The 60,948-nt window shown below is 43.3% G+C and overlaps 1 protein-coding gene across 4 annotated transcripts; it reads right to left on the reverse strand.

Annotated features, from left to right (window-relative positions):
* Positions 1–39,669: 39,669 nt before the first annotated feature.
* FLD (protein FLOWERING locus D-like protein) lies at positions 39,670–60,532 on the reverse strand. Of its 4 annotated transcripts, none has more exons than XR_015542876.1 (3): positions 58,410–60,532; positions 57,134–58,253; positions 39,670–40,144 (listed from the first exon to the last, which is right to left on the reverse strand). XR_015542876.1 is itself a non-coding variant. In XM_087391449.1 (2 exons), the coding sequence occupies exons 1-2, from the start codon at positions 60,235–60,237 to the stop codon at positions 57,475–57,477; spliced, it is 2,607 nt and encodes an 868-aa protein (XP_087247575.1). In that variant the 5' UTR covers positions 60,238–60,532; the 3' UTR covers positions 56,868–57,474. The 4 variants fall into 4 exon arrangements, 1 of the variants encoding a protein (XP_087247575.1); XR_015542877.1 differs by having other exon boundaries at positions 39,670–40,149; XR_015542878.1 differs by lacking the exon at positions 39,670–40,144 and having other exon boundaries at positions 56,868–57,255; positions 57,380–58,253.
* Between the last annotated feature and the right edge of the window lie 416 nt (positions 60,533–60,948).

The following is a 60,948-nucleotide window of genomic DNA, read 5'->3' on the forward strand; positions in this document are numbered from 1 at the left end:
GGACTTTCGTAGTATAGAATGTGTGTAGAGTAGTGGCAAAGCTCTGCTTGTACTTGCATAAGGCTAGGAAAAATCTCTCTTAGGAATCCTCAACATGCATGTTCTACTTGCAACTCCTACATGCATGTTCTACATGCAAGTCCTACATGTAGTTCCTACATGCAAGTCCTACATGCGATTCCTATATGCATGTTCTACATGCAACTCCTACATGCTACATGCAACATGCAACTCCTACATGCAAGTTCTACATGTAGAGAGAGAATGTCTTACAATTCCTACATATTGAGAGAAGCTCTCCAACTTGTATAAATACCCCATAATGGAATGATGCCCAGACTTTTTGGGGGCATTGTGTTGAGTTCTACTTTGGTATTCCAAGCAATTGTCTCCAAGTGTCCATGCTTCCTTGCACTCCACGTCCAAAAGCATGTCCTAACCTTACAATTCCTCCTCCCCTCTCCTCCAACCTTGCAACCCATCCTCTCCCTCTCCTCCTCCCTTCTCCTCCTCCTCGTTCTCCCCCTCCTTCTCCCTCTTCCTCCTCCCTTCTCCTCCCTTCTCGTCCTCCTCCCTCCTCCTCCTCCTCCTCCTCCTCCTCCTCCTCCCCTCCTCCTCCCTTCTCCTCCTCCCTTCTCCTCTCTCTCCTTCCCCCCCATTCTCTTACACCTTCTTCCTCTCCCACTCCTATGCTCCCCCTAAACCCTTAGTCCCTCAACCCTTGACCTCCATGATCTACGAGGGAGTTCTCCACCATGTACTCTACCCTGAACCTTGGATCATCCTCCTGAACCCTGAAACTCTTCTAAACTCTAGAACTCCTAAACCTTAACCTACTTCTAAACCCTGAACCTCCCTCTAACCCTCAAACTCCCCCTAAAACCTTCAACCCCCAGTAAAGGCGAAAGCCTTCACTACTCCAATCATGGTGATGCACATCCCTTTCACACATGCATGCACTATGTTTGCTTACCACACTTAAGCCTACGTCTCTCACTAGAATACTACCCAAGGTCCTAAGCTACACTTATACTACCAACAACAACACTAAAATATCTGTAGGTGACAAAAAGCCTCGGAACCTTGCATACTGAGAACACCCTACTCTTCCTGCGGAAGCCATGGAAAAGAGCCAACATTTGGCACCGCTGCTGAGGACACTAGCAGCTCAAGTAAGTATGTGTAAACAACAAACTTCTACGATCTTTCACGAACATAACACTCAAGGGCAAGGAGAGTTTAAAAAAAATTCCAACTCTCGCCAAACATATCAACCCCAAGCATCAACCTTGCATTACTACCTTAAGAAATTTTCTTTATTTTTTAAAAACAAGCCACTTGAAGAGCAAATCAAGCTAGGTAATGGACACGAATGCATAGAGCTCGTAATTTCAAGCATTCCACCTTTTTACCAAAGAGCAATCCGAGCTAACCCCATGAAAAGTTATGGCTTGGGAAGAGTTTAGGGTTTGACCCTAGCCCTACACCCATTCCTATAAAAACCCACTCCACCCCCTCATTCTTCTTCTTTCACATCTAGCCTCCATCTTCTTCCCCATTTAGGGCCCTACGCAAGACCCTCCTCCCTCTCCATCGACCACCATCCTACTGTTGAGATATCAAGCTCTACCGCTGATATATCTCCTGGATGACTATCATTTATGTCACCGCCTATGTTAGTTGTACTCGTGGTGTAGTTAAACTACCATGTATGTTTTTGGTTTGGGTTCACGTATGAACCACGTATTCTAGGGTTTGACATATAGGGTATTTCACTCTTCTATTGTATTGTTGTTGTGTGCAAAAGTGAAGAAAGGCTTCACCCTCCAACCTTGTGTCCTCTCTCTTTTGTGTGTTGTGAAGAAAGCTGAACTTGAGTCTCCTATCTCTCTCCCTTATTCTTTACATGGTATCAGAGCCTTGTTCGTGGTAAGGAGCTCAAGAAAGCAAGCCAAGTTTGTGGTGTCCTGGTAAGAGGACCAGTGTTGCTTTCCTATTTCAAGTTTGGGAGCAAATCTCTGCAGGTAGCACAGCCAGAAGTGCAGGAGTGCACTGTTTCAGATTGAGAGGCCCTTCGCGGTGTGGCGAGAGTGCAGTATATGCTGCGGGAGAAGGCGAAGCCCTCGGTGACTTTATTTTTTGATTTGAGGCCGTTTCGGGGCTCGTTTTGAAGGCGGAAGTTCTCACAGGCACTCAGAAAAAGGCTCTGTTTTTCGCTGTGCGACCACTGCGCGGCTAGTCGGTGGAAAGGTGCCATCGAAATTGCATCGTATGCCTGTGTGCAGAGATATTGGGAGTTGCAGATTCATGCGTGTTGCCTGTTGATGCAAAATCGTCACTAGGAAGTGACTGTGTGGTGAAATACCACTTTCGTCAGTATTGCAGATCTGCCCCTGTGAGGCTTTTTGCAGAAGTTTTGCTATCTGCCCTTGTGAGGCATTTGCTGTGTTTACAGGTTGCTGTTGCAATTCGTGAGAATCTGTCTACCATTGTCAGTGAGAAGCTTGACAAGAACAACTTCCAAGCATGGAAGTTCAGGATGACAAACTTCCTTATGGGAAAGGGAGTTTGGGATTACATCAGTGGTGAAACTGCAGAACCAGTTTTGGGTACTGCTCCCACTCCTGCTGAATTGAAGGCCTTTAAAGAATGGCATGAAAAAGCCAAAAAATGCCTGTATTGGATGTCTGTTAGCATTTCAGATTCTATGATTGTGCATATACAGGATCTAGAGATGCCTAAGGAGGCATGGGATACATTGGTGAAGCTGTATAGCACAAATACCAAAGCACGAAAGATGCAGCTAAAGCAGGAGTTGCACAATGTGCAAAGGAAAAATCTGAATATAAATGAGTATTCCTTGAAGGTGAAAGGCCTTGCAGATTCTCTTGCCTCCATTGGAGCACCTGTTGATGATGAGGACTTAGTGTCCGTGACCTTGAATGGTCTTGGGAAAGATTATGCACAGTTTCGGACATCCATTGGAGTCCGTGAAACATTTCCTGATTTTCAGGAACTTATTGCTCTCTTGCTGAGTGAAGAGCAAAGGAATGGTGGTTCAGCCACCTCAACTTCTCAAGAGACTGCTTTCTACTCGAATACAGGTAGAGGCAGGGGTAGAGGAAGAGGCCGTTTTGGTGGCCGTGCAGGAAATCAGAACCAACAGCAACAACAGGAAAACCAGTCCTATGGAGGAGGACGTGGTAGTTCTAGAGGCAGGGGGAGCCAAAGAGGCCGTGGTTCATGGCAAAGGAACCAGCAAGTAAATAGCAGCACAGAATGCTATTATTGTGGAAAGCCTGGACACAAGGAGAATACATGCTATAAAAAGCAAAATGACATCAAAAGTGGGAAGTTGCAGCAAAGCAACTATGCATCATCAAGTGGGCATGGTGACGACAGAAATGAGCACCTTTTTGTGATGCAGCATATGGTTAACTCCATGTCAGGAGATGCTGCAGCTTGCAATGATGTTTGGTATGTTGATTCAGGTGCCTCTAACCACATGACCAGTCATGGTGAGTGGTTTCATGATGTTAGAAATTTGGATAAGCCAGGTTATGTTGAAACAGGTGATGATACTGCGCACCCAATTACGCAGGTTGGTAAAGTGCCATTGGCTATGCAGGATGGCAAAACGAAGTACTTGGCAGATGTACTTCATGTTCCAAAAATCACTAAGAACCTAGTTTCAGTTGGCCAGATGGTTGAGCAAGGTCTGTAGGTTAGATTTAATCCTGATGGATGCTTTGTTGAGGACTTGAAAAATAAGTGCCGCTTGGTTGCAAAAGGCAACAAAAATGGCAGAATGTTCACCTTGGATGTTGATATGCCTGAGGTGAAAGCTGCTATGTTTGCGCATGGGAGAGGTGTCATTGCAGATATTGAGATATGGCACAAGCGCATTGGGCACGTGAATATACAAAGGCTGAAATCTATGCAAACGAAAAACATTGTTGCAGGTTTGCCTAAATTCAGAGTTGAGGGAATGCAAAAGGTATGTGAAGCATGCCAACAAATGGGTAAGCAGGCCAGACATGCATTTCCCAAAAATGCTAAGGTGAGCAGAAGACCTTTGGAAGTGATCCATTCAAATGTTTGGACAACCAAAGCTGCTTCTATTGGTGGATGCCATTATTATGTGACGTTTATTGATGACTACACTAGGAAGGTGTGGATTTATTTTATGAAGCACAAAAGTGAAGTGTTCATCCATTTCAAGGCTTTTAAGGCCATGGTTGAAAAAGAGAAAGGTGTGCATATTAAAGTGCTAAGATCTGATGGAGGGGGAGAGTACTTTTCAGAAGAATTTAGTGAATATCTGAAAGAACAGGGAATTCAAAGGAAGTACTCATGCAGGTCTACCCCTCAGCAGAATGGGGTTGCAGAAAGGAAGAATAGGCATATTGCAGAAGTAGGACGGGCGATCCTAAATGAGAAAAACATGCCTGATTATTTTTGGGCTGAAGCAGTAGCAACTGCTGTTTATATTATGAACAGAACCCCCACTGCAGCTGTCCATGGCATGACGCCTGAAGAAATGTATACAGGCCAAAAACCAGATATTTCTCACTTGAAGGTATTTGGTTGCATAGCTTATGTTCATGTTCCTGATGAGAAGAGAACAAAGCTGGATCCAAAGGCATAAAAATGCATCTTTATTGGATATGCTCTGCACCAGAAAGGGTATCGCTGTTATAACCCTTCCACCTGCAAAATGCAAGTGAGCAGAGATGTTGTGTTTGATGAAATGAGCAGCTGGGATGCACCAACTGTTATGGTAGGAGATGCAGATGCAGGAAATGGGAATGTTGCAATAAATGCAGAGCAGCAATCTCAAGCCTTGAGTGGACCCAGAGAGTCCTCTACTAGTGGATCTAATGCATGGACAGGGAGATTGAGATCTAGTGAATCGTCACATGGTAGTCCTGATAGTGTTGTGCAGGTATCACATAAGGGAAAAGAAAAAGTGGACCATGCTCCAATGTTTGATGTGTCTGCTGGTAGCTCTCATGTTGATGGAGAGTCAAGTGGCTCTGAAATGAGCCTTGATGAGGAACTTGGGATTCCCTCTATTGTTACACCTGGTGCAAGGAAAAGCAGGCATGATTTAAAGACTCCTGCAACTGATCCAGTTGTACGGAGGTCCACTCGTATTAAGTATCCAGTTGATAGGCTGAGATATGATGGGTATACAGCACATCACTATGCTTATATGGTCAAGGTTCTAGAGGAGCCAGAGCCCACATGTTTTGAGGATGCAGCAGGGCATAAAAATTGGGAAGCAGCTATGGATGAAGAGATGGCTGCCTTGGATGCAAACCACACTTGGGATTTGATGCCTTTGCCTCATGATAAGAAGGCTATTGGCTGCAAGTGGGTTTACAAAGTAAAGCACAATGCTGATGGGTCTGTTAGCAGGTACAAGGCAAGATTGGTTGCCAAAGGTTTTGCGCAGACATATGGAATTGACTATGAGGAAACTTTCAGCCCAGTTGCAAGGATGGCAACCGTGAGAGCAGTAATTGCTATGGCTGCTGCAAAGGGATGGTCTTTGCATCAAATGGATGTGAAAAATGCCTTCTTGCATGGTGATTTACAGGAAGAGGTTTATATGATGCAGCCGGAAGGTTATGAGGATAATTCACATCCCGATTTTGTATGCAGGTTGCGCAAAGCCTTGTATGGCTTAAAACAGGCGCCGAGGGCATGGTCAGACACAATAGGGCAATATCTTGTCACTATTGGATTTCAGATTTCCAATTCAGATTTTTCACTTTATGTGAAAAGAACAAACAGAGGGATTGTGCTTGTGGTCATCTATGTTGATGACTTGATTATTACAGGTGATAGTGATGCAGACATTAATGAAGTGAAGCTGCTGTTGAAGTAGAAATTTGAGATGAAGGATTTGGGAGAGCTGCGTTACTTCTTGGGCATTGAGGTTATTAGATCCCCGAGTGGGATATGGCTATTGCAAAGGCAATACGGTTTGGACATGCTATCCAAATATGGGATGACAGGCTGTAAGCCTATCTCTGTTCCATTGGAGCAGAATGTGAAGCTCAATGCAGAGACAGGTGAGCTTCTTGAAGATATTACTATGTACAGGTGCATAGTAGGAGCTTGATTTACATGACTATAACCAGACCAGATTTGAGCTATGCTGTGGGGCTGGTGAGTCAGTTTATGCAGGCACCGAGGAAGCCACATTTGGATGCGGCTAGGCACATACTGCGGTATGTGAAGTCCACATTGCATTATGGACTGTTTTATGAAGCTGGGTGTGCATTACAAGTACATGGATACACAGATGCTGACTGGGCTGGTAGTGTCTCAGACAGGAGATCTACTAGTGGTTTTATGTTTTCTCTTGGGAGTGGTGCCATCAGTTGGAGCAGCAAGAAGCAGCCAACAGTTGCCTTGTCGAGCACAGAGGCTGAGTACAGGGGTGCAGCAATGGCTGCATGTGAGGTAGCTTGGTTACGGAAGCTACTTGCAGATATGGGACAGTCAATTCATGCAGCAGTTGTCATTCATTGTGACAACATTAGCAGCATCATGCTTGCTAATAACCCAGTTTATCATGCTAGAACGAAGCACATTGAGGTGCATTATCACTTTGTGAGAGAGAAGGTTCTAGCTGGTGAGATTGATCTTGTCTATGTCAGCACTGAGGAGCAGGTGGCTGATATTTTTACGAAGGCATTGGGTATCGAGAAGCTTCGCAGATTTAGGAGCTTGCTTGGTGTACGTGAGATGGATTTGAGCTTGAGGGGGAGTGTTGAGATATCAAGCTCTACTGCCGATATATCTCCTGGATGACTATCATTTATGTCACCGCCTATGTTAGTTGTACTCGTGGTGTAGTTAAACTACCACGTATGTTTTTGGTTTGGGTTCACATATGAACCACGTATTCTAGGGTTTGACATATAGGGTATTTCCCTCTTCTATTGTATTGTTGTTGTGTGCAAAAGTGAAGAAAGGCTTCACCCTCCAACCTTGTGTCCTCTCTCTTTTGTGTGTTGTGAAGAAAGCTGAACTTGAGTCTCCTATCTCTCTCCCTTATTCTTTACACCTACTCCCATCCTCACATAGTGAGTTATTTCGAGCCCTTCTTGCAGGTGATAACCTAGCCATCCACCCACCATCCATTCGCCCTCAACAATCCTGTTACATCGAGAAAGACTTGGAGAGCGTTAAGGTGACCATCTCCTCCTCCCTTTGAATTTCTGTCAAAGTTTTTCATCTATCAAGTTTCCACCCCCCCTCTCTCTCTCTCTCCCCCCCCCCTCCATCCCCCTCCCCCTTCCCCCCCTTCCACCCGCCCACCCCCGTTCCTTCCACCCCCCCACCCCTGTCCCTTCCCGCTCTCCACCCCCCCCTCCATCCCCACCCCTCCCACCCCCATCCGTACCCCCCACCCCCACTCCCCACCCCCCCACCCTCCATCCCAACCCCCCCCTCTCCCCCCCTCCCCCTCCCCTCCCCCCCCCCTCTACCCCCCCACCTCCATCCCCCCCCCCCGCCCCCCTCTCCACCCTGCCCCCTTTTTTCCCCCTCTCTCTCCATCCCGCCCTCCCTCCAACCTCTCTCTCTCTCTCTCTCTCTCTCTCTCTCTCTCTCTCTCTCTCTCTCTCTCTCTCTCTCTCCCCCCTTCCACACAACCTCACTCAGCCCCGCAATACACCTCGGGAGTGCCCCTGTGCCTGGGATGCCGTGAGCCTAGGGCACCGACGGCTACTCCTTAGCCTAGGGCATCGTGCACCGCTCCTCCGCTTAGGGTGCCATGCATCGTCCAAGCTAGTACTCCTGTACCTATGATGCTATGTCTTCGCATACCTACTCCACCTAGGGCGTCGTGCACCACCACCTTGATGACTCAGGTGCTGTGTGGTGCCCCTTGCATGATTAGGGCATCGTGCATCATGTCCTCTGACTCGGGCACCGTACGTTGCCACCTTGGAGACTACAACTCCACCCACACCAGTGCCACCCACCTCTGCCCATCCTCCGTGCCACAGCTCTATCCCTTTGCCCCTCCGGCCTTGCCCATTAGCTCCTCGACACCCACCATCAAATGCCTCCTCCCCTCATTAGCTTCCCTCTCATCGTCTCCACCCTCTCCTCCTCAGTCGCGACACCCCCCCCCCCCCCCCCCGCGTTTTGTTTATTTAAAAAAAAATAAAAGAGGACCTAAACTAACCTAAGAACTAACCTAGGTTAGGTTAGTATTACTCTAGGTTAGTTAGCTATAGGTAGATTTACTTAACTAACAGTTAAATTAACTAGTTAGATAAGGTTAGTCTTACCTTAGGTCAGCTAACCTTAGGCTAGTTGACTCACGTTAGGATAGGTTAGCCCTAGGTTTGGTTAGTCTAGACTAAAATTACTTAATGTAATTCATTGTAGTTAGTGAATTAACTATAGTTATTGGCCCATCAAACTGACTCAGTTGAACTAACTACCAGTTACCCCACCTCATTTGGGGTTAGTCCACCTAAGGGACCTTCACACATAGACTTAAAGTCTAAAGCCCATTCACACCAAGCTTAAGGCCAAGGAGCCCCCCCCCCCCCCCCACCAAAAAAGACCACATTTTACCCCTACTTCAACACATCATAGCTCATCCATTTGGCGACCAACTGAACCTCGTTTGAACCATGGTTTCACACACAAAAACACCATGGTGTAGGGCATTTTTCTAGCCCATTTCACACCATTTTGGCATCCCTAGCACTCGTCAATTTGTGCCCCCATGTGGGTCCCCTTTTGCACTAATTCGCACATAAATTTCCACCGTGATCTCCGATTGACGATCCATTTGCACCGGCACATTTCTCTACACACGTGAGACAATCTTTGGCACATTATTAACACAATGGTCCCTACAACACTAACACATCTCTAACCCTCCTAACACTACATAACACCCGCACTTGCAGTAGAGACACTCGTTCCACCTCTCACCAAATCTGCATGTTGCTATGCTCCAGCCAATGCCTCGGACAGTAACACTGGCCAAATCTGCATGCAACTCCACTATGGCCAATGCCTTTGACAAATCTCTACCCTGATCTCCCCCTAAAATTTAGGAAATCCCTTTAACTCCTCCATGACACCACATGGCTGGCGACGTCTTGCGATGACAGGGATCTTGAACTTGAAGTGGAGGGGAACAATTTCTTTAACAATCGCAACAATTTTGGCAACAATAATAACAATCAAGGCAGGCCTCCCCTCGGCAAACTCAAACTTTCCAAATATAATGGTAGGGCCGATCCAGCCCAATTCCTCCAGCATTTTGATGCCGCATGCCGAGCAAGTGGAGATTAATCCAATGAAACCAAGGTCACCTATTTCCCTATGGCCTTAACCGAAGAAGCCACATGGGACCTACTGCAAACTGAATTCAAGAGGTGCTTTCAAACGGAGAGACTACAAGATGATGTTGCTCTCCAACTAAGCAACCTAGAACAAGGTCGTCGAGAAGATGTATGCACTTATGTGGGCAAGATGAAATGCTTAATTGCCAAATGTAACCCACGCCCTGAGCTAAGTACCTCATGGCCTGGTTCATTGCAAGCCTAAGGAAGAAAATCTGCACGACATGAAAAAGATTAGCAATTACGAAACATTCAATGTTGCTCATGCGACAGCCATTGGCATGACTGATTCTGACACCGACAGTGATGACAGAAGATTTAGTGCATGAGATAAGTGCTCTAAAAAGAAAAAATCCAAGTCCATTTCCGAAACATCTAATGAAGATCCCCTAGAGGCCATGACCATGAAGCAAAAAGAAGAAATGATGCAGACTGTCTCAAATCAAAGAAGCTCCATAGCCGAATATAGAAGTGGAGAAGGCTCAATTTTAGGCCCTTCAACATTAGGTACCAAAGGAACAAGCTCAATTTGACGCTGAGAAGAAAGTTGAAGATCCAATCCATGACTTGGCCCCACAGAGTATTGATACTGTACTCAAGCCTCTGTTCCAACAACAAAATCTACATAATAATGTACCATCATGCCAACTTGAAGGAGCCGTTCTCTCTAGCATTCTAAGTTTCCTTGTGTCTATTCCCATTGGAATCCTATTACAGAATTGTCCCAATCTTTGGGAGAGTTTTAAAGGCTGGATTGAACTCACAAATCCCCCTGCACCTATGGAAGAAATAGAAGATATCCCTATGCAGATGGGTGAGAGAGATGACATATGCAACATCACTGTGCCTTTGATCCACAAGGCATATGATGAAGTCCAAGCCATAGTGGATGGTGGAGCAGGTGTAAATGTCCTATCCAAGGAGCTCTACGATGAATGGGGTCTACCACCAATGCAAAAGGCTAATTTCAACATATGCCTTGCCATTGATTCATGGGCAAAACCCTTGGGAATAGTGAATGGCGTGTCAACAAAAGTCATAGGAGTCTGCTTTTTCCTTCAATTCACAATCTCGGATCTCCCAAATAAATCCTATCAAATCTTGCTAGCATGTCCTTGGTTGTGTGAAGCATCAGTCCTCCATGATTGATAGACTGACAATCCAAAATCACGACACCGCAGTCAGTGTCAATGTGGGGATAGGAGCAATAAAACCAATTGTGCCTAGAGCATTGGATGAAACGTCTTCAACGACGATTTCAAGCAAATCAGCTCCCTTGCAATAGCATGCCATAGCAGGCAATACACAAAGCAATGTCAATAATTGGATATAAACAATGGCAACCATTGACAACTGCCATTCATTAGACCCCATCTTCTTGCAGATAGATGCTAAGGTCATGCATGTAGATCCACCACTCACACATGAAGAACCAATTGACCTAGAGGTGCCATTCTTTATGGCTGACCTCGAGTGGAATAATGAACCTGAAGAAGGTACCCATACCAATAAGAACTCAGATTTTCCTTGGGACCTTGAATTTGAGGCTGAGAATGCTCAATTTGAAGATCAAGTCTCTGACAATGACTTAGCCATTCTGCATGCCCTAATGGTGGTCGAGCTTCCTAAAGTCGAACATTTAAAGTTGAATAACTTCAGAAGATCCCTCAAGAAAGCAAGAGGATATCGCCGCAAAGCCAAGGCTGCACACTTCAATCAATTCAAGCGAGTTCAAACTAGGATCGTCGAATTATATCTTGCTAAGCCAGCTCCTCAAAATTTGAGCCACCTCCTCTTGAATCGTCCCCTGATGGACTTAAAGGAGTATGCATAGCAAATGAACCCATACTTGGAAATACCTTGCTAGTGGAAAAGTTACCCCACAGTTTCCAATGTAAGAAGTTTCAAAAGTATAAGCCACATGTGGATGAAGCTTGATCAAGAGACTTCAAAAAAAGAAAGTCCCCAAGAGCCTCAAAAATTGGTTAATGATACTATGCCACCCAATACCCATAGCACATGTCAAGCTAGTTTCACACCATCAGAGGTGAGTCAGAGGCTAATCTTCGAGAAGTGCTATAGTACTTTAAGAATTACACAAGTGGTAGTGTCCCCATAGCAATGCCAAGACCACTAAAAGAATCTGAAGTTTAAGAAACCAATAGAATTGGAGAGACTCCAATCTATGAGGGACCGGCAAAAACTCAAAACAATAAACCTCCACTTGAAGGGGAGGAAGAAAAATTGGTTTTCATTGGGAAACAGCTTCAACAGGAAGATGAAACCAAGCTCAAAGGACTCCTAATGGAATAGTGAGACTGCCTAGTATGTTCATACAAGGAGATGAAATGAATTTTACCAGACATGGCTGTACACACGATACTTATAAGGGAAGGTGCCCACCCTAAGGTATGTTGACTTTATCGAACAAATCAAAAGTATGGCACAATGGTTTATGACGAGCTGGAAAAACTCTTAGATGTCAAATTTATGTATGAGATAGAGTACACTGATTGGATTTCACCCATCATCATCGTGCCTAAACACAACAAGAAGCTAAGAATATGCATAAACTTAAAGAATGTGAATGCCGCCACGATTAGAGATCACTATCCCCTACCCTTAACAAAAACAGTGTTGGAAAAGGTGGCACATTTTGAGATATACAGCTTCTTGGATGGCTTTAGTGGCTATAACTAAGTGCAAATTGCTCTTGCAGACCAATCAAAAACATCATTTGCTACATATAGCTTCTTGGATGGCTTTAGTGGCTATAACTAAGTGCAAATTGCTCTTGCAGACCAATCAAAAACATCATTTGCTATAGAATGGGGTATATTTGCCTATAGAGTCATGCCATTCGGCCTATGTAATGCCCCGACCAATTTCCAGAGAGTCATGTTCACAGCTTTCAAGTCATTTCTGAATAAGTTCTTACAGGTGTTCTTGGATGATTTGTGCATCCACTCGGACAAAAACGACCACTTTAAATGTCTTGAAGAAGTTCTAATCAAATGCAGGGAGTATGGCATCTCCCTAAATCCAACAAAATGCCAATTCATGGTCACCCACGGAGTTGTTTTGGGACACATCGTTTCTCAACATGGGATTGCAATTGACATGGACAAAATCAAAATCATCTTGAAATTGTCTCCTCCTACAAATTCCAAAGGCGTAGAGGTCTTTATGGGACATGTCGGCTATTGTAGAAAGTTTATCTTACGGTATGCCATGATAGCCAGACACTTTACAAATTATTAGTGGAATTCTTATGGACATAAGAGTGTGACCAAGCCTTTGATGTTTTAAAGTGGTGCCTAGTCATAGCACTCATCCTTATATCTCCCAATTGGGATATTGATTTTCATGTTCATAGTCAAAACATCGAGCGAGCCCAAAGTTCGAGCGACACTTATGAGGAACTTTGTCTAAACCTGTAGGAGCAAGTAAAAATTGTTGAATCTACATGACACTATTACAGATTGTTTTAAATTATTTTTTGTATGATTCTTGGCAACTTACAAAGATTAAACTTACTATTGGATAACTCATAAATCCATGCAAGTCAGCAATCATTCAATGAATACCAAAGGGAAAATTCTTGGCAACATACAAAGAGAAAACCTATTCTTTAATAAATAATAAATACATGCAAGTTAGCAATCATTCAATAGATACAAAAGGAAAAATGTTGCAATGTCTACACCTCGAGGCGATCACTTAAAATGTAAGGTAGCATGTGAGTTGAACAGGTTTCTTTATTTTATAGAGTTACATACATGGCAACAATAGTCCCACCGATGATATAGAAGCTCCTCCTAGCAAAATCTCTCATAAACAACTATTTGTAGCTCATCGATTTTTATGCTACCGACATGATTTGATCCATTTTGTACACAAAATGATCACATAAATAAAATGTTTAAACTATGGAACTAATAAATTATTGATCACCTTATGACCATGATGATGCTAACTAAATATGGATCACCTTCATATGTCCTTGACCATGTATACACCTCTAGGATGGAGGGAGGAAACCAAGGACCCAGACTCTATATGAGAAAAATCCATGGTCATAATTAAATATAGAGTTTGATAAGGTCCAACTCTCATGAAACAAAGATAAGTATAAACTTTCTAAAGATCTAGGATTTTGACACTTTAATATGATAAATGTATTCATTCATATCATTCCAATCATTTTGACTACAAACATGACCATATTTGGAGTCCAATTGACCAAGTTATGGCCCAAATAAAATTGGCAAGAGGAGCCTCCCAAGAGGCCGCGATATCGTGGCCTCTAGGGAGGCTCTTCCTCCCATTATTTTTTTGCCTTGAAAATGGAAATTGCACAAGAAAAACACATACTTTGACCCCTTTCTTCCACCCCTCCTTCGTTGACCCTTGAAAAACATTGCCAAACATTTTCAGAAATTGTTGTTTGTCTATAAGACAATTGATTACTCACAATATCATGGGTAGGACAACAACTGTAAAAGTAAGCAATGAATGCTACTTTTTGAACATAAAACATCACACTAGAATGTCAAAAGTTATGAAATTCCTCGCTCGAATGCAATCGCTCGAATTCTGGTAATCCTCATGTTCATACTCATGGATCTAAGTATGCAATTGGGAGTGTGCTTTGTCAACCTAGTGAACATAAGAAAGACTACCCACTCTACTTTGCCAATCATCGCAACTCAATGATGCGGAGATCAATTATACCACCACAGAAAGAGAAGCCCTAGCAATGGCATATAGTGTTAAGAAATTTTGACACTATCTATTGGCAACTGATTTTGTCATCTATAATGACCATCAAGCATTGATTTATCTTGTGAACCATACATGTACAATAGGAAGAATAACCATATGGCTCCTCTTGCTTCAAGAATTTAACTTCAAAATAGTGATCCGCAAAGGTGTCCAACACTACATTGCCAATCACATGTCTCAAGTCAAGTCTGGAGAAGAAGCCATTGGAGTAGAGAATGACTTGGTAGATGCCACAGTATTTCAGATAGATGCTATTCTAGATTGGTGTGAAGATATCATTGGGTACTTAATGGCAGGAAGACCACCCCCTGAAATGAAAGCAGTGGATGCCATAAAACTAATTTTAAAAGATGTACCCTATCAACTCATTGCCAGATAACTATACAAGATAGGCAAGGACTAGGTTTTAAGAAGATGTGTAATGCCTCATGAGATCATGCCAATTCTGAGTGAAGTCCATGAAGGCATCGCAGGCTACTGGTGGCCAACACTTTGGGCAGATACCTATGAATTATGTGAAAGGTTGTGATGTATGCCAATGGACTACTAAACCACAACACAAGGACTTCTATCCCCTAACAACATCTATTGCACAAAAACCATTTGTAAAATGGGAGATTGATTATGTAGGTCCCATACATCCAGTAGCAAAGGAGACATAGGCACGCTACATCATTGTGGCCACTGATTACTTTACCAAATGGACTAAAGCTAAAGCATTCAGAAAGGCAGATGCCAAAAGCACAATAAGATTCTTATACGAGAATGTGATCACCCAGTTCGGATGTCCCATTCAAATTGTGTCGGATAGAGACACACATTGTCGATGAGGTAATCCAAGAACTCTTGTCTGGCTTTATGGTAATACATAGAAAAAGCACATCCTACTAACCCCAAGGAAATGGATAGACCAAATCCACCAACAAAATATTATGCATTATCCTCACCCCTTTCTCACCAAGATAGTAGAACCACAATGTTCTGATTGGGTAGAGAAACTAAATGTAGCCTTATGGGCATACCGAACCACACTCAAGGTCAGTAGAGAAAATACACCTTTCCAATTGGTGTACGGCCTTGAAGCTATGGTCCCACTAGAATTTGTCATACCAAGTCTACGCATAGCAGTACAGGAATGCATGGAAGATCATGCATCCCTGAAAGAAAGACTCTATCAATTGGAGAAGCATACAGAGACCTGATTAGTTGCCTACCATGCCATGACAAAAGAAAAATGCAGAAGAAAGGCATGGTTTAACAGGAATCTTAAAGCCAAAGACATCAAGGAAGGTGACTTAGTCTTGTTATACAATGCCAAAGTACACAAGGGAAAACTCAAGTATCTAGGTCAAGGATCCTATCGAGTAAGAAAAATGAATCCCATTGGAGCTGTGCTGCTAGAAACATTGGATGGAGTCCAATTCAAAACAACCATAAATGCGAGTCGACTGAAGTGCTACTACTTCAACACGCAAGCCATCCATGATAAAAATGAAGATTTGGGAAATGTAAGTCTTTCTTAGTTAGGATTAGATTATATCACGAGCACTCACTTGCATATGTACGTCGTCGCACATATAGGTAGCATCAACCAATTTCAACCTAGGGCTCAAAAGTGATGCCTGAGTCCTAGCTGCCCTATGAAATCCCAACAACAGAAAAAAAACATATAGTTAGTCCCTACCTAGTTACTAGGTCACATGCACTCACACTTTCACTTAGATACATAGTCGATCGCATGAATAATTATGCCACACACTTTCATTCCACACTCTCAAAGCATGTGTAAAAATAAAATCTCTCACAAACACACAAAAATGTCATAGCTGCATGACAACTAATCTAATGATCAATGGTACACCATATGAACATGGATGCAAGTTCAGAAACAATGCCGCCACTAAAAAGGATGCAAAGAAAGAGCTCACTGCCTCACCCATGAGACCCTCTCTAGAGTTCGTAGCCATCTACCTCCTCTCAACCATGATGACCACATGTATTTGTGATTCAGAGTGACAGCTCTGAGGAGGATTCTGTGCATGACATGGAAACCCAAGAAGAACAATTGCCATCCCAGTCACCACCAGCATACACAACCATTGACGGGGCCCAGTCCTTCGAACTTGTGTGGCCACCTATATCATGCTCTTTCTAATGCAACAACATCTTTCTTAGAGAAAAGGGGTTTGGGTAGTTTGTATGAGAGCCTAAAATCCTTGGAGACCAGTCCTACAATGACCACATACATCAGGGACTTTCTCCATTCTTACCACTCCAGAGATGCACAGGTTGGCAAGTACGGCACCATCACTGTACATCAGAGCCCACTTAACATTATTCTCAACAGTAAAGTCATTCAAAGGGCCTTCTCACTCCCAACACAAGGTGCAAAATACCCTACAAGACCTACCGATGCAAAATTTCTTGAAGTACAGCCTCTCCTTGTCAAGGGCACAAAGTTCCATAGGGATGGGATATTACTTCGCACCATCGTTAATCCTCGCCTCAAGAAAGCAGCAAAATTCCTATCCACAATCCTGGGATTAAGTGCGGCAAGAATCAATTCCTTCCACTCTGCACATTTGTTTTGCTGAGTAGGAAGCTAAAGCAAGACCGGATCTAGCACACTGTCATCTTCTTCATAAAAAAACTAGATGGTTCATCAGGCCAAAAATGTAAAATTCCACACTTATTGGTTGTAATCATCAATAAAGAGCTACATGAATGAGAACTAACTCTACCACAGTTACCAAAACCTATTGAGGAGTTGAACATTCCTTTCTCACCAACATGGGAGCCGTTACCAACTTCTCCTACTATCACATTGGCAAATGCGGATACCTCTGAAGAAATGTCTATTCTGGAGGTCAAAATCAAGGAATTGCCTCACAAGATGCTATAGATCAATGCACAACTGGAACCAATATATCTCCAACAAGAGCAGTAGCCAGAGCCTGAGGCTACATCGGCACTAGCACTGTCCATCAATGCCATACCAGTCCATGAGTCACAAGGGGAGCTAGTGCCAAATCAGCAATATGAATATTGTTCCCAAGTGACTAACTTACCATTGGAACAACCCCCAGCAAGTACTACGGAATCCTTACGATGGCTACATGGGCACCAACTGTATCAGTAATATCGCCACTCCTCATCACCATTTGTCTTCATCATCAAGCTAGACAAATGCTCCAAATGTCAGAACTATTCACTAGCTTGGTTAAGGAGGAACATGCACGAGAATTAGAAAGATAGACTGCAGTAGCAATCGAAGACCAATTCCAAAGAATCGCCATAGAGGTCAGGGCACTTCAGGCGCAAATAGATGAGAAAGAGGTTGAAGAAGTGCGCGTGAACCAAGCTCTCCAAGCTCGTGAGAAGGCAGTGAGGGATGTGACCTCCACCCTCCACCAAAGCCAAATATAGCCGACAGCAGCAGTACAAGCTATGGCAATCCTATATGACTACTTGACCTCCGCACATTCTCAGCAAATGGAGGCACTGGCACAAGCTTGCCTCACTCTAATCCACAAGGAAGAAGATCTCCAAGATTGCCAAGAAAAGCTTGAAGACATGCAACAGTCTTTGGCAATTTGCACATTCAACATTGAAGAGCTTATAAGGGACTGCCGAATCTTAAAGGACCAACTTGCTACCCCTAAAGAGCCCAGCACTTCACAAGCATAAGTCTTAGATCAATGGTCCAATACCACTGAAGTCATTCCTCAACAAGCGCAGGTCACCTTGCAAATGAAAAAGCTTAAGGAGGCATATACATCCATCTATCATGAATATAAACAAAAAATGAATGAGATGCAATCCCAAAAGATAGTCATCTCCAAGCTTGGACCCAATCGCTAGTGCACAACAATGAGGCATTGAGACAATGGTGGTGTACCAAGAGCTTGTGGCCACTCTACAAGTGGAAGATCACCTCAAAGCACGAGTGCTTATCCAATGGAAGCAACTCCAAATCAGGATCATATCCGCTCATCCAACAATCAAATGGGAACGTTCCATAGGGATCGAAATTCTGTGCATAATTTACCAAGACTTGTCCGAAAATGAAAAAAATATCTTCTGCCTGTCGAGCCATACTCCAGTGTAGAATGGAATATCCAAGGAACACTAATCTGAGCACTTTAACAGCATGAGCAAATAATGTGTGGCAACATTGACCACTTCGTTCGCCAAAGTGTTATCTTCTGCAAAACATTGAAATACATTCTGGAGATCCCCATCCACATCGACCGCCATTTGCCTCCACTCAGTTTTAATCCCAATGAATGGGTTGATGCTCAGAGATGCTCAGATTACAAGCCGACTCTATCAAAGAGTCATCTTCTTAGGAGCACGCCACATATCTCTGTTCGAACAAATGGTGGATAAAGGCTACCTAGAAACACAACAAAAATTATATGGTGCCAAGGATTTACAATAGGATTGATTGGCACGACCTAAGTTCCACAGCCACCACTGGATTACATGCATGGTATCCCAACTCCGTGATCACAATAAGCCATAACCCGAGGATGAGTAATAAAATGGATCCGAGAGTATGTTGTCTCTGTGCCAACATGGACTTAGATAGTACAGAATGTATGTGTAGAGACGCAGCAAAGCTTCGCTTGTACTTGCATAAGGCTAGGAATAATCTCGCTTAGGAATCCTTAACATGCATGTTCTACTTGCAACTCCTACATGCATGTTCTACATGCAAGTTCTACATGCGATTCCTACATGCAACTCCTACATTGTACATGCAACTCCTACATGCAACTTCTATATGCGAGTTCTACATGTAGAGAGAGAATGTCTTACAATTCCTACATATAGAGAGAGAAGCTCTCCAACTTTTATAAATACCCCATAATGAAATGAAGCCCGCACTTTTTGGGGGCATTGTGTTGAGTTCTACTTTGGTATTCCAAGCAATTGTCTCCAAGTGTCCATGCTTCCTTGCACTCCACATCCAAAAGCATGTCCTAACCTTACGACTCCTCCTTCCCTCTCCTCCAACCTTGCAATCCATCCTCTCCTCCTCCTCCCTCTTTCTCCTCCCTTCTCCTCCTCCCTCCTCCCTCCTCCTCCTCCTCCTCCTCCTCCTCCCTTCTCCTCCTCCCTCCTCCTCCTCCTCCCATCCTCCCTTCTCCTCCTCCCTCCTCCCTTGTCCTCCTCCTCCTCTCTCTCCTCTGCCTCCTCTCTCCTCCCTTCTCCTCCTCACTCCTCCTCCTCCCTTCTCCACCCTCTCCTTCTCCCTTCTCCTCCTCCCTTCTCCTCCCTCCTTTGCCTCCCTTATCCTCCCTTCTCCACCCTCTCCTCCTCCTCCTCCTCCTCCCTTCTCCTCTCTCCTCCTCCCCCCTTCTGCTCTTACACCTTCTTCCTCTCCCACTCCTATGCTCCCCTAAACCCTTAGTCCCTCAACCCTTGACCTCCATGATCTACAAGGGAGACGAGTTCTCTGCCATGTACTCTACCTTGAGCCTTAGATCCTTCTTTTGAACCCTGAAACTCTTCCTAGAACTCCTTCTAAACCTTGAAACCTCCTTCTAAACCCTGAATCTCCCTCTAACCCTCAAACTCCTCCTAAACCCCTTAACCCCCAATGATGGCAAGACCTTCATTACCCCAATCATGATGATGCATGTCCCTTTCACACATGCATGCACTATGTTTGCTTACCACACTTAAGCCTACGTCTCTCACCGGAATACGACCTGAGGTTCTAAGCTACACTTGTACTACAAACAACCACACCGATATATCTGTAGGTGACAAAAAGCCTCGAAACGTTGCATACTGAGAATACCCTACTCTGCTTGCGAAAGCTGTGGGAAAGAGCCAACATTTAGCACCGTTGTCGGGGAGACTAGTGTCTCAAGTAAGAGTAAACATACGAAAGTAGTGTAAAAAATGAACTACTATAAATTTTCACGAACATAACACTCAATGGCAAGAAGAGTAAAAACAAATTCCAACTCTAGCCAAATATATCGACCCCAAGCATCAACCTTGGGTTACTACCTTAAGAAATTTTATTTATTTCTTAAAACGAATCCACTTGAAGAACAAATCAGGCTAGATAATGGACATGAATGCGTAGAGCTTGGAATTTTGATCATTTCACCTTTTTATAGAAGAGCGATCCGAGCTAACCATGAAAAGTTATGGCTCGGGAGGAGTTTAGGGTTTGACCCTAACCCCACACCCATTCCTATAAAAACCCACTCCACCCCCTCATTCTCGTCTTTCACATCTAGCCTCCATGCTCTTCCACATTCTGAGCCCTACGCAAGACCCTTCTCCCTCTCCATCGATCACCACTCTACTCCCATCCTCACACGGTGAGTTATTTCGAGCCCTTATCGTAGCGATAACCTAGCTTTTTACCCACCCTCCATTTGCCCTCAACAATCATGTTACATCGAGAAAGACTTGGAGAGCATTAAGGTGACCATCTCTTCTTTCCTTTGGATTTCTGTCAAAGTTTCCTCCACCACCATTTCCCCCTCCATCCCCCCCCCGCCTCTGTCCCCCCCCTCTCCTCTGCCCCCCCCCCCTCTGCCCCCCTCCATCCCCCCCCCCCCTCTGCCCCCCCCCCTCTCCTCCTCTCTATCCCCCGCCTCCAGTGAGTATCCTTTTGCAACCAGATGCGATCTTTAAACTTGTCAAAAGAACCATCGAAATGATATGTGACAGATTTTAATGAGGGATTCTATTGTGTGTTACGTAGTGTTAAATGTACTACCGTAATTGATGTTTTTTATGGTCGTCACTTCTGTAGGTACTTGATAACTAGCGCCATGACCTTATTTATAAGAAGAATTTTAGATATCCATGGATGGAGACATATGTTACAAAAGACCAGGAAAGGGTTACTTTTACCTTCATGCAACATGTGCTAGCTTATTAAGGCCAATGGAATGATTCCTCTCTCTTAATTTTTCAGTTTTATTTAATTTATATTTTAAAAAAAAACCCTCTAACCCTAACCCATAGACTAATCTAGGTTTATCTAGGGTTAGGTTAGATAGGCTCTAGTAGGTTAGGATAACCTAGGTTTAGTTAGTTAGGTTCTAGTTAGGTTAAACTAATTGTACAACAATCAGTAGACTAACTATCGTGAGTTCACCTAACTATAGTTAGTTAGGTTAGTTATAGTAACTAGACAGTTAGACTAACTAGCACTTAGACTAACTTCCCTAGTTCAGTTACATCACTTAAGTCCATTCACACTAGGCTTAAGGCCAAGTACCACCCCCCTGCACCAAAAAGATTGCATTTTACCCCTACTTCAACACATCATATCTTGGGACCCAAAATAGACCCCGTTTGAACCATGATTTCACACATAGAAACAACACGCTACGGGGAATTTTTCCAACCCATTGCACACCATTGGGGCATCCCTAGCACTCATTAATTTGTGCCCCTGTATGGGCCTCTTTTTGCACTAATTTGCTCATATATTTTCGAAGTGACCTCGGATTGATGATCCGTCTGCACCGGCACATTTTCTTACACACGTGCAATAATCCTAGGCACATTATTAAAATGACGGTCCCTACAACATAATACATCTCTAATCCTCCTAACATAACTACATCAACACCCGCACTTGCGGGGCGGTAGAGACACTCGTTCCACGTCTCGCCAAATCTGCATGCAGCCTATGCTCCGACCAGCACCTCTGACACCAACGCTCGCCAAATCCACATACAACTCCATTGATGTGGACAACGCCTCCGATAATCCTCTATCCCGATTCCCTTCTGAAATTCAAGAAATCCCTTTGACTCCTCCACCACACCATCGTCACGATGATGGGGATCTTGACCTCAATGTGGAGGGAAACAATTTCTTTAACAATTGCAACAACTTTGGCAACAATAATAACAATCAAGGCAGGCGCCCCTTGGGCAAACTCGAACTTTCCAAATATAATGGTAGGGGCAATCTAGCCCGATTCCTATAGCATTTTGATGCCGCATGCCAAGCAGGTGGAGATCAATCCAATGAAACCAAGGTCACCTAGTTCCCAAAGGCCTTAATCGATGAAGCCTCAAAATGGTACCTAGACCTCCTAGTGGAAGAAAGAGCCACATGGGACATGCTGCAAACTAAATTCAAGAGGCGCTTTTAAACAGAGAGACTACACGATGATCTCGCTCTCCAACTAAGCAAGCTCGAACAAGGTTGCCGAGAAAATGTACGCACGTACCTAAGCAAGATGAAACGATTAATTGCCAAATGTGACCCACGCCCCGATGCTAAGTTTCTCACGGTCTGGTTCATTATAGGCCAAAGGAAGAAAATCAGCAAAGACATTAAAAAGATTAGCAATTAGGAAACATTCAGTGCTGCTCATGTGGTGGCAGCCATTGACATCGAGGATGGCATGACAGACTCTGACACCAGCAGTGATAATGGAAGATCTAGTACATGAGATAAGCACTCTAAAAAGGAAAAATTCAAGTCCACTGCCAAAACGTCTAATGAAGATTACCTAGAGGCCATGACCATGAAGCTAAAAGAAGCAATGATGCAAGCCATGGAACAAAAGCTTCACGTCTCAGCCGCCACCTCAAACTTATCCATGGCAAGAAAATGTATGGTGCCCACACTGCATGGCCAATCATACAGCAAATGAATGCCCAATCCTAAGAGCCAAGATCACTGTACAAGCAAACCCACTGCCAAGGTTGTGGTGCCATATCTGCATAGTTGGTGGCCATGATGAAAATAGTTACATCTTCAATATGCACAACCACCCGTCTCAACCTCAACAATACCAACCGGAACGCATACCAGTGTACAGACAACTAACACTTGCACAAGCATCCCCAACTCCAAGACTAAATCCTATTCCCGTTTGGACATAAGTCCCGTAATTACTTAGGAATCCAAATCCATGACCTTAACCAAGAGCGCCAAATCCAGCTCCTTCGACGGTTCCAATACAACTTCAAGCAGAGGAATTGGATTCGCCATTCGAGTATGAAACGGAGTACCCAGTATACTATGTAAAAGGTGCAGAAGGTTTAATACCAATCTATCCAAATCAAGTTCGATCCAACACATATCAAGCGTAAATCAAGTGCTACGGTTGTGAAGAAAATCACAGGATCGCAGAGTGTCTTCATCATGGTAGCCCTACTACTTTCCAACCACTCTGCAGAGATTGTGGCATAGGCCATGCCTGTATGGATTGTCCCATGAAAAATAGGATCCCACAACAAACTGAGGCTAAGTCTACCGTCCCAATCGGCATTATTGGGGTGGACCATCAAAGTCTAGGACCAACAAGCGTAATATCACAACCTCTGAATGTAATTACATGCCAGCAAAAAGAGGCCACCAAGGACCCTAATATTCCAATTCAACCAAGAAGGCTTCTTCAAAAAAAAGCACAAGTGCCTCCACCTCCGCCAAGCAATGAGCAGCCAAGCCATCCACATCAGCTCTCAAGCCTCAAATAAAAGAAGCTCCATACCCAAATGCAAAAGTGGAGAAGGCTCGATTTCAGGCACTTCAACAATGGGTACAAAAGGAACAAGCTCAATTTGAGACTGAGAAGCAAACACAAATTGTCCTATCCAAGGAGCTCTATGATGAATGGAGTCTCCCACCATTACAAAAGGCTAATTTCAACATATGCCTTGCCGATGATTCATGGGCAAAACCCTTGGGAATAGTAAATGGCATGTCAACAAAAGTCACAGGAGTCCGCTTTTTCCTTCAATTTACAATCTTTGATCTCCCCAAGAAATTCTATCAAATCTTGCTAGGATGTCCTTGATTGCCTGAAGCAGTAGTCGTCCATGATTGGGAAACTAATAAACTAATAGTCCAAAATCGCGATACTGCAGTCAAGGTGAATGTGGAGACATGAGCACTAAAACCAATTTTGCCTAGAGAGTTGGATGAAACCTCTTCAACAACAATCTCAAGCAAATCTGCTCTGCTGCAACAGCATGCCATTGCGGGTAATACATAAAGCAATGTCAATAATTGGATACAAAGATTGGCAACCATTTCCAACTGCCATTCATTAGACCCGATCTTCTCGCAGTAGATAGATGCTAGGATCATGCATGTAAATGTCAATAATTTGATATAAACATTGGCACCAAATCAGTATCATGTCCGCTCATCCGACAATCAAATGGGAACATTCCATAGGGCCGAAAACTCTGCGCATAATTTGCCAAGACTTGTCCAAAGATGAGAAAAATATCTTCTGCCTATCTACACATGCTGGGTTTATAGCATTTAGGACGGATGCTTTCATCGCATATGTATGCCTCATGATGGGTAGTCCTCCCCTCAGGGTTATTGATGGTTTGTTGCCATTGCTACAAAGGCCATCACTATTATTTACAAGGCATGACATAACCGACGCTCATCCAACAATCAAATGGGAACATTCCATAGGGCCCAAAACTCTGCGCATAATTTGCCAAAGACTTGTCCGAAGATGAGAAAAATATCTTCTGCCTATCTACACATGCTGGGTTTACAGCATTTAGGACAGATGCTTTCATCGCATATGTATGCCTCATGATGGGTAGTCCTCCCCTCAGGGTTATTGATGGTTTGTTGCCATTGCTACAAAGGCCATCACTATTATTTGCAAGGCATGACATAACTGACATCCCACCCTTGCAACAGCTGATGATCCCATCACTCCAGCAAAAAGAAGTGTTGGAAGATGACAGGGCCTCCAACTTCCCATGTCTAACCACTCTGTATGCCAACCTCATAACCTCACTTACCCTTGCTGCTACCACGCTCTTAACCTTTCCCGAGCTCCAACCTAACATCTACTCCCTTCATCGTCTCTTTGCTCATGCCTCTCACCACTTTCAACAAACCCAATAGTCATAAACTTACGAGCCCCTCCCACCTAACTTCTTCCCTTCCCTTGCTAATCCTACCCTCATGGATTATCAAGCTGCTCAAATCATTTACCCAGTTCTTCCCCCCCTACCCTCTGATCCCCCTTCCACAACTAACACTCTTTCCTATTTCTCCCCCATGTTACTAGATTCTATCCCTGCCTCGTCACTCATCACCTCCGACACTACTTGTGCTCTAAGGCTAAATCCCGTTCCCGTTCCCGTTCGGACATAGGTCCCACAATTACTCATGAATCCAAATCCATGATCTTATCCAAGAGCGCCAAATTCAGCTCCTTTGACAGTTCTAATACAATAACTTTAAGCCGAGGCAGTGGATTCGTCATTCGAGTATGCAACCAAGTACCCATTGTACTATGTAGAAGGTGCAGAAGGTTTAATACCACTCTATGCAAATCAAGTTCGACCCAACACATATCGAGCACAAATCAAGTGCACTACAGTTGTGGAGAAAATCACCGGATCGTAGAGTGCCCTCATCATGGTATCCCGCTACTTTCCAACCAATCTATAGAGATTGTGGCATAGGCCATGCCTATAGGGATTGTCCCATGGAAAAAAGGGTCCCATAAGAAATTGAGGCTAAGCTTGACATCTCAATCGACATTATTGGGGTGAACCATCAAAGTCTAGGTCTGCCGTCAAGCATAATATCACAACTTGTGAATGTAATTACACACCAGCAAAAAGAGGCCACTAAGGACTCTAATATTCAAATTCAATCAAGATGACTTCTTCAAAAAAAGCACAAGTGCCTCTAACTCTACCAAGCAATGAGCAGCCAAGCTCATCCACATCATCTCCCGAGCCTCAAATAAAAGAAGCTCCATACCCAAATGCAAAAGTGGAGAAGGCTCGATTTCAGGCACTTCAACAATGGGTACAAAAGGAACAAGCTCAATTTGAGACTGAGAAGAAAACACAATATCCAATCCATAACTTCTCCCCACCGAGTATTGATACTGTACTTGTGCCTCTGTTCCAACAACAAAACCCACAACATAATGTACATCAGGCCAAACTTGAAGGAGCCGTACTCTCTAGCATTCTAAGTTTCCCTGTGTCAATTCCCATTGGGATCCTATTACGGAATTGTCCCAATCTCTGAGAGAGTTTCAAAGACTGGATTAAACTCGCAAATCCCCCTACACCTATGGAAGAAATAGAAGATATCCCTTTGCGGATGGGTGAGAGAGATGACATATGCAACATCACTGTGCAAGGCATATGATGAAGTCCAAGCTATAGTGGATGGTGGAGCAAGTGTCAATGTCCTATCCAAGGAGCTCTATGATGAATGGGGTCTCCCACCAATGCAAAAGGCTAATTTCAACATACACCTTTCCGATGATTCACAGGCAAAACCCTTGGGAATAGTGAATGGCGTGTCAACAAAACTCCTAGGAGTCTGCTTTTCAATTCACAATTTTGGATCTCCCAAAGAAATCCTATCAAATCTTGTTGGGATGTCCATGGTTGTGTGAAGCATCACTCCTCCTTGATTGGGAAACTGATAGACTGACAATCCAAAATTATGACACCACCGCAGTCAGGATGAATGTGGAGATAGGAGCAATAAAAACAATTATGCTTGGAGCATTAGATGAAACCTCTTCAACCATGATTTCAAGCAAATCAGCTCCCCTGCAACAAGATGTCATAGCGGGCGATACACAAAGCAATGTCAATAATTGAATATAAACATTGGCAACCCTTGACAACTGCCATTCATTAGACCCCATCTTCTCGTAGTAGATAGATGCTAGGGTCATGCAGGTAGATGTCAATAATTGGATACAAACATTGGCAACCATTGACAATTGCAAATCATTAGACCCCATCTTCTCGTAGATAGATGCTAGGGTCATGTAAGTAGATCCTCCACTCACACCTGAAGAATCAATCGATCTAAAGGTGCCATTCTTTATGGCTGACCTCGAGTGGAATAATGAACTTGATGAAGGTACCCATACTAATAATGACTCAAATTTTCCTTAGGACCTTGAAACTGAGGCTGACATTGCTCAAATTGAAGATCAAGCCTTTGAGAATGACTTAGCCATTCTGCATGCCCTAATGGTAGCGATCGAGCTTCCGAAGTTGAGCCTTGCATGTCCTAATAGCGGTCGAGCTTCCGAAATTGAACCTCCAAAGTTGAATAACAGTAGAATATCCCACAAGAAAGCTGAGCAGGAAATCACTGAAAAGCCAAGGCCGAACACTTCAATGAATTCGAACGAGTCCAAAGAAGGATCGTCGAGTTGTATCTTTCCAAGCCAGCTCCCTCAAAATCTTAGCCACCTCCTCTTGAATGGTCCCCTGATAGACTTGAAGGAGTATGCACAGCAAATGAACCCTTACTTTGGGAACAGCTTACCAGTGGAAAAGTTACCTCACAGTTCCCAAAGTGAGAAGTTTTGAAAGTATAAGCCACATGTGCAGATGAAGCTCGATCACGAGACCTCAGAAAAAGAAAATCACCAAGAGCCTAACAAATTGGTTAATGATACTATGCCACCCAGTACCCATAGCACATCTCAGCCTAGTTCAACACCATTAGAGGTCGCTCTTCGAGAAGTGCTGGAGTACTTCAAGAATTACACAAGTGGTAGTGTCCTCATAGCAATGGCAAGACCACTAAGAGAATCTGAAGTTCAAGAAACTGATAGCATTGGAGAAACTCTAATCTATGAGGGACTGACAAAAACTCGAACAATAAACCTTGCCCTTGAAGGGGAGGAAGAAAAATTGGTTTTCATTGGGAAACAACTTCGATAGGAAGATGAAACCAAGCTCTGAGCACTCCTAATGGAATACGGAGATTGCTTAGCATGGTCATACAAATAGATGAAATGAATTTCACGAGACGTGGCTGTACACACAATACCTATAAGCGAAGGTGCCCACCCTAAGGTATGTGGACCTTATCAAACAAATCCAAAGTATGGCACCATGGTTTATGACGAGCTGGAAAAACTATTAGATGCCAGATTCATCTGTGAGATAGAGCACACTAATTGGGTTTCACCCATCATCATCGTGCCTAAACGCAACAAGAAGCTAAGAATATGCATAAACTTAAAGAATGTGAATGTTGCCATAATTAGGGGTCACTATCTCCTACCCTTAACAGAAACAGTGTTGGAAAACATGGCAAGTTCTGAGATATATAGCTTCTTGGATGGCTTCAATGGCTATAACCAAGTGCAAATTACTTCTCCAAACCAATCAAAAACAGCATTTGCTATAGAATGGGATATCTTTGCCTATAGAGTCATGCCATTCGGCCTTTGTAATGTTCTGGCCACATTCGAGTGAGTCATGTTCATAGCTTTCAAGTCATTTCTAAATAAGTTTTTACAGGTGTTCTTGGATAATTTGTACATCCACTCGAACAAAAAAGACAACTTCAAATGTCTTGAAGAAGTACTAATCAAATACAGGGAGTATGAAATCTCACTAAATCCAACAAAATGCCAAGTTCATGATCACCCACGGAGTCGTTTTGGGACACATCGTTTCTCAACATGGAATTACAACTCACATGGACAAAATCAAAATCATTATGGAATTGCCTCCTACAAAATCCAGAGGTGTACAGGCCTTTATAGGACATGCTGGCTATTATAGAAGATCTATCTTGCGGTATGCCGTGATAGTCAAACCACTTTACAAACTATTAGTAAATTTCTTATGGACAGAAGAATGCAACCATGCTATTGATGTTTTAAAGTGGCGCCTAATCATAGCACCCATCCTTATATCTTCCAATTGGGATATTGATTTTCATGTTCATACTGATAAATCCAAGTATGCAATTGGGAGTGTGCTTTGTCAACCTGGTGAACATAAGAAAGATTACCCATTCTACTTTGCCATTCACAACTCAATGATGCGGGGATTAACTATACCTCCACAGAAAGAGAAGCCCTAGCAATGGTCTATAGTGTTGAGAAATTTCGGCACTATCTACTGCCAAATGCTTTTGTCTTCTACACCGACCATCAAGCATTGCTTTATCTTGTGAACCGTCCATGTACAACAGGAAGAATAACCAGATGGCTCCTCTTGCTTCAAGAATTCAACTTCAAAATAGTGATCCACAAAGGTGCCCAACACTACATTGTCGATCACATGTCTCGTGTCAAGTCGGGAGAAGAAGCCACTGGAGTATTAGATGACTTTCTAGATGCCACACTATTTCAGATAGATGTTGTTCCAGATTGGTGGGCAAATATCATAGGGTACTCAATGGCAGGAAGACCACTCCCTAAAATGAAAGTAGTGGATGCTAGAAAACTAATTTTAAAAGTTGCACCCTATCAACTCATTGCCAGACAACTATACAAGATGGGCAAGGACCAGGTTTTAATAAGATGTGTAATGTCTCATGAGATCATGCCAATCCTGAGTGAAGTCCATAAAGGCATTGTAGGAGGACACTTCCAAGGGGAAGCCACAGCAAGAAAAGTCCTTCTCGTAGGCTATTGGCGGCCAACACTTTGGGCAGATGCCTATGAATATGTCAAAGATTGTGATGTACGCCGAAGGCATTGTAGGAGGACACTTCCAAGGGGAAGCCACAGCAAGAAAAGTCCTCCTTGTAGGCTATTGGTGGCCAACACTTTGGGCAGATGCCTATGAATATGTCAAAGATTGTGATGTATGCCAACGGACCACTAAACCCCATCAAAAAGACTTCAATCCCCTAAAAATAGTTGTTGCACAAAAACCACTTGAAAAATGGGGGATTGATTATGTATGTCACATCCATCCAGCAGCAAAGGGGACACAGGCACGCTACATCATGGTGGCCACTGATTACTTTCAAAGTCATATAGATCCTTAGAGGGCCATGCTGCTTCATACGCCCTTATAGGGACATGTATATCCTTATAGGGAGAGGTACTTCCTTACAAGGGTTCTCATACGGCCACGTAGGTCTATGTAGGCCCTTAGAGTCTTGTATGGGCCCATTATAGAAATTAATTTACAAGTACTCAACTAATGTGTGTAACAATATTGACACCTGGAAGCCTAAATTTGGTCCAAAATAACAACTTGACTCACACTCAATAGGACTATGTAGGACCTATATAGCACCATGTAGACTCTTTTAAACAACTACGAAGCACAAATTGTTTTATACATTAGAAATTCAACTGTTACTATGCATTTAAACTTGAATTATTGCAAATAGAAAAATGGAAGCACATGCCTTACTAGGATCAATGGATACTAAGGACCATGGTCCAACAACTAATGCCACAAGTCTACTATTAGAATATGTAGATGATAATGACTACATGCAATGTCCAACACAAATAAGAATAATAAACTTCAATGTGTATCATATAGAAGAAAAAGACAAATAGAAAGAGATATGGCCATGCTAGTGGGAATTCCTGATCTTGAAAATCACCCTACACATGCTAGATAGGCTCAATAGTTGATCTAAGATTTTCACTCATGATGCATGTTTAGAGAGGTGATGAATTCAACACTTTCCTAGGGGTGGCTCATACATAAGGCTATATATGTCGAGTAGTGGGCTATTACTACATCCTCCCCTACTAGTGCCACCACCAAGCTGTATATTGCTATAATTGAACTAATATCCAAAATAGCTTCTGTATACGAAGCATGCCAAAGGTCAAGGGGAGTCGGGGCCTAATTATTGTTACGTAGTCTCCCATGATTGGTGACCTATAGCATGCCTAGAAATCGTCATTGACTATCTGTTAGATGATCAATTGTAGAAGGCTCTGACAATATCCTTGTCCTTGGCAATTTCTAAATGCCTCATATGAAAGCCTATGGATACGGACATGAGATGCAATGGGGCTATCCAATCCTCTACAGTTGTCAAAAAACAAGACTCAAGCATGGACTCTAAATCCCTAACAAGATTGAAGATGAATGGGATGTCAGTCTAGCACAGATCGTAGAGAGCTCTCTATCTATGGATCTTATGCGCATTACAAGGGAAACACCTTCATCCAAGCACAAATGGAAAAAAGAGATAAGGGAGGGTAGAAAGGAAGGGCAAACTTTGATGGCAAAAGTAGAGAAGGGAGGGGGAGAGGAGAAAAGTAAGGGGTAATGAGAAACGAAAACGAGGAGATTCAAGAAGGGAAAGGTATGAAGGCAAAGAAGAGGATGGGATACCTCAATGTAAGCATTAGGAGAAGGTACATTTGGCCATACGTGGTAGCATATACCTTGATATCAAAGTATTTTGAGGGTCTTGATATGACTCGTTTGCATGCAAGGTGACCATATGGCATGTAATACCATAGGCATGCATGTATAAGGCTATGTACATGAGGCCATGGGCATGACACCTCTCCCATGTTATCACCCTCAACACACCTTGATCAAGCTATTTAATACCATGTAAGAGGCAACCTCACTGTGTGCATTGCATATTTGTAACATATCATAAACCACCTCAGTCCAAATCACACCTCCCATACGTTGATTGAGATGTGGAAAGCCACATCAGATGCCACAACTCCCATATGTTAATTGAGATATGGAAAGTGACATGGGATGCCAATTGGACCTCTTCCCATACTATATCTAAGGCAATCTAGACTACCACCTCATGCAATTAAATGGATCTCATGTGCCACTTAGTTGGCACCTTGGCATACAATCATCCATATCTCAATCTAGATATTTATATTCTCTACATGTGCTAGCAAGTCCATCTTTACTTCGATTGAGATATTTAAGTTCACCTAGGATTCCACCTTGGACAAATAAATTTTAACTGCCTGCCTTGTGTTGAATACTAATTAGTTGCAATACAACAATTGACATTAATATTGCATACTGCCCATCTTTTTACCTTCCTTATATTTTGTGTCCTCCATTCTAACCAAAGGAGACCAAAGTTGACATCCATAGCTTGCAACCATCATCTCTTTAGTTTTAAAAACAATAATGAAAGAGTGCTTTTTCTAATTGAATTTTCACATTGATCACTGAATTGACGTAGAGCATACTTGTATATTTAGTATGCAATGTGCACAAACTATGAGTGTGTAATCTCCCCCCCCCCCCCAACACATGTGTATGTGTATGCGCTCATTCATGCGTGCACAAATACACATGTATATAGGTATACACACATCTCCCAATATGGATGCAAAATAGATGCACACACAAGCACAAACTAGTCCTCGAACAAAGCAAGCAAACATTGAATTGCTCCTCTTGCCTAGAGAGTGCATGTCCAAAATTGCATCTCTAATTGACCAATTACCTCTTATCACAACTAAACGAGATTGAGCCGAGGCAATGAGAACGGCAGTACTAACATCCTTGTCTATGGAAATGGGAAAATTCTCTTAATGCAAAACTAGGATATCAATGGCATAGAGAGCTAAATTTCAAGGCTCTATGGGCATGTTGCCTATGATAAGTCCATTATAGTATTGATAGGCATTAGATACGTATTCTTAATTGTGATTTTATTAAATATCCAATAATCTATGCATATATGCATAGTATATCATTCACTAATAAGACTAATGAGGCCCATAGAGAATGACTTCATTAACTTTCATCTTTTACAATAAGGAGCTTTAAAAATAGGAGTAGATCTCTAGTATAATCCACATCTCTCTAGGGGACAGACCATCATGCAATTCACTTGGAAAACATCTTTAATTTCCACCAAATAATTCATGAAGGGAAAATATACACCTGAACTCCAAATTCCAAGATCGTTGAATGTTGGAGGATCCAAAACACAAGTTCAGCACAAGCAAAGCTTTCGACACAATCATGCATCATATTCAAATCAAAATTGGGCTATAAATCATAAATTAGTACAAACATCAAAACATAGTCTAAGATTTCGGAGACTTCAACAAGGATAACCAAGTGTAGGACTCTTGAACGTCTTAAGCCAATAGCTCAAAATCCAAAGTGCCTTATGATATCAAAACCAAGTACTCCACTACAACTGAGCCTATCAATGCCATCAAACATTAAGGAACCCAAAGAATGAGACAACTTATTATATGCCTTTTTATCTTCAATCCAATTTCAAGAGTTCACAATCTCTTACAAGAAATGTTTACTTGATTGCAATAACACTATCAAATAAAAAATTTGGAATCAATAATTTTACCTTCAGTTGATGTTGCCCACACATCATACACATATTCAATTGTATATAATCACTAACTGCATCTTTGCCTTTCTTTAAATATCAGTTGTTATCGAAGATGTGATATCCAAGATATACCTTAAAGAGCCTAGAATAACCTTATGTTATAAATTACTTTTTTTTAAACCCAACGATAAAACAATGAAAGGAAGGGAAGGGGGGGGGGGAAGAGAGCTTAGAAGAGGCATGATTCATGAGACAAAGTAAAAAGTTAAAAGGTAAAATACCTTAGCAACACTATGCTTAAATTCTCATGTAGTACACAAGCATAAGCTATCGTGGGTTTCAAAATATTTCAACCCTTACTAAGTTATAAATTCCAATTTAACAGCTACGGCAATGACAACAAAAGAGAAGAAAAGAAGAAAAGAGAGAGAGAGAGAGAGAGAGAGAGAGAGAGAGATAGATAGAGAGAGAGAGAGAGAGAGAGAGAGATGTTAATGTCTGTGAAATAGAAATAGGGCATATGAGGCCAAAATCTGAGATAAATCATCTCCATAGACCTTGTATGGGGGAACTAGAGGTGTCTACCACACCTCTACGATACGTAATGAAAGAAAACCCTGAGATATAATTTTGGAAAAAGTGGGGAGCCCCTAATGTCTTCAAGGCATGTTGAGAATTGCATATGTGATACACCATTATGCTCTATTGCTTGGTCCAGGATCAATTATACGCTACTGGGCCTGAGTGAGCCTAGGTAGGGTCTCGACACATGTCAAGGTGTCTCTAGGGCATCTTTGAGATCTATTTGTATTGTTCCACGCCTTGCTCTATGGGTCTCGTATCACTGTTCTCATGTTGGTTTAGGAGTGGAGATCGAGCTTCACTTTCATGCCTGAGAGGTGGCCCTTCTCTTGTGCAATCCACTAATGTATGCGCCCCTCGTCAAGGAATAGTCGCATGAGCATGTGTCTAAGGTTGCAACCTCTAATACAAAGATAGCTTCATATTGCTAATCCAAGTGGTCAATGACTTCGCTCCTTAAAAAGATAATGGTATCTCCCAAGAATCTCATAGTTTTGAGGGCATTGCATGAGCACATGCTCGATAGAGGGAGCTTCATATTGCTAATCCAGGTGGTCAATGACTTGCTCATACTCCAAACCCCTCCTTAAAAAGGCAATGGTATTTCCCATGGTTTTGAGGGCATTGCATGAGCACATACTCCTCTATCTTGCATGCCTCTAAGACGTGTGACCTCTAATACAAAGATAACTATACTACTACTCTGGGTGGTCAATGACTTCTCTCATATCCTTAAACCCCTCCTCAAAAAGGCAATGGTCTCTCCAACCACTGATCTCATTGTTTTGAGAGCATCGCATGAGCATGTGCTCCTTTATCTCCACCTCCTGCATCTTGCATACAGTGTAGAGTCTCAACTCACAATAATGGCATGTGGCCTCATACTCAATATGGAACACATTTGAATTCTAACCCATGGTTATCCACACTCCATGTGATAAATGAACATGTAAGTATCCAAGTATCCTAATGAATTCATTTTTTGTCAAATGACGAAGATACTCTTTGAAAAATGCCATCTTGGTGGCATGTAGTTAGCTCAATCCTTTCATGTCTATTGAATATAAACCTCCCATTAGATAGACCTCTTACCATGTTGAGCATAGACTATACAAGGAGAGGTGATCAATGGACATGCCTCATGTGGAACGATTAGGTGACACACCAATACTACCATTTGCTAACTTTCCAAGTATGATATCATGTGGATCATGCATGAGACTATCATAGCATGTAGTCTCTAATCCAATCCAATCCGTCCTTACAAGGTCTACGCCCCAAAAGGCTCGTGCATCTAGTGATGCTACTCTGACCAAGGAATCAAAGAAAGAGATTTTGTGTGTACTTAGGAGTAGGCCTGAAAGCACTCTCTTCCAAATCTAGCCAATGAGACATGTCATCTCGTGAATCTCACTCAATTAGCTACCTTCATGCTAAACCAAGGTCCAATGACAAGCATATATAAGATGTTACAATTTCAATCATGTAGGGCTACCAAGTCAATTGGTCAACCTACCAATGTGTCCAAGATTGACATTATGTATTTGGCACCAAGCAAGATAGAAACAAGATTGGCATTATGTATTTGGCACCAAGCAAGATAGAGACAAGCATCTCAGCTAGTGCTCAACCACACCTACCCAATAAATCCACAAAGGAAGACAATGTAGCGATGTAGAGCTAAACGAGTGTGGGGGGCAAAGGGTATCCCTGCTTCATACTGACATCACCACTGAGCAAAGGAATGAAAGCAACAAGAGCCAAACCAATTCATACCTTACGAACATATATCACTCCAGTATCAAAGATGCATTTTTAATACATTGTCTCTACTCAATCAATATCTTTCTTATAAAGATATCTCTTCTTAATTAAGTGACTCTAGGTCTAATCTTAACCCACAAAATATTCAAGGGCCCTTGTATATGTAAACCACATCTTACGAGAATCCTAATTGCATCAATATTGACTGCAGGTTCAAAGAATATCGATGCAAAGGACCATAACCCTCCTATGGCTTAGTAAAAAGGTATATCCTACTATCAAGGCTTGCCTTCATGTTGATATTACTAGGATTACCTTGCTTCCGAATACCTATGCATAAGGTCCTCTGGAGATTGTTGCAAGATTACTTCATCTCAACCACTAATGCTTTGCACTACATGCCTGCATACCTTTGGGAATATCGAAAAAAGTGCTCAACTTGCACTGTGAAAAGTTACTCTACAAAATTCATCGAAAAGTCATATACCTAGATGAATCCAGGAACATTCTCAAACTCATCCTCTACAAACACAACATAGTGCAGTTTCAATCTCACGATAGTCACTCATAAGATTGAAAACCATAAACTCCATCACGCATAGCAGGGACTAGCTACTATGACATCCCCACTGAAGTTATCAACGCCCAACATTGGGTGTAGGCCATAGTATAAAAATATGCTCTCACACTTACAAATCCACACACCCATGCATACTTGAGCATCCATTTATACAAAGTCTTCGCACTGAGTTTCTATCAACACTCCGGAGGTGAAGGGCAGACTCAACCATGACGAAGGCTAGCACTAAGGATAAGGCTAATAAAAAAGTAGTCCAAAATCTCTTCATTCAAGCTACAACTGCTTGTGAAGTCTAAACGATTTCATTTTAGTCTCTCCCAAACGAGCATCTAAATCTAGCTGATAGGGCAACACACTATTTAAGATAGAAAGAATTATCGCAATACCAACAGGCCGCAACTTGGACGAAAACTCACAAATACGGCAAAAGCATATACCTAGATGAATCCAGGAACATTCCCAAACTCATCCTCTACAAACACAACATAGTGTAGTTTCAATCTCACGATAGTCACTCATAAGATTGAAAACCATAAACTCCATCACGCATAGCAGGGACTAGCTACTATGACGTTCCCACTGACGTCATCAGCGCCCAAGTGGGTGTAGACTATATAAAAATATACTCTCACACATACAAATCCACATACCCACACATACTTGAGCATCCATTTATACAAAGTCTTCGTGCTGAGTTTCTGTTGGCACTCCGAAGGTGAAGGGAAGACTCAGCCATGACCAAGGCTAGCACTAAAGGAGAAGGCTAATCAAAAAGTAGTCCAAAATTTCTTCATTCAAGCTACAATTGCTTGTGAAGTCTAAACGATTTCATAGCATCTAAATCTCGCTGATAGGGCAACGCACCATTTAAGATAGAAAGAATTATCGCAATACCAATAGGCCGCAACTTGGATGAAAACTTCACAAGGTGAAATTTGCATGTTCGCTAATACGGACGAAGCATATACCTAGATGAATCCGGGAACATTCCCAAACTCATCCTCTACAAACACAACATAGTGTAGTTTCAATCTCACGATAGTCACTCATAAGATTGAAAACCATAAACTCCATCACGCATAGCGAGGACTAGCTACTATGACATACCCACTAACGTCATCAGCGCCCAACAGTGGGTGTAGGCCATAGTATAAAATATACTCACAGATACAAATCCACACACCCACACATACTTGAGCATCCATTTATACAAAGTCTTCGTAGTGAGTTTCTGTCAGCACTCCGAAGGTGAAGGGCAAACTCAACCATGGCAAAGGCTAGCACTAAAGGAGAAAGCTAATCAAAAAGTAGTCCAAAATCTATTCATTCAAGCTACAACTGCTTGTGAAGTCTAAACGATTTCATTTTAGTCTCTCCCAAACGAGCATCTAAATCTAGCTGATAGGGCAACACACCACTTAAGATAGAAAGAATTATCGCAATACCAACAGGCCACAACTTGGACGAAAACTTCACAAGGTGAAATTTGCATGTCCGCTAATACAGCTGAAGCATATACCTAGTGTAGTTTCAATCTCACGATAGTCACTCGTAAGATTGAAAACCATAAACTCCATCACGCATAGCAACGACTACCTACTATGACATCCCCACTGACATCATCAACACCCAATAGTGGGTGTAGACCATAGTATAAAAATATGCTCACACATACAAATCCACACACCCACACATACTTGAGCATTTATTTATACAAAGTCTTCATACTGAGTTTCTATCGGCACTCCGGAGGTGAAGGGCACTCAGCCATGACGAAGGCTAAACAAAAAGTAGTCCACAATCTCTTCATTCAAGTTACAACTTCTCGTGAAGTCTAAATGATTTCATTTTAGTCTCTCCCAAACGAGCATCTAAATCTAGCTGATAGGGCAATGCACCATTTAAGATATAAAGAATTATCGCAATACCAACACGCCGCAACTTGGACAAAAACTTCACAAGGTGAAATTTGCATGTCCGCTAATACGACAGAAGCATATACCTAGATGAATCCAGGAACATTCCCAATATTACTTAACATGTTATCGACATTTAGCACCTCCACTAACGATTAGATGGTCTCTATTTTGACGCCACTTCATATCTCTCTTCTTCAATGCATTCATCGACTCATGCAAAATTCAAAATTTTCCAATTTGGTAATGTAAGAACTTACACCAAAATCTTTTGGTTGCAAGATGATTCACTAGAAGTTGTTCCATGTCTAATGTAAAACTGCATACTCACAATCTAAATTCACTATACTTGTTGCACTAGCTGATGACTTTATCAATTTACTGGTAGAATGACAATCTCCTGTCACACTTGCTTGCTCGACTTTGTCATGACAACCACAATGGAGCTAAGTTGATGATGACCTTTTATGCCATTTCCTAAAATCACATATTCCTTGAGGTGAAGAGACATAGAGTTGCTGATCCAGATCCTTCCTTAGTCCCATCCCCTTGGCCATCATGCCAAGACTGCATTAACACATAGGAGTTCATCTAAGCCCACTATTCCTCTTACCCAATCCTCAATGGCCACTTCAAGCAAATTCGGACCATTTTCAAGGCATGATTTCAGAACACATAGAAGTTCGTCTAAGCCACTATTCCTCTTACCCAATCCTCAATGGCCACTTCAAGCAAATTCAGACCATTTTCAAGGCATGATTTCAAAACTTCCCCTTATGTCATCCCCGCACCTTGCTAGAAATGAAACTGAAGCTCGAATTTCCCTAGCTCTTAGATTCCTTGAATTTTCATCTGAAGTCCCCAAATTGCCACTCTCCTTCTATATGAAGTCTAAGCCCTATGCCATCTTGTTTGCCTTTGTTGAGCGACAGGTTGCCTTCAATCGTAAACAAATGCCCCCACCCTCTTTCAAGATATATATATATATATATCCAATCTTACCAATTAAAGTTAAAATTTCATAAAATGTATCTCTTTCAAGCTTTGCTTATAATGCAATTGCACCCTCCTTGAGCTCTAAATCCTAATTGTATGTGCTTTTCTGCATCTAACCCCACAAATTAAGGTTAGAAATCCCATTAGCAAATTTCTCACACATCCATTCCAGCCATTCTCCAAGGACATACCTTCTTAAGACTAGAATATTCTCAATCTTACCTTAAAAAATTTTATAAAATGAGCAAAGCATCGATTCTAGGCACCCTCCAAGCCTTCCGAAAACCACCATAGAAGGTAACATTGTACTCTTTGAAGCTTGCTCACTACTTGTATGCATCTAAAATCAACACAAGGGAATAGAGTTCAAACCAAGCTTCACCTTGCTCACTACTTGTATGCATCTAACCTCACAAAGAACTTCACATTAGGGAATGGAGTTCAAACCAAGCTTCATCCCATTAATTCTACAAGAAGCTTGTCACATAAATAAATTTAAATGCTCATGAAGATAAATGGCCCTTGGTAATGAACTATATACAAGCTTACCAATGCCACAAAATACTTGGCCCAAATAGTCAACTTGTTTAATTCAAAATATTTTACTACTCTTAGGCAACAAGCACCTCCCAATTTCTTGCTCTATTAATGAAATGGAAGACTCATGCACTCTAAAAGAGTTCACAATCTTCTCCTCTTGAAGCCCAGCCATGGCCTTTTCCTTGAGTTCGCTTGTCCTTGAGCTCCATTTCGCAATCCAAGCTCGTTACCAACAATACTGAAACTCATGTAGAGTCTTTATGTCCAACTTTTCATGAACTCATGTAGAGTCCTTGCGTCCAAGCTCTTCCACAGCGCATCACAATGCCCCAACAATTTAGGGCTCAAATATCGAGATGAGCTCTCCCCCATCTTCATGGGTATGATGGTCAAGTAAGAAGATTGATTTTCTATTATATGAAAATCATGTTCACGCAAGAAGACTCCTTTCCCTATTTCATGTCTTCTGTTTTATTTGTTCTAGGCTTCAGGGGGCTATGCGCTAATGCTCATAATCGCTCTTGCTCTTTCCATCTCTTGGCCTTCTACACTTCATAACACAATACTCAATTAGAAAAATACCCCAAATGGAAACTTTATACTTACCAATTGGACTCATAACATCTACATACTTGAAAACTTTTAACAACTGAATCTGTGACTCCTTAAAATAATCATGTAGCAACACTAAAAATGATATGCGGCAAAAGCATGATATATCTTACCTAGGGAGTCCCACACTTCAAAAAATGGTGCGAGCAAGCACATTGTGAAGACCTTTGCTATAACAAAGCACCACTAGCTACAAGTATCAAAATTGCTTGAAGTGTACATCTAATTAGAAAATTGTCTCCGATTCTCTACTTACGAACCATTTCATCTGTCACATCATTTCTTTCCATTATGTATACTTGTGAGACCTATCTCAAGATACTAAAAGCCATTATGTTGTGTAAGCCCTAAGCATAATAGACACCTCTATTTCAGTTTGTCAATTTGACTTAGTTTCTCAACACATAGCTTTGACCATCTTGGATGCTTTGTCAGTCATAGGCAAAAAATACTACGAAAAACCTTCCTTCTACACAAAACAATTCTTTTACAATATATATCTAGATGAATCGAGGCATGACCTATCACAAGATACTAAAGGCCACTATGTTGCGTAAGCCTACGTATCATAGACACCTCTATTTCAATTTGTCAATTTGACTTAGTTTCTCAGCACATAGTTTTGACCATCTTAGATGCTTTGTCAATCATAGGCAAAAACTACTAGGAAAAACCTTACTTCTACACAAAACAATTCTTTTATAATATATATCTAGATGAATTGAAGCACATGCTCATATACATACCTAGATGAATCCAGGAACATTCCCAAACTCATCCTCTAAGAACACGACATAGTGCAATTTCAATCTCACGATAGTCACTCATAAGATTGAAAACCATAAACTCCATCACGCATAGCAAGGACTAGCTACTATGACATCCCCACTGATGTCATCAACGCCCAACAGTGGGTGTAAACCATAGTACTGAGTTTCTGTCGACACTCCGAAGGTGAAGGGCAGACTCAGCCATGACGAAGGCTAGCACTAAAGGAGAAGGCTAATCAAAAAGTAGTCCAAAATCTCTTCATTCAAGCTAGAACTGCTTGTGAAGTTTAAACAACTTCATTTTAGTCTCTCCCAAATGAGCATCTAAATCTAGCTAATAGGGCAACGCACCATTTAAGATAGAAAGAACAATTGCAATACCAACAAGCTATAACTTGGACGAAAACTTCACAAGGTGAAATTTACATGTCCACTAATACGGCAGAAGCATATAGTCAAACTCATCCTTTAAATACACAACACAGTGTGCATTTTCAACCTCATGACAATCATGCACAAGATTAAAAACCGTAGCCTCCATCGCGCATAGCAAGAACTAGCTACTACGACATCCATACTATCGTCATCGCCGCCCAATAGTGAGTGTAGACCAAAGTATAAACATATGCTCTGGCACATACATATCCAGACACCCCACAAATACTTGAGCATCTATTTATACAAAGGTCGCCGTAATGATCTTCTCTCAGCACTACGAAGATGAAGTGTAGACTCAATTGTGACAAAGTCTAGTACTAACGAAGAAGGCTGATCAAGAAGTAGTCCACATTCACTTCATTCAAGCTACAACTACTTGCTAGGCACCTTGCGATTTTGTGTCGAGTTTTTGTTTCTGCCAAAGCACAATTCTAAGAAAAAATTGCTTAGACAATCTAGTTGATAGGGCAACACACCACTTAAGATAGAAAGAATTTATCGCAATATCCGCAAGTCGAAACATGGACGAAAACTTCACTACTAATACGGTGGGAACATATATTGTGCCCAAACTCGTCCTCTAACAACACGACACAGTGTGGAGTTTCAATCTCATCACAATTACAATTCCTACTTGGATTTTCAGACGTCTCTTACATTGTCTTTAAAGGGTCATGCACAACCCTACAGTCTAAGGAGCTAGTGAGCTTCTTGTTGCATGAGGAACATACAAGGAAGAATAAATCTTCCTGAATGTGTACCGCAAGGGTAAAATTACAAATGCTTTTCGATCAAAGGCTATTGTAAGACAGCAGTCAAATAATACAAAAGCTGATGCAGGGCAACCCATGAAGAAAGGGAAATGTCAATGCTGTAAAAATCCAGGTCAATATATCGCTGCATGCAAGAAGTGGCCGCCAAAGAAAAGAAGAATCAAGTTTGGCTGTTTATTCCTCTACTACAAGCTGATGACTCAGTACAGTTTGTGCAGAACTTTTTTGGTTTGCCGCTATGATGCATCACAAGAGCACGTCTCTAAATGAAAATGAAAATGAAAATCGATCATATGGTAATTCAACCGTGAAGCTTCAAGACACATCACCTCCACAAGGATTTGTTCAATCTTTGAGGGCTTCTGTTATGTCCACATGTCCACATAATGTGGCTAGTGTTACGGAGGCCAAGTTAACCTATGGTCTCGTGATCTAACCTTGCGACAGTTAGGAGAGGTGGTAACCTTGATACACTAAGGGTAGTCTTAGGCTTGAGACACCTAAGACACCCTGCTTCTATATAAATGAGAGCATTACTCACTTAGGTCAATCTTAGGAGTGGGAATACCCAGCTCGGTTGTGAGCCCATCTAGACCTATGTCTCCCTTGGTATGGGACGCGTAGTCTTACCTAGGATGGACTATGGGTAGAGGTTGCCTAACATCTAGCTCAAGGGTGATCATGAGGGATCTACGATTAGGCCATATGTGTCCTTGTGTTTGCATACTAACAATTGTTGAGCTTGCAGATTTGCATGGAGATAGAGGAGATACTCAAAACCCCAGGTTAATGGAGACTAACTAACCTGTAGGAGCTGTTTCATTTGGTATCAAAGCCTTCTCTACCTTCTGTTGGGGTAAAGGCACATTGCCACCCCTTTATTAAAGATATGACACCTATGACTGTCTTAAGACAGTCATAGGGGGAAAATCTAATCCTAATAAAAACTTAAGAGTTTGTGGTGTGGCTCATCACTTCACACCCGCATCTTGAGTGTCACTCTCTCTCTCACCTTCTCTCTGTTGTTCTTCTCCCTCTGACCTTCCCCTTCAACTGGTATCAGAGCCTCACTTCCTCCCTACCCCTGCCTACCTTTCCCTCTACCCCCTCGGGACTTGTGCCCTTTTTGGCATTGCGCAAGCAGCTAGGGCTGTAGCACGGGACAGCAACGCGGGGCGGCGAGGGTGTATCGCGGGCAATAGCGCGGGCTGCAGCAGATCTGCGAGCAGGGCAAGGCGGCGCCGAACAGCAACAGCAGCTGCTAGCTGCTACAGCTGCGAGCAGAGCAAGGCGGCGCGCACGTACGCGCAAGCAGCGCGGGCAGACAGGCAGCGCATGCGTGGGCGCTCTGCGCGCAGGCAGCAGCTGGTGATCACGCCATTTCCGTACAGTCGTGTACGGACGTACGGTCGTCCGTACATCTGTACGGACAGCAGTCGACCGTACCGTACGGATCTCCGTACAGACTGAGGCAAGGGCTGTGTTAGGAACTTCTGCGTCAGGGAGCTTCATCAGAGATTTGCATTTCGAAAATTTCTTTTTTTCTCTTCTTGGATCTGTACCCTGCACAGGTACAGCAGGTACTTTGGTACCCTGCACTAGTACAAAGGTACAGAAAGTACAACAGGTACATTTTTTTTGGGAAGAGGAAAGGAGAGAGAGCACTCTGCTCTTCATTCAGGATCTTTTTCAGTTCTCAAAACTGTGTTTAGAAAGTACAGCAAGTACCTTCGTGTCCCTCGTGCTTGAGGTGACTAGTACCACAGTGTGTGGTTGATTGCACAGTTATCTTGTTTCGGGAAGGTAATGCCTTGATTTTGCAGAGGGCTTTTATGCTTTTGCTGAGTGCAAATCTCAGCTTTTGGGTGACATTTTCAAAGGGCTTTTGCCTGGAAGCTTATGCAGTGTATGCCTTGAGGCAGTGTGGAGCCAGGGAGCCCACATTAGTCTTGTTTCCGCAGTGTACTCAGTGACATTTCTTGCAGGTCACATTTTGTGTACGACACCTTTTGAAAATCTCAGTTGAGCCACGCTTGGCCAGGGCGCATCGAGTTTACTCGGTCCCTAACTGTCCATCGTTGACAGTGCTCAAAAGATTTTCTCTTCAGTGTCTGTACGTTGGGATCTGTGTTGTTATTGTGTACACAGGGCTGTTTATGCATTGCATTGTCAGGTGAGTGTGCCAGGAGAGCGCTACATTTTGTATTGCTACCTCAGTGTTGAGGTGTTCTTCACTTGGTACAGGTGTCAAATCAAGGGGCTTTTGCCCAGATTTTGCTTGAGAGCACTTGGGTTACTGTCAGAGACCTTCAGATGCCTTTTATCCCCTTGGCAGAAGGGTGATTGCTTGGGATTTGTCCCATTTTCTGTTGCAGGTTTGTGACAGGCTGAAGAGTCTGGAGCTTCTTTTTTCAGTGAACAAAACAATGTATGACAAGTGGTTTATGCATATAAAATCAGTGCAATACCTCATCTCAGGTGGGAGAAGTGATCAGGACAGCAGTGTTTTGTGCTTTGTCAGCTGATGATGCACTGTTAAAGCACTTGTGGAACAGCTGCAGCATTCTGAAATTACTGTTTTATGCCTATTTGAGCACGGTACAGTGTGTCAGAAGGTACAGTAACAGGAGGGAAATTTACTGTTTTGCTGCAGATTCTTTTGACAGTAAAAAACAGCACTATTGTGAGTGCTTCTGGCTCTTGATAGAGCAGGTTTTTCTGAGAAATCAGAATTTTATTCAGTCTTTTTTGACTTACAGGGAGTCACGTACTTTCCTTATCTGATATGGCATCAGGGGGAAGTGAATCATCAATTCTGAACATAAAGAAGTTGGAAGGGGCACACAATTATGCATTATGCGCAGAACAGTGTTTGAATGTACTTCTGCTTAAGAAGATTTCTAAGCCCATAAGGGTGAAGGGTGTCAAGCCATCTGGGATGTCAGATGATGAGTGGGAGGAGCTAGATCTGTCCGCGAGGGCTGCTATCATGCTTACTCTCAGTGATTCTCTTGTGTACAATGTTCAGGCTGAAAAGACCTCTTATGGTGTATGGCAGAGGCTAGCAGAGTTGTATGCCCAAAAGAGTTCAGCCAGTAAGGTGTATTGGTTGAAGAAGCTGGTTGATCTTCGCATGAAGGAAGGTACAGCTATGACCTCACACTTGAGTGAGTTCAATGCCATCTTTACACAGCTGATTGCACAAGGGTTGAACCTTGATGAGGAGTTCAAGGCTACTTTCTTGTTCTGTACCCTTCCTGAGAGTTGGGACACTTTCAAGACCACCTTGTCTAATTCGAATGTCACTCTTATATATGCTGATGTAGAGAGCTCTCTCATCATGGAGGAGATGAGCAGGAAAAATAATGCGGGCAGCAAGTCTTCAAATGCTTTGCAGGTACAGGAAAGGCAAGACTCAGCAGAAGGGGAGATCTGCTAGTAAGTCCAAATCCCGCAGTCAGTCCCGTGGTAAAAAGGATATTGAATGCTTTTATTGTGGCAAGAAGGGACATGTGAAGTCTGAGTGCTTCAAGTTTATACGGGATCAGAAAGCCAAGAAGGCTGAAACAAAGGATGCAGGCAGTGGAAGCAAAGGCAAAGGCAAGGCCAAGGTAGATGACTTGGATGCAGTGAATGTTGCAGCAGAGGACAGTGACAGTGACAGACATGAGGTATTATGTTCTTCTGCTGTAATTGCACACACATTGGTTATTGATGGCCATGACATGCACACCTGGCTCTTGGATTCAGGTGCTTCTTTTCATGTTACTCCTCATAAGGAGTGGTTTACTTCTTACACAGGTACTCATGGAGTTGTTCACCTTGGGAACAACTATGCATGTCAGATTGCAGGGATTGGCAGTATACAGATAGTATTCCCTGATGGACGGTCATTTATGCTTGATGGTGTTCGCCATGTGCCGCAAATCAAGAAAAATCTGATTAGCACTGGCTTGTTGGATGACAGTGGTTACCACACCACATTTGGGGATTCCAAATGGGTGATTACTGATGGCCAGGTTGTAGTGGCTGAGGGTTATAAGAGTGATACCTTGTACCCTCTTTATGTTTCCAGTGTAGGTAATCATGTTGTTGCCATAACCGAGCTGCCAAAGATTTCATTGTGGCATAGCCGGTTGGGACACATGTCCGTTAAAGGAATGCAAGAACTATCACGTTTGGGTTATCTGCTGTCTCTTTCTTTTTCAAATTTGCCTACTTGTGATCATTGCATATTTGGCAAGCATTCTGTGACTCCTCATAAGAGGAGAACTCCCCAGAATAGAGCACCGCTTGATCTAGTGCACACTGATTTGTGTGAGATGCCACAGTTATCACTAGGGGGTGCAAAGTATTTTATTACTTTTATTGATGATGCCACACGTAAAGTGTGGGTCTATTTCTTGAAGCATAAAAGCGATGCCTTAGATGCTTTCAAGAAGTTTGTCGCTCAGGTTGAGAATCAGACAGGTCGCAGGCTGAAATGCCTCAGATCCGATAATGGGGGTGAGTATGTGTCACATGCTTTTGTGCAATTTTGCGAAGCTAAGGGCATCAAACAGGAACTCAAAGCCCCTCATAATGCATCTCAAAATGGTGTAAGTGAGCGGATGAATCGAACTATTCAGGAGAAGGTTCGATGTATGTTGTCTTATGCTGCATTGCCCCATGGCTTTTGGGCAGAAGCCGTGCAAACAGCAGTTCACATTATTAACAGGTCGCCAAACAAGGCTTTGGAGTTGAAAGTGCCAGAGGTGTGGTCTGGCAAGCCACCCTCATATAAGCACTTACGTGTGTTTGGCTGCGAGTGCTTTGCTCATGTACGCAACGAACTGCGCACCAAACTGGAGCCAAAGTCTTTCAGATGCATCTTCATGGGTTACGGTGACGAAGGTGAAATGGGGTACAGGTTATGGGATCCCGTCAAACGGAAGATTATACGCAGCAATGACGTCATCTTTAAAGAGGATAGTGTACACAAGGAACCCGTGCAACCTGTGGAATACAAGAGGGTTATTTATGATGATGTTGGACAGCAAAGAATGCCCATTTATATGCAGCAGCAGGCTGCTGCAGATAACCCTATTCAAGAGGGTATACAGGCTGGAAATCAGCCAGATAATTTTGCCAATGATGCACCACTGGATATGCCAGCAAATGGGGCTGTAGAACAGCCAAATATGGTGGTACAGCCACCCGTCATGCATGACGAACAGGCTAGACAGCAGCCTAATCCAGAACATTTTGTTAGGAGGAGCACCCGTGTACAACGGCCTCCTGACAAGTTTGTTCCAAGAGCCAATAATGTGGCTGATTTTATCATGCTAACAGATTGTGGTGAGCCTTCCACCTTCAAGGAAGCTATGGGAAGAACAGAGAAAAGGAAGTGGGAGAAAGCCATGCAATCTGAAATGGACTCCCTACTTCAAAATGATACATGGGACTTGGTGCAGCTACCTGCAGGCAGAAAGGTTTTGCCATGCAAGTGGGTTTACAAAGTCAAAGTGGATTCAAATGCTTTACCGAGGTATAAGGCCAGATTGGTTGCCAAGGGATTTAAGCAGGAGAAGGGCATTGACTTTGATGAGATCTTTTCCCCTGTAGTCAAGATGACTACTTTGAGAGCAGTGTTAGCTCTTGTTGCTCATGAGGACATGGATTTATGTCAGATGGATTTGAAGACTGCTTTTCTTCACGGAGATCTCCATGATGAGATCTATATGAGTCAGCCAGAGGGATATGCTGTTAAAGGGAAAGAGCAGCTTGTGTGTAAGCTCAAGAGGAGCTTGTATGGACTCAAGCAGGCGCCAAGAGAATGGTACAAGAAGTTTGATGCCTTCATGCAGTCCCAAGGGTATCATAGGTGTGAGACCGATCATTGCTTGTACACCAAACGGGCAAAGGATGGCAGTTTGATGCTACTCATTCTATATGTGGATGACATGCTGATTGCCAGCAAATCTCAGCAGGAGATTAGTGCTTTGAAGAAACAACTGCATAAGTCTTTTGATATGAAAGACTTGGGTGATGCAAACCATATTCTTGGCATGCGGATTACTCGTGACAGGTCCAAGGGACTTTTGTTTCTGTCACAGAAGGAGTACATTGACAAAGTACTGCAAAGGTTTAAAATGGAGGGGGGAAAGTCTATTAGTACCCCGTTGCCTCCACATTTAAAACTCAGCAGTAAGGACAGCCCCAGATCAGATGATGATAAGGCTGAAATGGCCAAGGTTCCGTATGCATCTGCAGTTGGTTCTTTGATGTATGCCATGGTTGCCACTCGTCCGGATATTGCTTTTGCGGTGGGAGTCACCAGCAGGTATATGGCAAATCCAGGCAAGCGGCACTGGGAAGCAGTGAAAGGTGTCTTGAGGTATCTCAAGGGTACCAAAGACTTGTGCATATGCTATGGTAGGCAGGATGCATTGGTGCATGGTTTTACAGATTCAGACTATGCAGGGAATACAGATAACCGGAAATCTACTACCGGTTATATTTTCACATTTGCAGGAGGTGCTATATCATGGGTGTCTCGGTTGCAGAAATGCGTTGCACTGTCAACTACTGAAGCTGAATATGTTGCAGCCACTGAGGCTTGCAAGGAAGCAATATGGCTTACTCGGCCGGTGGGAGATTTGGGCATTACAGGAGATATGCCAATTTTGCATTGTGGTAGTCAGAGTGCTATCATGTTGGCAAAGAATCCGGTCTTTCATCAAAAGACCAAGCACATAGATGTGAAATATCATTTCATCAGGGAGGTACTGGAAGACAAGCGACTTGAGCTTGTGAAAGTGCATACTGATGATAATCCTGCAGATTTGCTCACTAAGAGCTTGCCTACAGAGCGGTTTGCACATTGCCGCCACATCATGGGATTAGGATGAGACCACTCTTATTTTATGGTCTTGTATACAGTAACTATATATTGCTGTAATTTTTATTCTTTTCTCCCCTTTAGGCATATTGGCCTTTAGGTGGGAGATTGTTGGGGTAAAGGCACATTGCCACCCCTTTATTAAAGATATGACACCTATGACTGTCTTAAGACAGTCATAGGGGGAAAATCTAATCCTAATAAAAACTTAAGAGTTTGTGGTGTGGCTCATCACTTCACACCCGCATCTTGAGTGTCACTCTCTCTCTCACCTTCTCTCTGTTGTTCTTCTCCCTCTGACCTTCCCCTTCACCTTCTTGTTCGTAATAGCCTCACTTGTTTGTTTGATTCCTACAATCGCATGCATGTGATTGTGGGCCACAAGTAGACTGCTGAGAATTTGTGAATGCTTGTACGAGTTGTGTTCTAATGCTTTCCAGGGATTGTTTCAGCTGGCTGAAATAGATTCAGTGAGTCCTTACAAGGTACATAGTAGGTAGAGGTTGGAGTATAGAAAAGTCAAAAGGCTGGATTCAGTAGCTGTGTGAAATTCACTTCTTTGCAGCCTTCTAGATAGAATTTGTGGTGAATTATATTGCTGCTGGTAAGCTAGGGAAGCTGCCGATAGTAACTTTGGCAAGAATCCACTTCACAGGTGCTCCTAGAACTGATTAGCAGGAGGCAATTTCAAAACCGAAATCTCCTTGGGCCTAATCGTGCCTGAATTTTCCTGTTTGCAACAAATTGAGCAGCCTGGAACAGTCTCGGAGCTGTGTGACTGAAACAGGGAGCGAATTGAGGTTATAAGGCTTGCAGGTCTGTGCACAGGGTCTCCAAGGGCTGGGGATGGCTTGTTTGGGGTGAAACGAAGAAAAGTTGGTTACTTTCAGAGAAATCCTACTTTTTTTGGGTAAAGAGAGGACATGCATTTACTTTTCTAGGCTGCATGCCTTGGAAAGTTACTTTAGCAGCTGTGATTGCTAAAATCCCCTATTTTACGCCTTGGATTCTGTGACAAGCAAGCTTCATGCAAGCACCATGGGTGCATGCATGTTTACTTGCCATGCAAAGTATTGTGGGACTGCCAGGTGAGTTCTAAAGTGACAATTGGCTACCTGCATGCGTGCATGTAGGAGTGTACTAGTGTGCAAGCACACATGCAAGTGTGTGCTTGCAAGTGCAATTTCTGAAATCCCCTACTTTACGCCTTGGATTGTGTGACAAGTAAGCTTCATGCAAGCACCGTGGGTGCATGCATGTTTACTTGCCATGCAGAGTATTGTGGGACTGCCAGGTGGAAATGAATCACTTTCATTCAGCCGGGATCGGAATCTCAAGGCTTAGTCCTAAAGTGACAGTGCATGCATGTTAAAAGTATGTCCACTAGAACTAAAGTTCTTTGTTTACTTTTTCAAACAGCCACTTGAAGTCCTAAAAGCATTTTTTGAAAGTACTTTGTGTGGAGAATAACCCTTGTGGAGGGCTCCAAAAGGAAGAAAGACTTGTGGCTCGAATGCCAAGCCTTTCCCCACAGCCACCCAGCCAACATGCAGCCTATGCATGCGACCCCTTTCCTTTGCTCTCTCTATCCTAGCTGATCTACAGCAGCCCTGGCTTGCTGTAAGCTTGCCATTTATTGCTGTCCTTGCGAAGGGAGAGGGCCTGTGATATCCGATCTAATTCACGCCCTCTTATTGCATCCTTTCTCTATCATCATGGAGTAAAATTCCAGCGAAGGAACTCTGCAAACCACAGCTCCTAAACCTGCTGCTCCACAGCGGATGCAGGTAGTCCAGATAGATGCCCAGGTGTGCCAGAGTTTGTTTACTCAAATACACGGGAGCAGCTATTGGTTTTACGACAGACTCAGGAAGCACAGAAGAAACATAATGGTGGTATGCCCTCCCCTGCCAACATATTTTCAGGGGAGGAGGAGGAGGAGACAACTCCAGAATAATTTCGCTCAGGTGGGGGAACATTTCGCCATTACAAATTATCCAGATGATATAAAAGCTACACTTGTGGACATGTATTTCACGGTGGCGAGATTTGAAATCAAAGTTCAAAGCCTTCTGCACCTACTACTTGGGCAGCGTTTTGTGAAGCTTTCACGGCTGAGTTCTTATTGGAGCCTAATGAATTCAACAACCTTCGTAAGCTCCAAAATTTCACGTTTTATCTGATAACGGCAGTGCTCACAATTTCATTGATGCTTCTCTTGTGCAATAAATCAGTCAGTGTATCTATGATGTAAATCAGTCCGTTGCATCTATGCCATAGCTATTGAGGTATCTGATGTGATTAGTCGGAGCTCTTGGATTGAAAATTCACTCAAGGCCCAACTAATATGTTGATAGCTAAATGCTCAAAATACTTCGTGCATACAAAGATATAACTGTGTAGAACCGAAATGAAGACAAGAGCATCTAAGGAAAGAGAAAATGACTCAATAACTCTCACAAACAATAACTCAGACTATAATCATCATCACGAGCTCATCCCTACTGGGCTTGTTGCTCAGTACAATCTTAGATGGCCACAAAGGCACTCACACACAGCACACTACAACTCACACACCCTAAACATCGAGCTTCTTCCCACAATATCAAGCTACGTCACCGATTGTGTATCGCCACCTCACAAGATCAAGAACAGCGCACGCTTTCCTCCTCTCGACTCTGTAGAAAGACCAAGAGCCATGCCACCCTCCTGAACTCGCGGGAGTCGACCCTCAAACCGACTTCTGGAGACAACTCAAATAAGAACAGTTCTCCATGACCACCTAGTACGTAAGATAATTCATGCAATAACGCCACATCTATCCTCCATGCAATTCTCACATGGATATAGCATTGGAGCAATCATTACGACCCTTCTAAACCTTAATCACTCACAGATCTCACTATGAGGATGAATTCCTAACATACGTGACAATATGTCTAAGTATTCAGACGTGTTTCCATGAGAACTTCCCATGGGTAGAATCAAACTCGTGCCTGGCGCCAGCAGTCGTACACAACAAGTTCAATAGAGAAGGGTGAAATTGCGCATCTGCTTGGATGATATGGCAGAAAGCATTGTCAAGGACATGAAGCAATACGCTTGGATGATGTGGCTTCTCCAAGAGAAACTTGACATCTACTTGGCATCTTTGCAAACCTTGGCATCATCCAAGCAGATGCCAAGGTTGACAATACTCTTTGCCTCATCCACTTTTATATGCTGTTTGCACTCTTCTAGGCTTCGTGTCCTTGACAATGCCACTTCAGGAATACCTTCGTCTAGGTCAAGTGCAACCTATCAAGTTACCATGGGGTGCATCAGTGCTTGTGGTAAAGAAGAAAGACTATAGTATGCATCTATGCGCAAACGACAAGGGTCTTAATCCCTTGACAATTAAGAACAAATATCTATTACCACAGATGGACTATCTCATCGATCAGCTCTCCGGAGCTAAGTATTTCACAAAGATCGATTTGAGAATGGGCTATCACCAAATAAGGATATTTAAGAAAGATGTCTTTAAGGCCATGTTTCATACGCGCTTCTGTCATTATGAGTTCTTGGTGTTACCATTTGGACTCACTAATGCACCGGCAACCTTTCAACAGATGATTCGTGATATTAGGGAAAGTTTGTTGAGGTCTTTCTAGATGACATCTTGATCTATAGCAAGACTCTCTTCATTTGCAGATAGTGTTGCCTATACTTAGGCAAGAGCAGCTCAATATAAAGAAGGCAAATGTGAGTTATTGAAACAGGAACTCATCGACCTTGGAGATGTTGTTTTGGTCAATGGTGTCCGTATTTACTATTGACTACGGCAAAGTTAGAAAGATATATGAGTGGCCAGTTCTGAGAACGATCACTGAGATCAAATCCTTTCTCGTGTTTGTGAACTCCTTCTAGTGATTGTAATGAGCCTCACCTCAGTTTTCTTTCAAGCCATGAAGTTTACGATTTTGCTTAGCAGTTTGAGGTTCTGTAATGTCTGTTGCGCAAGGGATGAAGCGTGTTTTCAGTTTGTCTACCAGCAAATTTGATCATGGGATTGTGACGCAAAGTCCGTATGCATATATGTTCCCATCCCATCTCTTAGAACGACTAGGGAGAGGCTTGAGTAAGCATTGTATCTAACCCATTCTCTATTTTCCGGCTCACTACACATTATTGAAAAAAAGGTAGTACTGTCCTCCCTCATGCGAGTCCAATGAAAATACGTCTCCACATTGTCAATGGTTTCTTTAACCAGGGATTAGAGTGCACACACACAATGGAAATACTACCACTGGCTAGAATAAAAGCACACAACTGAGAATGCTGTTGAAAATGGTGTGGTCACCTCCCTATCGGTAAGCATGGGGGGTGAACAGAAGTGTGATGTGGCTGCCACATGGGCAGCACTTTGGCTGCCATGTGGACAGCATAAAAACAAGAAAACATGGAAGCATGGGGCTGCCACATGGGCAGCACATGGGTTGCCATGGTCGCAGCACAAAGGGAAGGTAGTTAACTGGCTGTGATGATGTGGACCTGCACAAGGCAGATGACATCAGCAACAGTATGGAGCTACCACATGTCTAAATTGGCTGGAGCAGATCGGCGCAGGGATTACAAGCTGGAGCAGGGCGCCTACGTGGCAGATGACATCGGCATCAGCATCAGTACGGACCTGCTGCAGAAGCTGTACGGACCAGAAGCATGGGTTCTCCGGGCCTGGACATGGCCTGAGCAGAGGCAGATTGCAGGCAGAAACGTTGTTGCAGAATTGCGACTGTTTGGAGAAGGACCTGGGCCTGATGAACAGGGCCTGGATCAGGTCGGATCTAGGCCAGTGGTAGCCTTCTAGCCCTCAGAAACAGTACCCCCACCAGTCGGTTTTTACAGACTGGGTGGGTCGGCCCAAACAGGCTGCAAGTCGGCCTATTTCCCCCCTTACTGGGTCGATTAGCTTAGAGGCTTCCAGCCCCTATAAAAGGGGGCCCTTGGGGCCTCATAACACATGCAGCAGATCCTCAGCAGATTTGAGAAGCAGATCAGCACCTATAGGGCCTACATCCAGGAGGTCTATAGGAGGCTAAAGAGCTGCAGACAAACCTTAGTTACAGCTGCACACCTGGGCTGACAGTTTGGGCAGCAAGGTTAGAGATCAAGGCACAAAGACTAAGTCTATAGAAGCTTGATGAGGGCAAGCGGGCTCAGGGATCTAGAAGTGCCACAGAGGTAGTAGGACCACTTTCGCGGTAAGGACAGGCCACGAACTACTTGCTGTCTTGCACACACATGTTTGATGATAACACACAAATAAAGACGTTTTGGATTCCATAGTTAAACACTTCGGCTTGAACTCCTGGGATGCTTCCGCTGCGGGATACCCTCTGTTTGTTCAACTGCTACAAAATGATCAATGAACCCAACATATAGCTAGCTATAGCATGAGGAGGTAAGGAGCTGTGAACAGATGCACTAGATGCAATACTTCCATCTGATTGGCTGCCCTAGCGTGTGTGACAAAGTGAAATGTGACGTGGCAAAGCCACATGAGAAAGACATGTGGCCTTAAAATCTTTGAACTAGAGACTGTGATATAGCATCATGTGCGGCCTACCTAGGACCTAAGGTCTATCTACCACTCTTTTGTGAGCTACAGCAGAGAAGCACACAAAGTGGCAGATCTACACCGGTACACAAGTCCTATTGTGGTGCATAGGAGGGTCAGAAGGGGGACTCAGTCCATAGCTACTGAAGCTCACAACGAAGGCAGTAGTGAAGAGGAAGAGTCTACAGCAGATGGTGCAGCATGCAAGGCTGTTTTGGGTGCCTTACCTCAGCTGGAGTATGCTGCAGGTCTTGTGCAGATTTTGGCATGACTTATACTTGGTTTCCTACATCAATATAAGTCTTCTTTTGGCTGTACATCTGTGCGGTGTATCTCACAATTCTGACGTGTTTTCTGTACATACAAGCACACAGTGTGAGTTGATGTTTAATGCGACGTCACATGATCTCAAGAAGTCATCCACTCAATAGCACTTGGCTAGCGGGCAGCTCTCGTTTCTAACACATTGTCCCTTAGCAACCACAAATGCAACTTATGAGGCTATTTCGTTAAGGAGAGTATTTGCCACATGTCATGTCACATCGAGGTGCTCGCCGATGCATATGTTTTTTATGTGTTTTGATTGGCCACCAAATGGGGAACTGAAACTCTAGCTTCTTTTCTTGAAAGCCTCGCATCTTTTCTTGAAACCCTAGCTGTTTTATGAAGCCTGAAGTAGTTTCTCACTTGCAGCCACCAGTTACCGCAGTATTTTGTTGTGTGAGTAGTCTTTGTGCAGTCTTTGAAGCAGCCAGGCAGCCCACTTGGATTTGTGAAGCCTCTTCACCCCTTGAGGCCTTCATGGATTCTTCTTGGTGGTCTTGTAGCAGTTATACTCAAGTTGCAGCATCAGTTATAATCTTTCAAATTGCAACATCGCTTCCACTTCAGCTAATAATGTAAAAGCGAGAGAGTATGTAGCAACACTCTCCATTGTTACATGATGCCCAGACTTTCGGCACTTTTCGTATCTAGGATGTTGCCCCATGTGCTAGTCCCACATCCATTCCTAGAGGTGGCTGACCTGCGGCTGCTACTGGAGGCTGCTAACTATAGACTCAATAGCCTGTTTATTCAAGCTGCACAAAACCCTTGCCTGGTCCACTGCTGGAGACCTTGTCCCCCTTGCTAGCAGCTGACCCACTTGTCAGTCCATGCTGCCCGGACATTGTTGGGTTAGCTGGCTGGTTTGGGAATTGAACTGGTGGTTAGTGTGCCCCACGGGTGGCAAAGTTTGGCCAAAAGAAGGGTCACATGACTGCCTTGCTTAATGAACTAACTAGCCTTTCTCACTTTATGTACAGCTCCATTGAAGTATAATATTGCACATCAGACATGCACTGTTGCATATGTCAAATGACGAATGCGAATTATTGCATTTCTAGCACTTGAATTGTTGTAATCCCTCGAATATTGCCAATAAATCAAGTGAGACCGCTTCCATTAGAATCCCAAGCGTTACATGTCATACATAAGCACTCTAGGTCCTCCATGCCTACTTACCAAGATGTCCTAAGCATCGTAAAGGCATCAAAATTATTGTCCCTTAGTTCCTTCTAAGTTCTAAGTCTACTAACCTTATCGTTGTTCTAGATGACTTAAAAACTTTAACTTGGGTAGGATGGAGCAGCATGTATACATGATCAAGATATTTGATGATCTTGCATTTAATTGGCAATTGTAATGCAGCTACAATAGAAGATACCCCTCCAATTAGTTGTTTAAAGGTTTTGGCACTCCTTTGGATTTGAAGTAAAAATTTGGGCAACCATGGCATTCAAAAACCCATATCTTATGATTGCCAAATTAAAGTGAGGTCATGTTATTTATCAAATTAAATCGCAAGGCACAATTTACATGAATATTATGTTTGTTGCACCATTTTATAACCCTATTTATCAAAATAAGTTTGATGAGTCATGCCTAATTTCTCCATGAAATTTAGGGCAAGGTAACCCATCGTAGGCCATCATTCTCAAGGTTGACATGGTGGATAGCCCACTTAGGCTATCCTTTTTCAAGGGGGGTCTCCCAAAAAAGAAACACTGCCCCCAATCCATCAAGTTAGGGGACTAAGAATTGATGTCTAGATACTTGTGAGCCCAATGACGCAAACTTACCAGCGAGATCACAATAATCTGTCTGTTAGCATCTCACAATGGATGGTACAGTCAAAAGCTGCTAAAACAATGGGGTTACAAAATATTGTATAGGAATAGCAGCCATGACGAATGACGAAAAGCAAACAATGGTGAGACTGTTAATAAGAGTTATGTACTCCCTACCTTTGGCATCTATTTGCCAGGTGCCAACAACATAATTGTTCAAAAAGGCCTTACAAAAGACATTGAAAATTCCAAAGATTATTTGTAGGAAGAATCTCAGAGAATGATCCAATTCACAAGACACCATCATTACAATTCAAGAAAACAATAATAGAACAGGATATGGGGGAGACATACGTTCAGTCATGGAGCTCATGGGAGTCGGACAATTCCTCGCTATCCACATGACAATCAACTGGTAAATCCAAGAGTCCTTTCAACTGTACTGCGATCCACATGGTCTCACATCCAGTCACCATCTGTTAGCATTAACTGCACGTTAACCCAGCAGAAAAACTCTACTGAAGAAGGCTGTGCTTCGCAATTGTATGACTCGAGTGGCTAAGTGGCAAAACAGTATGCATGACACCTTCGGGCACCCACCCCTTTCCAAATTCCTCAAATGGATGCAGAGAGTCTCTCGAATGATCACCCTCCAACAGAACACTTGCCAAACTAGGGGATCCCAGTTAGCTGACTCATGGGGTGACTGGACCAACGATTTTGAGTGTGACAGGAGCAGTGGGCTTCCTTGCAGCACGTCCCCACTTGATAGCTGCAACTAACGCATCCCCCTGGCCACCAAGCCCTCTTCGCCCAACAAGCTTCACACCTAATGTTTCACATAAGTAGACCAACCGCACTTTGTCTCCTCCCCTGATCTCCATTAACTCGATGGCTTGTTGCCGAGAAATCATTGTATAAAGATGCAGCTGCTGCTGCTGATTAATCTGCAGTTGTTGAAACAAAATCCTTTGTGGCAATGGTGGCTGATCACTGATTGCACCATCATTAATCTTCTTTTTTGCACCCAATCCAATCATCACCCTTAGGAGCACAGGCACCTTGAGTTCACTAGTCCGAGGATCAAATAGAACAGCAAAGCATCCAAACTCCAAATCAGGATCCCGGAACAAGTCTGCCAGTAGCACAGCATAGGCTTGGGTATCCTTGGGGATGCCCCGTTCAATTTTTGCAGGGACTAGTCTATTTGCAGCTTGAGCAGCTATATTCCCAGCTTCCCTTAATCCACTTAGTAATGCACCATGCATACTTGCTGGATACCTGCGATTAGTCGCCTCTCCAGCAAAAAACAGCCTGCAATCTCCAACACTCTCAGCTAAAAGGTCATAGTCATCTCCTGAGGCCCCAACAGCAACATTTGAATACGATCCATAACTAAGAGGATCCCCTCCCCAACGAGTGCAGACTGTTTGAATGGGATCAGGAACAATTATCCCTTGAGGTTCATAAATGCCTACAAATTCCAATTCAGCATGACCAATTAGTCTCCATATCAGTAGACCTTGCAATGCAATGTTTTCAAAAACAGAAAAGCAACCTCAACAAACACAGGGCGAAAATGTGTTTTTAGAAAAGGCAAGAATAAACCACACCGATCACCAGTATATACCGCGTAATATAGCTAGGACTCGCTGAATCGCCTCAGTGGGATGCATTCGTTCAAAATTGATGGCAGCCTCCCCAGCTACTAGAGCTAACAATAGTGGGCCACCGGAAACAGCAGCATAGCTATAGAACAGGAAGAACTCGCCCCTTCTATCTGAACTTTCTGCAAGGTGTCCAAAAGTGTCGAGTTCTGAGCCCCAAAATATCCTGGGAAAGAGCATGGCCACCTTATTAAGCAATCCAAATCCTAGCCTCCGGATAGCATCAAGTTTTCTCTGTGGCAACTCGGGCTCAAATTTGATTGTGTTTTTCTTCAGCACTCCCAATGGAACAGTGCAAAGAGCCATGTCCCCCTCAAAAATCTGATTTGAGGTGACAACCTGAACTCCACCACTGCCATACCGAATTGTGTGTACCTGCTTGCCATAAAAGATGGGTATGCCTTCTGCCAAAGCCGAAACTAACCTCACGTTTCCTCCAGGAAGGAAGCAATGGTCGCCACCCATCTCGTAAGGATCATCCTGGTCCCAAAATGCAAGGGACAGGTCTGAAAGAAGACCGGCATTTGCATATTCCAAGTTGGCAAGGTGCCAGTCGAAAAGCTGCCTTTCATACAAGCTTTCTGCTACCGATGCATCTTCTCGCAGAGTTTCCAACGTTTGACCTAAGGAAATCCCTTCTGCCACAGGTCCCATCTGCTCCCTTAATTGGCTTGCTTTGTCCAAAAGCTTGTTGAACTGACCCTCCACTCTAGCATCCACATCCGCCCCTACAGGCAAGCCATGTGGCTGATACAAAGGACATTTCTCTCGTATTTTGTGAAGAGGGATCCCCAGTTGCCTAGCAAGAACTCCTAGAGGATTTCCATGGATTCCTGTTATGACACTCCCCCCCAGATCTGCAGCTGCAGCTTGCCCCCCTCCCTCCATTTTCTTAGTATATACCCTACCTCCAGGTCTATTCCTTCCTTCCACCACAGCCACCTTGTGACCTAAAGCCAGAAGCTGCCGTGCAGCTGCAAGCCCTGCAAGCCCCGCTCCAATAATTATGACCGTGGCCTTGACAGCCTCTTCCGGAATAACCGCCTTGATGGAGGGTGCTACACCAAAATTGATATAACCATAAGAGGACAGGAAGCGGTATGCGGCTGCTACAAGGCTCCGGTGCTGGCTTCGGATGCTTTCCATGACTTGGGCTTGATCGAGCCACACGCTGACGTTCTCTCTCCATCGCGCTAGAATGTGATTTCGTACTTCTATGTAATTATCTTGTTCTACATCGCCAATAGTTTGTACCACCCCTGCTTCAATCTCTTCTTCTGTCAACGAGTCCTTGGGAAAACCAACAGAGGCAGCAATCATCGATTCCTTCTCCTTGTTTTTGTCTAGATCAAAAGATTTCTTCTTCTTACCCCGTGCAGGAGAAAGGTCTGTACCTAGTTGTTGCTCAATCATAACATCCAGGAGTTTCTCGTCGTAGCTCAGAGTTCTTGCCTGCTGCCTTAGGGCTCTCACGCTCTTGCCATTTACGGTGCACTTCGCCCCTCGCTGTAGGGTCTCCACGACCTGCGTCGCAGCCTCCAGCCGCCTTCTTTTTTTGGAGGCGAGTTGGTCAGGGCTCTCTTCGGCTTCAAAGACTGTGATAGCCGCGGAAGAATCTGCCGTCACCAAAGGTGCGGGCGACTTGGATTCAACAGAGCTGCCAATGGGCACTCCCACGTAGGTGGCGGCGGCAACGGCCGCTTCTAACGTCAACGTTCCGTCGCAAGATGCATCGACGGAGGGAGGGGCACGCTCAGTCTCAAGAGCAGCATTGGGCAAAACAGCTTCCATGGCAAGAAGATCAGGAACGCAGACAGCAGAGAAGAAACAAAGGATCTACGGAGCTCCCCTCTCTTCTTCTCTTCTTCCCGCCGCTTCTCTTGTTCTCTTCTTCTCACCGCTTCAAGTAGGAGCGAAGTCTCCTGAAGCTTGCAGTGATATAATCGGATCAAAGTTTCCCGAAAGGATCATCCTCGTCCACGGAGGATCTCAGAAAGAGACAGGATTTAAGGCTATGGGGCTCAAGCAAAGGGAAGGGAAGAAGTGGCTACGGCGGCTGTGGCTGCTCTGCTTATGAAAGCTAGGAGTCTCACTGCAGAAAACAAAAAAGAAGTGCATGAAGGTAAAATTTCCCTCTAAACTAGACAAGAGTCATTGAGGGAGTGCATACCTCGGGCGGATGATGGATTGCCCGCCCACCATCCAGATGCATTCAATGCACCATGGGTGCCGGTTGTAGTCTCTGAGTAGGATTCCCGGTGTGAGAATTGCCGGCGTTGGTAGAGCAGGATGCCCGGTGTGAATTAGGTGCCCGATAAGGTAGGATATGGAGATCAGATAAGGTAGTGTTTGGCTAAGCAAAGAGAAGGGAAGGAAGTGGCTATGGCTGCTTATGAAAACTAGAACTCCCAATTGCGAAAAAAGCTACCTTACCTTGTTGGAGTGAGTTAATTGAAGAGCTTGAGGTAATTTCCTCTTCCGCACTTTCAAGGACTTAGAGGT

This window comes from Dipteris shenzhenensis, chromosome 20 (assembly GCF_047967505.1).
Source record: "Dipteris shenzhenensis isolate YYH24624 ecotype China chromosome 20, Dip_SZ_1.0, whole genome shotgun sequence".
NCBI lineage: Eukaryota > Viridiplantae > Streptophyta > Polypodiopsida > Gleicheniales > Dipteridaceae > Dipteris > Dipteris shenzhenensis.

Coding starts and splice junctions, on each gene's coding strand:
- FLD (XM_087391449.1), bottom strand. CDS start 60,237: ATGGAAGCTGTTTTGCCCAATGCTGCTCTTGAGACTGAGCGTGCCCCT. Junction 58,254..58,409: donor AGTCCTAGCTATATTACGCG/GTATATACTGGT, acceptor TGGAATTTGTAG/GCATTTATGAACCTCAAGGG.